Source organism: Chelon labrosus (genome assembly GCF_963514085.1).
Source record: "Chelon labrosus genome assembly, chromosome: 8".
NCBI lineage: Eukaryota > Metazoa > Chordata > Actinopteri > Mugiliformes > Mugilidae > Chelon > Chelon labrosus.
In genome coordinates this window covers 11,815,432-11,887,520 of record NC_140358.1, presented here as the reverse complement: position 1 = coordinate 11,887,520, position 72,089 = coordinate 11,815,432, and the positions used below count along the sequence as shown (strand labels likewise).

The following is a 72,089-nucleotide window of genomic DNA, read 5'->3' as shown; positions in this document are numbered from 1 at the left end:
TCGTGAAGCGGTGTTGAAGTTGGCACATGATGAGGCTGGTCACTGGGGGGGTCTGTAAAACTTATGATCGGGTCCTGCGGCATTTCTTTTGGCCACTCTTGAAAAAAGATATCGCTGCATATATTAGGACATGTCACACGTGTCAGCTCACAGGTAAGCCCAATCAGAACATAGCTGCTGCACCACTGTTTCCCATTCCAGCGGTCAGCCAACCCTTTGAACATCTGATCATTGACTGTGTGGGTCCACTGCCCCCTTCTCGGTCTGGTGCAATTTACCTTCTTACTGTGATGTGTCAAACTACTCGCTATCCAGCTGCATACCCGTTGCGCACAATCACAGGTAGGTCTGTTGCACGTGCACTCAGTCAGTTCATTTCAGTTTTTGGGATTCCGAAAATCATCCAGTCGGATCAGGGTTCGAACTTTTCTTCCCATCTGTTTTCCCAAATCATGAAACTGTTGCACATTAAACACAATAAAGCCTCTGCATACCATGCGCAGAGCCAGGGAGCTCTAGAGCGGTTCCATCAGACGCTGAAGTCCCTGTTGCGTGCTTACTGTGTTGAGATGGAGAGAGACTGGGAGGAAGGATTGCCCTGGTTATTGCTGGCTGCCAGAGAGGTCACGCAGGAAAGTACTGGTTTCAGTCAGAATGACATGGTCTTTGGGCACAGGGTGCGTGGCCCACTGACTTTGATCTACGATCAGTGGAAGGAAGAAGAAACTCCGCAAAATCTCATTGATTATGTTAATGGTTTTCGGCATAGATTGTATGTAGCCGGGGAGTTGGCGAAACAGAAGCTGTCATCTGCGCAGAGTAAGATGAAGAAAATGTTCGATCGACGTGCTGAGCGCCGGTTGTTCAGTGTGGGGGACCGGGTTTTAGCGCTGCTACCTATAATTACTTCACCTTTGCAGGCTAAGTTCTCGGGCCCATATGAAGTAGTGAAGCAGGTATCGGAGCTTAACTATGTCATCTCTACTCCCGAACGCAGAAAAAAGACTCAACTGTGCCATGTAAATCTGTTGAAACCCTTTTACTGTCGTGATTCTTCTAAGTCTTGTGATGCTGCTCTGTCTTCTGCAGGAGGTGCACGTCCAGTTTGTTCAGCGGGAAGAGTGTCTGCTGTCCATGCCCCTCAGTCTGTGGCAGCTGAGGTGGAGGATGGGTTGCCATGTTTGGATCCCACTGTGTTGCAGGGCCGTCTGAAGAACTCGGAGTCCCTGTGTAATTTGAATGTGTTGTTGGGTCATTTGTCGGAGTCAGAACAGACAGATTTATCAACGTTGATTGGCTCATATCCTTGTTTGTTCCGTGACACTCCCACGCAGACACATTTAATAGAGCACGATATAGAGATAGGCGATGCTCAGCCGGTTAGACAGCGGTTTTATAGGGTAAACCCTGAAAAGCGTAAATATCTTGAATGCGAAATACAGTACATGTTGGACCATGGCATTGCTGAGCCCTCATCGTCCAGTTGGGCCTCACCTTGTCTTTTGGTGCCCAAATCAGATAACACCCCCAGATTCTGTACTGATTTCCGTAAAGTGAACGCTGTTACTAAGCCTGATTCGTTTCCTCTGCCACGCATGGAAGATTGTGTAGACCAAGTAGGCCAGGCCAAGTATGTCAGTAAATTTGATCTATTAAAGGGCTACTGGCAGGTTCCCTTGTCCAAGCGTGCGCGTGACATTTCGGCATTCATAACACCTAACGGTTTGTTCTCATACAAGGTTATGCCTTTTGGGTTAAGAAATGCCCCTGCGACTTTTCAGAGACTTATGACCATAGTACTGGGAGACTTGGAAGGTTGTTCAGTATATCTGGATGATGTGGTTGTATTCTCTGACACCTGGTCTCAACATCTCGAGCGTGTCCGGGCCCTGTTCAGCCGTTTGGCTGAAGCTCATCTCACAGTCAACCTCGCCAAGTGTGAGTTTGCGAGGGCGACGGTAACATACTTAGGTCGGGTGGTAGGTCAAGGCTCTGTTCGTCCGGTGCAAGAAAAAGTCCAGGCAGTTGAAAATTATCCTGTCCCAGCAACAAAAAAGGAGCTCATGCGTTTCCTTGGGTTAGTGGGCTATTACAGAAGTTTTTGCAGAAACTTTTCTGAGGTAGTAGCACCCCTTACCGACCTTTTAAAGGCGACGGTAACTTTTGTTTGGTCTCCCGTGTGTCAGCAAGCTTTTGAGCAGGTAAAGGGGATGATGTGCAATGCTCCAGTTCTTGCCACACCACGGTTTGATCGCCCATTTTCTCTGCAGGTGGACGCCAGTCATGTGGGTGCAGGTTCTGTCCTTCAGCAGGAAGATGACTTCGGTGTTGCGAAGCCTGTTAGCTTCTTTTCGAGGAAGTTTAATTCTTACCAGCTAAACTACTCCACTATTGAGAAAGAAGCGCTAGCCTTGGTGTGGGCTTTGACACATTTTGATGTTTATGTGGGGTCTGGTGTTGTGCCTGTGGTGGTCTACACTGAGCACAACCCTTTAACTTTTCTCAATTCTCTGAAGTGTCCGAATCAGAGATTAATCCGCTGGTCATTACTATTACAATCATACTGGTTAGACATTCGGTACATCAAGGGCTCTGACAATGTCGTGGCAGACGCGTTGTCAAGAGCACCTCACCACTAGCTCTTCCGATGTTTAATTCTATTACTGATGCATGTTTATTTCTTTATGTCCTTGTTTTTTCCCTTTCCTCTCTTAAAGTGCTTCCTTTGGTACCAGGTTGCTGAGAGGAATGGTTTGACGAGTGCTAGAGGTAATAAGCGCATCAGGTCAGTTGGTGGTATGATTGAAAAAAAAATAATAATAATGTATATACATATAGCCTATATAGGGCAAACAAATATCTAATATTTTCTAAAGGTTATGGTTCGATATAATTTAGTTGGTTTTTGGGATATTCTGTAATGTCCTCATTATGTATTTTGGTTGGTATTCCAGGATTGGAATCCCTTCTTATGGAGGGGGGTGTGACGGCCACCTGCCACTAGGGCCTGTTTTGTGTTTTCCCCTTGTCTTGTCTTGTATGTTTCTGCAGGTACCTCAGTGGGTGGGTCTAATTTGGAGCAATTGGGAGCACCTGGCCAGTCTCCCTGAGCTGATAAAACCAGGTAGTCACAGTTCTCTCTCTCTCTCTCATCTACCACCTGGACTCCAACATGGGTTTTGGTTGTGTTGGCTTTGGCCTGGTTGTCTTGTTTTAACACCTTTTCAACACTACACCTACACTATCATGCACCCATCAACAGACACACTGATCTTCACACACAAATCTCATTCATTCTTATGGGTTTTTCTTTTGGTTTGCTTTAATAAATCAGTTGACCTTTGTATTTTACCGCGTTTCTTTGTCGTTTGTCATGGCTTATGAGCCAGGTCGTGACAAGATAGAGACAGAACATAATGAAACATGGTGGCAGCGGCGTGCACGTCGAACATTGTTAAGATTAATTAACTCGGAAAAGTGAACGTTAAGCTAGCGGGCAGCGATGGAAGGGCTAAAACCCCCGGGAACTTTGGTTTTGGACTCCAACAACTTGGCGAAGTCTTGGAAAAGTTGGAAGGAGGAGTTCACACTGTACATAGACCTTACCATGCCAGACGCCGAAGAGACCACAAAAGTCAAGCTATTCAACTACCTCATCGGAGAACAAGGCAGAGAACTTTGGGGAACGTTGGCGAGTGCTAGCCCTTCAGCAAAGACCACAGTGAGTTCAATGATCAAGCAGTTTGACGAGTACTGCAACCCAAAGGTAAATGAGACTGTGGAAAGGTACCGATTCTTCACGAGGAACCAAGGATTGGATGAAAACGTGGACAGCTATGTAACTGACTTGAAAATGCTTGCTAGCAGTTGCAATTTTGGGGACATTAGAGATTCATTGATTAGAGATCGGCTTGTGTGTGGTACAAATAGCTCAGCACTGAGGGAGAGATTACTCAGGGAAGAGAAGCTGACTTTAGATACATGCCTGCGCATTTATAGAGCTACAGAGCTGTCGAGGGAGAATAGCAAAACACTGCAAGGACAGACAGTAGGAGGTGCATGCACTAAAACAAGCAGAGGTTAGACAAAAAGACAATGAGATACTGTGCAAGTTTTGTGGTAGAACACATGAGAAAAATAAGAAAAAATGCCCAGCTTTTGGAAAAAAGTGTAAGAAGTGTGGAAAGGAAAATCATTTTGCAGCTCAGTGCAGATCGAGACATGAGAGCAGTAGGAAAACTAAGAAAGTGCATACAGTCACAGAGCAGACTAGTGACAGTGACTCTTATGAGGATGTCAACTGTATAACTGAAGTTAATAGAGCAGATGAAACTGTAAACCAGGTTAAAGACAGCCACAGTCAGGGACAACAGCTCTTTGCAGGAATGAAGATAGGGGAAAAATTAGTTAACTTCCAGATAGATTGTGGGGCCACCTGTAATATCATCCCCATCGATCTCCTAAAACCAGACACACAGTTAGAGCACACTGAGAAAGTGCTAGTGATGTATAACAAGACCAAGTTGACTCCTCTGGGTACATGTAAGGTTAAGGTCAGAAACCCCAGAAACAACAAGCTGTACAGATTAGAGTTTCAAGTGGTTGACCAGAGTAGCAGAATCCCTTTACTGGGCAGAAAAGCCAGCGAGGCAATGAAGCTAATAAAAGTACAGTACGAGAACATTCTGGCTATAGACAGCATAGTGAAAAAAGAGCTGGGCCCAGTGACAAAGGGAGGACACATGACCATGGACAAAATAAATGAAGAGTTTGAGGATGTGTTCACCGGAGATGGCTGCATGGAGGGGGAATATAGAATAGAGATAAATGACAGAGTACCACCAGTGAAACTGCCAAAGCGCAGAGTGCCTGTAGCAATGATGACACCTCTACAAGAGGAACTCAAAGATCTAGAGAGAAGAGGGATAATCACACCAGTGGAACGCAGCACTGACTGGATCAGTAGCATGGTCGCAGTGTGTGTTGGTCTTAATGACCATTCATTCATTTTGTGTTTCTTTGGTTATTTACAGTGCGTTAACGCCATCTACTGGCCACTTGTGGTAACGGCAGGTGTGGTATATGATTTCTACTTTCCGTTGTATTCTCGTGCGGAACGAGATTTGTGTTCAGTCAGTTCAAGCCTTTTCTAGAGCAAGCTGTGCTTCGTGTCTGCTTTCAAGTTTCGTTCAAACTCCGCACAGTCGTGTTTCCCACGGGGGCAATGCCGGTGAGTGACGCTGTGTGTAATATGTTTTATATTAGACGTTTTCTTAAGAGTATCGGGATGTGTAAGAAGGAAATGAATGTGTTGCATTTGGAAATTATTGAAAAAGACGATATGAGCTAAAAGCTATTTTTGTTTGTGTTTACAGTTTTACAGCTTGTTTTTTGCACTGCTGTGTGTAAAATAAAGGAGAGGAGAAAAAGACCTCGGGATGAAGCAGTATCCGTTTTTCTTTGTTCACCTCACCTGGCTGTTTATACGCGCTGGATAGCTAAATACGCATACGTTTAGTGAGGCCAGTACAGTAAAACGGCAAACCCTCGCCTGTCAAGAAGAAGGCAGAACTTCAACTGCTAGCAAGAAAAAACAACGTTGCTCGTCAGGACGACGCCATTAACCTGCGCTCACCAAGCCTGCACGTAACTTGCAAAGACGTGTCCCCTGCTCCATAAGACATGGATTCTCCGACCGAAATGCAACTTCCCTCTGGTGTGACTGAAGCTGAAGCCGGTGAATGGGAGGTGAGATCAGAGCTATTTGCACCAGGCTCTGTTCGAGTGCTGTCTCAACACGGATCATCATGCAGCTCTCAAAGGAGCACCGTGCTAGTGACTGCTAAAGCCAAAGCTCAAGCAGCAAGAACCAAAGCAGCCTTTTCTGAAAGGGAAATGGCACTGAAACTTCAGAAAGCTGAATCAGAACTACGAACTGCCAAAGCAGAAGCTGAATTGGAGGCATTGCAGTATAGAAAAGAAATGGAGGCTGCAATAGCTGAAGCAGCAGTTCTTCAAGCAGAATTAGATGACGACAACAGCCTCGGGGAACCAGGGTCAGAACTGAACCAAAGGTATTTCACTGCATGCAACGTGCCACAGCAGAGAGACATAAAGCAAGAAAGCTATAACACTTCGCCCAACCTGCACAGCCACCTGCTTCCACCAGCATGTCCTCCAACGCAGCCAGCCATAAGTCCTTCAGCACAGCATCCAGTGATATCACCTGCGCAGCTACCGATACACCCACCGGCAGAGTCCCTGAGACCGACACCAGCTCCAAGACGGCTGCTAACCCCGTCACAGGTACCACTACAGCCACAGCAGCCATCCATGTCACCTACAAGTCCGTCCTACATACCACTCCAAGCCAGCAACCAAGCATGGCAGGGAAGAAAAGACTATGGGCTACCCAGTCCTGCCCCACATCCTACCTTGCCTCGTCACACACCTGCCCAAGATGGACACAGCTCCCCGACAGCTGACCTGGCGAAGTTCATCGCTAGAAACCAGATCGTCTCTACAGGGCTGATGAAGTTCGACGATAAGGCAGAGAATTACTGGGCGTGGAAAGCCTCATTCTGCAATGCCATAGACAATATAGGCTTGTCAGTAGCAGAAGAGACTGACCTTCTGATTAAATGGCTCGGCAAAGAGTCGTCCGAGCAAGCACGCAGGCTCAGAGCAGCCTTCATCAGAGACCCCCAGGGTGGCCTCCAAGCCATCTGGCAGCGCATTGAAGAGTGCTATGGCACCCCCGAAGCCATCGAAGGGGCGCTGTTTGCCAGACTGGAAAGCTTCCCGAAAATCTCCAACAAAGAGCCAGCCAAGCTACGTGACTTAGCCGACCTGCTACAGGAACTGTACGCAGCAAAGCAGGATGGATTCCTTCCAGGACTAACTTACCTGGACACTGCTAGGGGAGTAGCCCCAATCGTAGAAAAGCTCCCGTATAATCTACAGGAGAAGTGGATGTACTACGGCTCTCAGATAAAGCAACAGCAACAGATTCCCTTTCCCCCATTCAGCGTGTTCGTGAATTTCATTCAGAACCAAGCCAAAGCAAGAAACGATCCCAGTTTCAGAGTCACCATACCACCTCTGCCTGCCACAAACAGAGACAAACCCAAAAGCATCCAGAGTAAAGTCAACCAGCCCGTTGCAGTCCACAAGACTCAAGTCGCCGAGTCCAGTCAGAAAGGTGAGCCTAAAGCTGACTCTCTAGATCTCACCAAGCAATGCCCAATCCACAAAAAGCCCCATTCATTAGGAGCATGCAGGAGCTTTAGAGACAAACTGCTAGCTGACCGTAAGCAATATCTCAAAGACAATTACATCTGCTACCGCTGTTGTGCTTCAACCACACACATTGCAAGGAACTGTGATAAAACCATAACATGTGCAGAATGTCAGAGCATCAAGCACGTCGAAGCCCTCCACCCAGGTCCATCACCATGGAAAGCAAAGCCACCCCCACCTACGTCAGAGAACGGCAGGGAGGGCAGTGAGAACCAGCAGCCTCCAGAGACGGTCTTCTCCAAGTGCACTGAGGTATGCGGTGAGGGGATGAGTGCTAGAGCTTGCTCCAAAATATGCTTAGTTAGTGTCTACCCACAAGGCCAGAGAGAAGCAGCAACCAGAGCATATGCTATCATTGACGAGCAAAGTAATAAGTCCCTTGCACGTTCAGAATTCTTTGAGATATTCAGCGACAATAGCACTCCATCTTTGTACACGCTCAAGACGTGTGCGGGCAGCATAGAGACTTTGGGAAGGAGAGCCTGTGGCTACATGCTGGAGTCACTGGACGAGAAGACCTGCGTCCCTCTCCCCGTCCTCATTGAATGCAATGAACTCCCAGACAACAGGTCTGAAATCCCAACACCCAGTGCAGCTTTGCATCACCCTCACCTGAGATGCGTAGCCAGTGAGATTCCCCCCTTAGACTCCAGTGCCCAGATACTGCTGTTGCTAGGGACAGACATTTTGAGTATACACAAGATCAGAAAACAGATCAACGGCCCCGACAATGCCCCATTCGCTCAAAAGCTAGACCTAGGCTGGGTGGTGATCGGCGATGTGTGCCTCGGCACAGCGCACCGCCCCTCCTCAGTCACTTCCCTCAAAACATGTGTCTTGGGAGATGGCCGCCCCAGCTACCTCACACCCTGCTCCAGCCGCCTGCGTGTGAAAGACCCTCCACACAGCCACTCAGTCCTTCATGATCCTCCATCTCAGCAAGCCGCTGTCCACACTGCTCCTTTGCTGCACGGGGACGACCTGGAGTCCTCCGTCTTCCTCTGCACTGACAAAGATCACCAACCTGCTCCGTCCATCGATGACCTCAACTTCCTGAAGATCATGGATACTGAGGTATGTCAAGATAGCACTCAAAGCTGGGTCGCACCCCTACCTTTTCGGACTCCGAGAGAACGTCTGCCAAACAACAGAGACTATGCCATGAAAAGACTCAAGTCAGTCTGCCACACACTAGAGAAGAAACCTGCCATGAAAGAACATTACATGCAATTCATGCAAAAGATGATTGACAGTCAGCATGCAGAGATTGCCCCAGTCCTCCAAGAAGGACAAGAAAGCTGGTATTTGCCATCCTTTGGCATCTACCATCCCAAGAAACCCGAACAGATTCGAATAGTGTTCGATTCAAGTGCTCAGTAGGGATTTCACTGAACAATGTCCTGCTCAAAGGCCCAGATCTGAACAATGACCTGTTAGGCGTCCTCATCAGGTTCAGAAAAGAGAAATTTGCTGTGACTGCAGATATTCAACACATGTTTTACTGCTTTGTAGTCAAGGAGGAGCACAGAGACTACCTGAGGTTTCTGTGGTTCCGCGACAACAACTGGGACAGTGACATTGTGGATTACAGAATGCGTGTGCATGTGTTTGGCAACACACCTTCTCCAGCTGTAGCAATCTACTGCCTCAGGAGAGCAGCGAAAGAAGCAGAATCTGAATTCGGCTCTGATGTCAGAGCATTCATTGAGAGAGACTTTTACGTTGACGATGCTCTTAAGTCGTTTGCAACAGAGTCTGAGGCCATCTGCGTGGTGAAGCGGGCACAGGAGATGCTCTCCCACTCAACAGTGCAGCTGTCATGGCTGAGTTCCCCCCTGAAGACCGTGCAAGCAGCATCAAAGACCTGGACTTCGCCACTGATAACGTCCCCATGCAGCGTAGCCTGGGTATCAGCTGGAACATAGTCACAGACACATTCACCTTTCAAGTACAGCGAGACGAGAAGCCTTTCACACGCAGAGGCGTGCTCTCAACCATAAACAGCATCTTCGACCCACTCGGCTTTCTCTCACCTGTCACCATACAGGGGAGATCGCTGCTGAGAGAGCTGACCATGGAAAACGGGGAGTGGGACTCGCCGTTACCTGGACACCTCCAAGCAGAGTGGGTGAGATGGAAGTCCTCTCTACAATGCCTTCAAGACATACAGATCCCCCGCTGCTACACATCTCTCTCCACCTCTGCAGCAAGCGTGAGAGAGTTGTGTGTGTTTGCGGATGCTTCAACCAAAGCAATTGCAGCGGTTGCCTACCTGAAGGTGACCGATGAAGATGGACGCTCCAAAGTCGGATTCGTGCTTGGCAAAGCAAAGCTGGCACCGGTGAAAGAGACCACAATCCCCAGACTCGAACTCTGTGCAGCAGTCCTTGCTGTTGAGATAGCTGAGACTGTTGTGAGTAGCATGGACTTGCACATGAACTTTGTCACTTTCTATTCTGACAGCAAAGTTGTGTTAGGTTATATTAACAATGAGCAGAGAAGATTTTATGTTTATGTAAGCAATAGGGTCCAACGCATCAGACAAGCAACGTCACCACAACAGTGGAAGTATGTCCCCTCAGAGCTCAACCCGGCTGACCATGGCTCCAGATCCGTTGCTGCTGCATCATTGAGAGACACCAACTGGCTGACTGGACCTGCCTTCCTGTCTGGTAAGCCTCCAGCTGATCATCAGTCACCGTTTGATCTAGTTGACCCAGAGTTAGACTCTGAAATCAGACCTCAGGTCGCAGCGCTAGTCACTGAAACCACACAGCCCAGCTTAGGAACTGAGCGCTTCGAGCGCTTCTCAAAGTGGACATCTGTGTTAAGAGCACTTGCGGTCTTGATTCACATAGCACAGTGTTTCAGGCAAACAGACAAAGACAACATATGCAGAGGGTGGCATACCTGTAAGAAAGCAATCACACCAGAGAACCTGGAAAAAGCAAAGAAACTACTGATCAAGAACATGCAACAGGAAAGATATCCTAGTGAATTCAGCAACATTCAGAGAAAGTCAGCCATTCCAAAACAGAGCAACATTGCAAAGCTGGGCCCAGTGGTTGACAGCTCCGGACTTCTCAGAGTGGGTGGACGCATCACACAGTCTGGCCTTGAGATAAACCGCACCAATCCCCTCATCATCCCAGCTCAGCACCACCTAACGACTCTCCTTGTGCGCCACCACCATGAGCAGGTAAAACACCAGGGCAGACACTTCACAGAGGGGGCCATCAGGGACGCCGGACTGTGGCTGGTGGGCGGAAAGAGGTGCATCAGAGGCACCCTGTCCCGGTGTGTCACCTGCAGGAGACTGCGTGGCAAGCAAGAGCATCAGCTGATGGCAGATCTGCCTGCAGACCGGCTACAAGCTGCCCCACCGTTCACGTACGTCGGCCTGGACGTGTTTGGCCCATGGGAGGTCATCAGCCGTCGGACGAGAGGTGGACAAGCAAACAGCAAAAGGTGTCAACTGACCCCGAGAACCCTCTCATACTCACCCCCTCAATGCTTCTGACACAAAAGACAGGAGCCCCGTCATCGCCTCCGCCTGACTTTGGCAAGGCAGAGATCATCCGTCACCAGTGGAAGCTGGTACAACATCTCGCAGAGACATTTTGGCACAAATGGCAACGTGAATACCTGAGCACCCTGCAAAGTCGGGCCAAGTGGCAGGACAAAAGGCCTAACTTGCAGGAAGGAGACATCATCTTGATGAAAGACAATGCAGTGCCAAGGAACCACTGGCCAATGGCAGTGGTCATCAAAACTTTTCCCAGCAAAGACAATATTGTCAGGACTGTAGATATCAGAGTGATTCGCCAAGGCACTCCTAGAGTGTATAAAAGACCAGTAACTGAACTTGTCTTACTTTTCTCTCCTAAACAGGATGTTACTTGTGTTTAAGTTAAGTGTGTGCATCTAAAAAGTAATATTTGTGGTATCCAGGGTTCGAATTACGGGGGAGCTAAGGGGAGCTCGGCTCCCCTGAAAAGGACCTGGGCTCCCCTAAAAGCCTACTTTGAGACATTTAGGGGGAGCTCTAAAACACTGTCCATTTTTGTGTCGCATATAGATTTTGATTTTCTGTACATTAAGGTTCCTGAAATAAATAATAATAGTAAAATGTGTCAATTATGTGTGTTTATTCGCTCATTACATTACTATTTCCGAACATCTGTCTCCACTAATAAATGTAATGCTGTGCCTCCTGTTGTGACCATCCATGCGTGGCGGCGCTGCACTCAAATCACTACGTTTACGTCACCACTTGAACTTCTCACTGAGTTGGTAAGCCTAAACGCGGTTGATTCAGAACCGTGGACAGAGCTGTTTGCCTTAACACTGACAGCGTCTGACGCAGGGGCGAAGTGGCCGGGAAAAGTTTCCCGGTCGGCCGGCCGAAGGATTTACGCAGCGGATCAGGAATTGAGCGGCCGCGAGGCGAACGCGACCGGCCTGAGCTTATCAGAATCATTGACGTCACTAAATTCTCCGCGAATAGAGGCCAAATACATATATATATAAATAATATATATATATATATATATATATATATATTATTTAGTATTACATTAAGGGGGGGGGGGCGATGGCCGAACACGCACCAAAAGCGTTAAAGTCAGTCAGGGAGGATCGGAAAATAGGGCTCCCCCGAAAGCCACTTTGTAATTCGAACCCTGGTGGTATCCTTAAGATACCAGGCAGGGAGTGTGTTGGTCTTAATGACCATTCATTCATTTTGTGTTTCTTTGGTTATTTACAGTGCGTTAACGCCATCTACTGGCCACTTGTGGTAACGGCAGGTGTGGTATATGATTTCTACTTCCCGTTGTATTCTCGTGCGGAACGAGATTTGTGTTCAGTCAGTTCAAGCCTTTTCTAGAGCAAGCTGTGCTTCGTGTCTGCTTTCAAGTTTCGTTCAAACTCCGCACAGTCGTGTTTCCCACGGGGGCAATGCCGGTGAGTGACGCTGTGTGTAGTATGTTTTATATTAGACGTTTTCTTAAGAGTATCGGGATGTGTAAGAAGGAAATGAATGTGTTGCATTTGGAAATTATTGAAAAAGACGATATGAGCTAAAAGCTATTTTTGTTTGTGTTTACAGTTTTACAGCTTGTTTTTTGCACTGCTGTGTGTAAAATAAAGGAGAGGAGAAAAAGACCTCGGGATGAAGCAGTATCCGTTTTTCTTTGTTCACCTCACCTGGCTGTTTATACGCGCTGGATAGCTAAATACGCATACGTTTAGTGAGGCCAGTACACAGTGAGAAAACCTAATGGGAAGCTGAGGATCTGTATAGACCCAAAACCTCTGAATCGGGCACTAAAAAGAAGTCACTATCCACTCCCAACGATAGATGACATCCTGCCGGAGATGTCAAAGGCAAAAGTATTCACAGTCTGCGACGTGAAGCAAGGCTTCTGGCACGTCAAACTAGAAGAAGAGTCGAGCTACCTTACCACATTCGCCATGCCATTTGGTCGCTTCCGCTGGCTAAGGATGCCGATGGGAATAAGTCCAGCACCGGAAGTGTTCCAAAGAAAGCTCATGCAGACCCTGGAGGGCCTCCCAGGAGTCTACGTCATAGCAGATGATGTGTTAATCACGGGAGAAGGAGCAACACAAGAGGAGGCAGAAAAGGACCGTGACGAGAAAGTTAGACGCTTTCTAACCAGGTGCAGAGAGCGCAACATCAAGCTGAACGCGGACAAATTCAAGCTCAGACAAAAAGAGGTACCCTATATAGGTCATCTGCTCACGGCCGAGGGACTGAGGATTGACTCAGAGAAAGTACGGGCAATCAGGGAGATGCCAAGACCAACAGACGTGAAAGGGGTACAGAGACTAGTTGGGATGGTCAACTATCTTTCTAAGTTCTATGACCACCTTTCAGATGACTGTGAGATTCTGAGACAACTCACGCGCAAGGAGAACATGTGGGAATGGACAGACATCCAAGAAGGGGCGTTTCAAAGGCTGAAAGACAAAATCGCTAAAGCACCAGTCCTACAGTACTACAACAAAGAAGAGGAGTTGACACTTCAGTGTGATGCATCAGACACAGGACTGGGGGCCGCCCTGACACAGAAAGGTAAACCAGTGGCATTTGGTAGTAGGGCACTCACACCAACTGAAAAGGGCTATGCCCAAATAGAGAAAGAATGTTTAGCCATAGTGTTTGGGATGGAAAAGTTCCATCAATATACTTATGGTAGAGAGGTTACAGTACAAAGTGACCACAAGCCCCTAGAAAATATACACAGCAAGCCATTACTTAGTGCACCTAAGAGACTGCAGAGAATGCTACTCAGGCTGCAGCAGTATGATATTACTGTGACCTATGTTCCAGGCAGGGATATGCTACTTGCGGACACACTGAGTAGAGCATACTTACCAGAGAGCACTAAGGGAGAGACTGAGACAGATATAGAGACTGTGAACATGGTCAGCTACCTACCCATTTCAGCAGAGAGGCTGAGTGCCATCAGGGCTGCAACAAAAGATGACACAAAGTTACAGAGTGTGGCAAACAGAATACTGTTAGGGTGGCCCAAGAGAAAACAGGACTTACCATGTGACATCAGACACTACCACACTTTCCAAGATGAACTGAGTTTCCAGGACGGCATAGTGTTCAGAGGGGACAGAGCCGTGATACCTGATGCACTCAGGTTGGACATCCCTCACAGGATCCACTCCTCACACCTGGGAGTAGAAGGATGCCTGAGGCGGGCGAGGGAGTGTGTATACTGGCTTGGAATGAACGAGGAGATCAGAACCTTCATCTCCAAATGTGACATCTGTAGGTCAGTGGACCCAAAGCAACAAAGAGAGACACTGCACCCTCAAGACATGGCCACCAGACCCTGGGCCAAGGTAGGAACAGACCTTTTCTCCTTTCACAATAAAGACTATCTGATAACAGTAGATTATTATTCAAACCTTTGGGAGGTCGATTATCTACCTGACACTAAGAGCAACACAGTGATAAAAAAACTCAAGGCCCACTTTGCCCGACAGGGAATTCCAGACATTGTTATCTCAGATAATGGACCCCAATATGCATCACTAGAGTTTCAGCACTTCAGCCAGAAGTGGGGTTTTGAACACAGGACATCGTCGCCGGGATACCCGCAGAGTAACGGGAAGGCGGAGTCAGCGGTGAAGACAGCCAAGCGCCTGATGCTGAAGGCTGCAGCAGCGAGACAGGATCCGTACTTGGCCATGCTGGATCATCGCAACACACCAAGCCAGGGTCTCAACACAAGCCCGGCACAGAGACTCCTAAGCAGGAGGACCAGGACCCTGCTTCCCACAAAGGACACTCTACTGAAGCCAGAGGTAACTGGTAACAGGGACTGAAATACAACAGACAGAGACAGGAAAAGTACTACAACCGCATGGCAAAAGACTTGGACACTCTGGAAAGAGGGGACAGTGTGAGAGTACAGCCCTATGACACACACAAGGGCTGGAGACCAGCGAAAGTGGTCCAACGGGTGAGCCATAGATCATATGAGGTGGAGTTAGAGTCAGGAGGTGTTTTGAGACGTAATCGTCGCCACCTCAGACACAATCACACCAAGCCCACACCAACAGTCACTGAGGCGGCCATACTGCCAGATGGCTCAGCAGAGAACCAAGACACGGTCACCAGGTCAGGTCGACGATTTGTCAGACCCCACTATCTGACAGACTATGTTCAGTGATTACAGTATGGACTATAAAAAAAAATATATATGAAAATGTGTTGTTTATACACTTGTTGCACTTGTTAGAAAACTGATGTTTTGAACTGTTGATTTATTATTGCTTTTGAACTGTTGACTTACTAGTGCTTTTGTTGCTATAAATGAGCAGAGCATATGGTACAAGTTTGTTGCTCTAGAATACCTAGGTTCAGGGAAAGAGACTAACTAGAAAAAAGAAAACGAAAGATGTAACAATAGGATTGTTTATTTAAGTACTGTTGTACGGGGGACTGATTTAGAGGTGACACCGCGCATGCGGACCAGTTCAGATAACGTTACCTAGTAAGAGAGTTGTGAGATGATGACTGCACACAATAAAGTTCAAGTAAGCAAGACTGCTTTAATCGTCCATTATGTATAGTCCAGATAGAGACAGAACATAATGAAACAGATGTTACTTAGACATGTACCACCCACCTAGACCATACCAGGCAATGACATTCCTTGATGTCAGCATCCATCCTCAGCAGGATGCAGCCTGACACACACGCACAAAAACGGTTTAGGAACAACTCAAAAAAACACAAGGTGTTGACCTGGCCTCCAAATTCACTAGATACCCAGAGCCCCCTCCCCTCAGTCCTTGTGACCCAAAGGCCCTCACTAACAACATTCTGTTACCAGACACCACAGGACACCCTCAGAAGACCCATGTCCATAATGCAACAAGTCCTCCAACTTATACGACCACAGTGGTCGTTTGTACATCCACTGGGTCGTTTTCCTTTCTTGCACTCGCACTCCTACCGGTAACAGGAGAGTATTGCGGATTGCGGGGATTAATCCACTACATCGGTATGATCATAGTTGGACGAATTAAGGTAAGTACAGCAAATGTGTTTAATTAACATGTGAGAGCAATATAACATGTTGTCAGCTCGTTTTAATGTTGATTCCCCTTCTAGTATACTATCTAGAATTACTACGGGGGATAATTGACCTTTGGCTAAGCCCCGCCCTAGAATGTAGATTGACCAATCACAGCTCCCACAGGGGTCCGACACTTTTTCCACAGCGCTCCATTGACTTTAACGCAGGCGTCTCGTATTTTCGGTCTCGGCAGGATACTGTCGGTATCCAGGGTATGGATAAGCCCAATGATGTGCGCGCAAAACCCTATGGAGCTAACCAAAACATCACCGTTACAGCTTAAGTTGCATAGTTGTTGATACGCTAGCACACGCTGAAGAAATACAACGTTATACGTGCGTAACGTTAGTCCGTTTGCTTCGTAATAACGATTATAGAAGTGAATAGAGACGTACCCAGCTTTGCATGAACAGTGTTGCTCCTTGATATTGTCAGTCCCAGCCTCCGTCTCGATTAATAGGATATGCGGTGGTTCATTTTTTGACTGTTACCGGTATGCTTTTGCCTCTATTTGGATGCCTTGTTGTTCGTTGCGTTTCACTTGTATGTCCTGAATATAGCCTTCGAACGCATATTGCAGCCCCTTTTGCCTACTTCTATAAACTTTATAAAAGTTTGACAAAAGTTCAGCAGGAAGAGCTGTCACAGCATAAGCCATGTTGATACCAGAGCCTTATAGATAACCAGAAAACCACAGCCCAGAAGAGAATGTCGGACGTAGCAACAGTAACTAAGGGGGGCGGGGCTTAGCCAAAGGTCAATTAACGTTATAAGAGCTAACGTTAAATTTAAACAATAGCCAAAAGTTATTTTTTTTTAAGGTAGCTAGCTAGCGAGCTATCATGATAACAGTTACGTAAATATGACTTTTAGAAGACGTCAGGACATGCACAGGTGAATATCATGTTTGTAACCATGTTGCTAAAGCTAAATAAAGTTGTTGTGAAAACCTGGAATGGAAAAGGACAGACAGATAAAACAGGTGTCCATTGGTGCCTGTAAGCCGATTTTCAAATGCTATTATCATACTTTACATACTTAATTTACCAATCACAGTATCTATTGTTCTGAAGAGAAAGCGTGTATTGAAGTAGTTAAGTAATATATTAATTTAAAACTGCCCTATGTCTGAAATCAGGCATGGTCCCTGAGAACCTGAGACCCTCTTGACAGGTCAGATTGATCCTTGGATCATTTAAAGTGTGAAGTAGTACACAATGTACACATACCTAGATTGTGTACTACATGCATACTGTGTTACATAATGCACCTTTTTGTCTAACTTGGCTACACTAATTTATCGCGTCATCTTCAAATACAGGCTGTTGCATACATAGCCAGGTATTATGATTACAAAGTATCTGCATACCTGAGGAATGTGTCATTGTACATTTTCCAATAATCTTAAAGCAATTTAACAGTAATACTTAATGCTGTCTATCTGTCTGTCTTGCAGTGGGACAAAGTGGAAAAACTCCTGGGAGCCAAAAGACAACATTCAAAGGTAACATCCTGAAATAGACTGTTACTGTGTCATAGTGATTTTGTTATTGTTGCTGTGTTGTATGCCAGTTATGGAGACTGACAGTTATTATATATTCTTTGATATAACTGCTTTATGATCTGTTTTGCTTGATCTTTGAGGAGACAGGCTACATGAATTCATTCATTCATTCATCTTCTATACCCGCTTATTCCTGTTAAGGGTCGCAGGGTCTGCTGGAGCCTATCTCAACAGTCATCGGGCGAGAGGCGGGGTACATCCCGGACAGGTCACCAGTCTATCGCAGGGCTAACATAGAGGGACAGACAATCATACTCACGTGCACACCTACGGCCAATTAGAATCACCAGTGAACCTAACCAGCATGTCTTTGGACGGCGGGAGGAAGCGGGAGTACCCGGAGAGAACCCACGCAGACACAGGGAGAACATACAAACTCCACACAGAAAGGAACCAGTCGGCCCATGGATTCGAACCGGTGACCTTCTCACTGTGAGGCATCAGTGCTAACCACCCTGGCTACGTGAATGATAAATGTTAATGTCTGGTAATGTTTTAAAATAAAATACCTGCCACCTGTCTCTGTCTGTGTTCATTTCCATTCAATTCAGTTTCACGATTGTTTACAGTTTATAAATTAGCAGCCTGAATAGGTTTGTTTTCACTAAAAAAAGGTGAGGGGTTAACAGACAACTTCATCCAATCACACCCATTACAGTAGCTTAGCCAGCATGAAAGACAAGCCCATGTCATCGAGAAGTACATTCTTACCCATCAGCTGAATTTTTGTGCTTATATTGCTTGTTAATTACTCAGAATTTATTTCATTTTGATTAACATTTATTGTTAAAGGCATAAGCTGTGAACCAGTAGTTACACTATAGGTGAGGATAGAAGTTATATATATTTAATATTCTGAAATCAAGGAATGCCCCTGTTGCATATCCTCATTAGTGTTTTGTTGAGATGCTGTTTTTTCATTGAAACACACAGATGTCAGAAATGACTTATTGGACATCATAACAACGGTATGTGTAACTGATTTACTCAAAGTCCCTTGACAAATAGCTGTTGTGATGTTAGTTTTCACACAGGTTCAAAATGTCTGGTGGAATTAATTGGCAAAAACAAATGAGCAGATACAATATAAATTACTAATTCAGTTGTAAATCTGTCAGATATGATTACCTTACATGATTTTTTCTCATTGTTTAAAAAAATACTTATATCATGGTCTGAGTCCTCAAAAGGCTCTCTGAATCTAAGCCTGTGCAAAGCTGTGTTCATGAAATGTGAAAATCCATACTTTGTTGTAGGACTTTAATAAAGATATTGTTGGAAAGGTCTCAACGTGGGGAATAACATATGTTAGTTTAGGGGTTGTAACTGACTCCTTCTTTGAACTATTGACCTTTGAACCCTGACTTCTGAGAATTTTTGAAGGCTTAAGGCTAAAGTAATTCTGCATCAAAAGGGGCTATAGACATGGGACAAAGTGCTGTAGAAAGCTTATGAACTCTGACTTTTGTGCCTGTGTGACTATACCTAGTGGATAGAAAGTGGGAGTGCTGTCCAAAATGGTATCTTTTCACCCACTTGACAATTTTATGCTTAAATTCTGGTAAGAAATGTGTTTCCCACACCCTTAAACCCCGGCTATGTATTCATTTTATTATTTATAACCTCCTATTCAAGGAAATCACTAATCGTGGTAGAAACTACAAATCCCCTGAGCTGCGACATGTAGCTTGATACCAAGTCACGTGACATTTGTATTTTTTTCAGTTTTCAAACATATGTTAAAATAGGGTTGTAAAAAGATATATATACTGATTACATCGAATATCTAGTATTGCCGAACTAGCGATGACATTGCTTTAAGTCGATATATGTTAAGAAAAAGTAAAGAGAGTTTATTTAGGATGTGTTTAGAACCGCGCAATATAGATTTATGCCAAACAGCAATGCAGTTTGGTTCTCCCGCTTCAGTAGGCTTACAGTAGGCAGGGTTTGGATTGGTTTATCTGCTGGACACATGAAATATTTACTACAGCCGAACTTGTAACGGCAGTGATTATAGTTGCTTTAAGTTAAGAAATGACACACAACACTGCATTTGAGTCGTTTATTTGAAAATATTATGAAGCTTTGCTGTAGCTTGGTTGAGCGGCAGAAACCGAACGCAGCCAATCCACGGCGGACAGCTATAGACAGGATTGGAATGAGTCCAGCTACGTCACTAGGCTTTGTTCCGATCTCATAAGCCTTCTTTTAATAATACAGTTCAAAATGCACCAGGTTTAACGAATGCATTGAGTAATACGGCATTACTAGCATTCACTTTGAGGGTGTGGGTAGTTTTCTTTTTACACTAATCGGCTCGTTTTCTACCCCGGGATGACGACGGAGGTTGACCGGCGGATCACATCAGGAGGCCGGCCGTTCGTCTCTGAGATGACTCGCTGCTCCTGGTGCCACAGGTGGCGCTTCACTTCTCCGAAAACATCGGAGCAAACTTCCAACCAGGCGTTATTTGGATAAACTGATCACATATTGGGGATCTGCACCGTTACTTTCTAGCATGAAAAAATATTAAAACTTAATAAAGTGACGTATTAACAGCTATAGAGCGGGAATTAAAACAGCTTTTAGCCTGCTTATTACGATGCCGCTAGACGGCACCAGCGCGGCTAGTCACCCCCAAACGTAACAGTGAGTCGTAATTTGGGTGCAGGAAAAGCGACAACTGTGGTCGTTCTGTAGAGGAGGACAGTCTGCCATAATCTGATGAGTTACAACTGTTTTGGAGACACAAGGGAGACCTACTCAATATTAGGAAGGTGGTCATAATGGTACGCCTAATCTGTGAATAGTTCGGCTGTCAAAGTATTTTTAGATGATTTTTAGAAGGCATGAATGAATATGGCTACACCTGGAGGTAAAAGTGTCTTAATAAGACAAGGGACTTCACCAAAGAGAAACAGCTGTGTCAGATAAACAGCTAAACATCCAAGATCAGTGCACAACAAGGGTGATGTTTTCAACAGATTTCCTTCCTTGTCACTTCAGACAGTAATGATCTCAGGTCAGCTGAGTAAAAACGGTCAGATGGTGTCATATATCCATCCAGACATAAAACTAAAACGACATATTTCTGGGAAACAGTCATCGTAATAGGACAGATGTCATCATTTGAACCAATGGGCTTTGTTTTTTACTGGGCAATATGTCTATTATCTGTTCTATCTCTGTAATTTCTGTATGCTGTTGCAAACTGCAATTTCCCCATTGTGGGACTATTAAAGGTTTTCTTATTCTTATTATTAGGAAGCAGAAGGAGGAAGAGGAGGAGCTGGAGAGGATCCTGCAGCTGTCACTCACCGACAAGTAATGTAACGCCAACAAGAGCAGCGGAGGCCGGTCTACATCGGGGAACAATCATCTTGATTTATTCCGTTTTATTTTTTAAATCCTGAGATGTTAAGTTATTACACATATTTTATTTGTCTTTCTCACGCAAAGGCTGCTACAACAGAGTGTAAAGGACCTGAATATAAGAAATATGAAACAGGCGGGAAAGAGGAAGCGGTAGAAACAGGTACGCTGAAACACTAGAGTAAACGAGGGAGACAAAAGGGAGAGTCTTTGTTTTTCTTTTTTTATTGAATATTTTTCACAGTCTTTCTGTCTTTATTGAGTGAAGAATGATCCTTAAAAGTTTAAACCTATAACATGATCCATTATAATGATGAAGAATAAGAAAATACAATCTTAACAAAATAACTTATAAAAATATGATTATAACATTTATGTTGGCTTACTCCTATGTGTGGAAAAATAAAGAGTAATGATCATCCTGGATTGTGTTGTGTTTTATGCTTTACAAATGAAGAAAAGTAAATGCTTTTAAAGTTTACAGTGGCATTATAATTTTATCAACAACAAAAAAGAAGAACCATTCATGATCTGTACAATATCAATGATCACAAACACTTAATAGTCTTGCTCTGCTGTGAATAGATACAGTTTTGGCAATGCATCTGTCCCTTTATCATCTTTGGAGACATTTCTCTTGTCTCCTGGAGACTCAATCATAAATCAATACTTTGAGAAAATAACGCTTGTTAGTTGAAGCTGGAGCTGAAATCATATTCAACTCAAGAAGCTATTCACAGTATAACAAGATCCAGTTTAAAGCAACAGGGTGTAAACAAATCTACCATTCAGAAGGTGGTAAAAGAGTTAATGTGATGACGGAGTGTGAAAATCACGTGGGTTCCTGCACTGGTTTAGAGTCTGGCCGTGTTAAAATTCATCAAATCTGTTACAGATATTCAAGATTCAACCCTAGATGTTTTCCTCTGGCATCACAGCTCTCAGGTGTTCAGAGAAATGTTTCAAAATGAGACTTTTGAAACATTTCCTCAGCACCACCAGCCACTTCATATTTACTGCTGACATATCTGATTGTGAAGACGTTTGGAAAAGACATTCATGTTGCCTAAAGGATCAACTGTAGTTCTTTTGATCCATCATCTGGTCAAAATGTTTTTGACCAAATTCACTGAATACAAGAGCAACATCATTCTGGATATTCTTTTTTTTTTTTTTTTTTACTTTGTCAAAATCAATCAGGCTTTTGAGTCTCCTGTTGTGTTTGTGCACGATATTTGTTTCGAGTACCGGTCCTCCTCACGAGAAGCATCGTCCAATATTTGTCTCCGTCGTTCTACAGCTGTCTGAATCTCATCTTCGAGCTGAGCTAGATCAGACAAAAACACATCCATTCAGACTGACTGAACACACACATTTCTTGACACAAACTCAATGATGCATTTCTCACGTTGTTTTGGGTTGTGATCGTCAGGAACCATGTAGTGACCGTCGTCAGGGTCCACCTCTGTTGAACACACAAACAGTAGTTTAGGAGGAGCTCTGTACTATTGTTTCATGTTTCTATTATTATTATTTTTTTTTATTAATATGTTTATTAGGAGGTAAGGCACATCAGAACATGAACTGACGTCAAATTTACATTGAGTATCACATCACATCTGTGTCACAAAAAATATATAGACATATTGATACCACAGAAATATTGTGCATCCTGACGAATGAAGAGCAAGGCATATAATCTACCTCCGAGGACGTTTTTTTTTTTATTTTATTTTGCAGCCCGGAGGAACCTATTCGGGCAAAACAAGAAACAATACACCATTTGAAAAAGAATAATAAATAAATAAATAAACAAAAGACAGAAGAGAGAAAAATAAATAGATAGTTTTTAAAAATAATAATAATAATAAAAAATAATAATAATAATAATAAATACAAATTAAAATAAAAATTAAAATAAAATAAATAAATAAAAGGGGGGGGGGGGGGGGGTCCATCAATCAGGGGGCAGAGACTGAAGAGAGTGAAAGAATGTTAAAAAGGAAAGCCACTTGTTATAAAATGTATCAGAGTTACCTTTCAGTGAATATCTGATCTTCTCCAGCTTTAGAAAAGACATGGTGTCATTGAGCCATTGAGTGCTAGAAGGAGCTTTGGTTGACTTCCAGTGAAGAAGGAGATGGCGTCTTGCCAGTAAAGAAGTAAAAGCTAAAGTATCTAATTGTTTAGTGGTAAACCGATAACAGTCTTCTGGAAGCCCAAATATGGCGACATGGGGGGAAACTTTTATGTCTATTGAAAGTATTTTTGACATGGTATCAAAATAATTCCGCCAGAAGCGAAAAAGTAGTGAGAAAGAGTAGAACATATGGGTTAAATTACAGGATGAGGCATGACATTTGTCGCAACAGTCCGTGACATTGGGATAGATTTGTGACAGTCGAGTTTTAGAAAAATGGACTCTAAACAGTACTTTAAACTGTATAAGTGTGAGACGAGCACAGGCTGAGCTTGTGTAGATTTTCTTAAGAGCAGAGCCCCACCAGTCATCTTCCAAATTCAGACCTAGTTCTTGTTCCCATGCAGCCTTGACTTTAGTAACTGGTGAGCAATCAAAAGACAGAATTTCATTGTAAACTTTAGAAATGAGTGACTTCTGAAGTGGGTCATGGTTTAAAAGCTCCTCACACTGTAGACTCTGTGGTGAGGAAGGAAAAACTGGAAATAAAGCTTTAGCACAGTGACTAATCTGAAAATATCGAAAAAGATGAGAGGGTGGAAGATCAAATTCTCCTGACAAATCTGGAAAGCTACGAAAGATACCATCTTTATAAAGGTCTTTAAAACATTTCAGGCCTTTATTGTGCCATGCAAAAAAGGTTGAATCTGTCAGCGCAGGTCGAAATAAATGATTCTTCAGCAAGGGAGCTAAAGTAGATGCCGACTTAAAGTTAAAGTGCCTCCTAAACTGATACCAAATTTTAAGTGTGGAGTGAACCACTTGATTATTTGTAAAGTCGGAGAGGCTGGATGGAATAGAAGAGGTAAGTAAAGCAGTTAGGGAAGATGAAACACATGACTGCGCCTCTAAGTTACACCATGGCAGATCCATTGATTTGAACCAAACAGAAATTTTGTGGATATGTGCTGCCTAATAATACAGTTGGAAATTAGGGAGTGACAATCCACCATTGAATTTACATCTCTGAAGTATAGATTTGCGGATCCGGGGTGCTTTTCCACACCATAAGAAATCAGAAATAATTCGGTCAATTGTTGTAAAAAACTGTTTTGACAGGAAAAGTGGGAGACAATGGAACAAAAATAGGAGATGTTTCTATTATTAAAAAGCAACCAACCAATGCGAGTCGCGTAGGGCTGAGATGCGTAGGGACAGAGACGGTACTCTGTCTTTTCAATGAAGTAATTAAGCACTTCATTCAAGGTGGGGACAGTCACCTGGAGGAGGACACATGCAGAGAAAGAGATGAGGTCTAATGAGGTTTGTGAAAGCTTCTTGACTTGGTTTAGATTAAATATTTCTGCATGTATTTACAGTAGTTTTCACTGCAGTCTTAATGGTGGCAATTAAAGTAGTCTTTACAACAGAGATTATGCAAGACCAAACTGATATGGAAGGTCTCTGGGCAACAAGATGGTTTATTTTGGGTTGTGCTCCTTCAGATCCATGAATAAAATACTCAGTAAACTCAAGCACATGTCTATGATAGTAAATTCAACATATACATTTAATTAGATTAAAAATGTCTAGCCTACTTAAGTGATAGTTTCATACAATAATAACAGAAGCACAGTAACAGTATAAAATAGAGAGGGCATAGTGTGTTTGACTGTCTAGAAATCTATGCAGCACAGTTTCTCCACAGTTAACTGTCTGTTGCATGTGTAGCTGATAAACAACAGCCTTTATGTCATAGGGATTATTATGTTAGGATGGTTATCTCAAGCGTGATAAGCTGAAAGCAAGTGAATGATTTTATTTGTGCTACCTTACATAAATTCAGTACGTACAGTGCAGCACTGGGACTTACCGTTTTCTCTAGTTCAATGACAAACCCTGAGTTTACGGAGGTCACTCTGAAGTTCTTAATGACAGGCCCTCTGAAACATAAAGACAATGACAATGAAATACAGTAACAACAGGCCGGGGAGATTCATATTTCTGTGTTAAGCGTTACATATCCAGGTTATTGTTTTCATGCATGCCCTGTGGATCCTGATTTTAAAAAACGAAGCTCAAGTTTGTCCTGGTTGACCAGATGCAATCGTTTTTATTACCTCCTATATATCTAGGAGTCAGACAACGGAATATGAATTGGAAGAAAGACTATGAAATTTATATGTCTATCAATAATTTCCTTATGCACAATCCCATGTTCTCATTCTCAGTGGTACTTTTCAGAGGTTTGGTTATAGACGGTCAGACCTGGGTGTCAGCTGTCTGAGGGTGAGGGCGTAGTTGTTGGTCATGGCGGATGGGCGGAGGATGATGCCTCCATTCTCTGGGTTTTCCTCCAGCATCTTCTCAGCCTCCTGTCGGGTCACTTTAAAGAAACATCTGCAAGACGTAAAGACAAAACACTACACTTTGTAACCGGTGTAAGCATCAACTGCAGGTACATTATGTGCATCAGTCCATATGTTCATCACTCCTGACTAATACACAGTTTTCATGTCTTGTTACAAGCACAGATAAAGCAGAAAGTCAGCCAGTTTAACGTACTCTGGCATCCCAGATGAAGACTTGTGTTCGGTTGCAGAAGAGCAGGTGTCACCTGAAACGGAACACTGCGTGAATGTTGGTTTGGGTGGGAGGGGCGGAGGTAACCCTGGGCCAGTTCTTTTCCTCTCCTGAGCCAGAGTGTCCTCCAGCTGCGACATCTGGCCCGGCAGCAGCTGCAGCTCACTGGGAATCGCCTTCTACAGGGGAACAGAGCTCCTCGTCACTAATACCATCACATTCAGATAACAGAGTTAAGAAAATATAACCCGGTATGAACTAGTGTAAATGAATTTCTTTTTTTTTTTTTTGGTTTCTTCCGAGTCAGACTATTTGTTCCTCTAACCCTGTTATATGAATAAATGCAACCTTTTGTGTTTATTTGGTTTAATTAGACTTATTCTTTCTTTCTTGGCTGTAACATTTTGATAAATAATTTCTGTCCTTGACACTTGAATGAACCAAGTTTTCATCTAATCATTAACCATGACGCATTTGTCCCTCTTGTACTGCTTGCATGCAGCCAAGACTTCATTTCAAAGGGATGCACAGAATACAAATATTTTTTGGCATCCAGCAAAATACTGTAAAATGAATGAGCAACTGTGTGTGTGTGTTTTTGCTTACCCTGACCACAGTCAGGATGTAACCCCTCCACACCTCTCCTGTGTCAGCACCATCCATCTGCACAGTCACACCGACAACAGGCACACAAAGAACAAAGAGTATGTGTGAAAGCTGTTTCAGGGCTTGGAGTAATGCATAATTTAAAGCAATGCTGCAGTCTTTTAACAATTTGGACAGTCGTGGTGTAACAGACCTTTAGCTGCACCTTCTCTGTGGGCAGGGTGAGAGTGAAGATGGCTGGGGTGTTCTTTTGATATGGAGAGTCCAACTGCATGGACTCGAGCTGCTCCACGTCCAGCTTCTCAATGTACTGACAAACAAACCATCAGATTTGTGTTTTCACTGTTCGGACTACTTCCTTGTCCCGAATTCTCATCACTGTATGCGTCTATTTTCAAGACAACAACTGATATTTACGTTTGCTTACTTTTTCTTGTGAGTCATCTTTGTACAGAAACAGCGTAGCTCCACGGAGCTCAGCGCAGTAGTCCTTGAACTCCTGCAAACCATAAATGCTCATTTGAATTTCTGCGTTTTACTACTGATAGTACTGATACTTTATATTTAAATCTCTTTTTGATTTGTCTTTTCAGGTTAAGGTTTACATACAGTTCTATTAATTGTACATTATTCTTATGGATTCTGATCCATTGTTCAGGCTAAACCTCCTGCTAGTAGTAACAGAGTAGCAAAACCAAATGAACATATCCTTGGCAGAGGTCAATCTCCGTTAAAAGAGCACATTCGATACTTAATTATTTACTTTTTCACTCCATCTGTTCTGTACTTCACTGCTCAGTACGCTGCCTACCTATGTTCCTACCGTCTCTTTCGAGCGCTTCATGTGCAGCTGTCCAGAGTGGTAGAGAGGCAGAGATGTTAACTTCGTCCTCTTCTTATGAACAATTTTGGGGTTCAAAGGCATTTTCCCACTGTTTGGTCAGATCTGCTTGCTTCTTCTGGGCCGGTTTGGTTCCACTTTGGCTCCGTTTACCTCTGCTTGTCCAGCAGTGTGATCATCCACCTTGGGTAAATCCCTGAGTCCTGACAATATTTCTTTGTGCTGTTCTCAAAGAAGTGGTAATTTATGGGTGTAAAATCTAAGATGATAAGATTTGCTCCCCTTCTCTTTCAGTCTCACTGCTGCTCTATCCCTGTGAATGAGGAAATGCTGCAGTGATTTACAAGGAAGCAGTCAGTGTTAAAAAAAAAAAAAAAAAAAACTGATTAAATTAGTGCTTTTGTACTTTGAACTGCCAGAAAGGCAGATTTATACTACAGACAATAAAGCATGAAGACACGTGCACACACACACACGCATACACACTCTTACTGTCAGATTTATTATTTGCATGTTACATAAGATGTGTTTAGACAAGAAAGAGGGAGACTTCTTATTAAGAATCGATTAAATGTGCTTAAACATAATTTAGTCACACAGCTCTGAGTTCAGTGTCTATAGTGGGTAACATTAGATGAAGTAGAAGTAGATGGCAAGTGCAGAAAATATAGTGCATATTAAGAGGTGATAAATTACTTAAAAATGAATTTCTTTAAGTTAAATATATATGGATTTTCATTATTTGGCCATGCTGTCATAAATAAATAATAAAACAAAACAAACAGAATGTATAATGTGTCTTTAAAGCAATTGCTTGTAGCTTCCATTTTTGGTGAGCCCTGCAAATGTTTTCTTAAAAGTAAAGAAAATAGACGTTTTTTAAATAAATAAAAGACATTAAATCTTCAAAAATCTTTTAAACTGAATGTTCATTTTATATTCCTACTGTAAATAAAGATCCATTTTGTTTGTCATGTGAAAAAGATGGTATATTTATTTTCTTACATTATCCATTGAAGGAGTATGAATGGTAACATCACTCTGTACGAATGTAGTTTATTTGTGGTGCACTCTTGAAATCTGAAAGTTGATTAAAATCACACATCCCCACAGGCCACAAGTTATTGTCCAGTGTAATACATTTACATTTAGTACATTCTCCATAATACTATCAACATATGGGTTGAGGGGAGGGGCCTCTGTGGATCATCCCACAGATACTTGATGAGTTTAGGATCTAGTGAATTTGGAGGCCAGGTCAACACCTTGTGCTGTTTTTCATGTTTTGTCTTTAGTTGTTCCTAAACCGTTTTTGTGTGTGTGCCTGTGTCAGGCTGCATTTGCATCACTCGTGCAGTGTCTCATTTCTAGACAGAAGTCTATTGGTGACAAAAAATGCCTGCACGACTGTAGGGTGTTACTCAAATTCAGGAATGGAATCAGTTGGTGTCATCTGTACATGTTGTTTCCTATTATTGTGTAGTGAGTCATCCTGGTCTGAGCTCATTGGTAAATTTTACAAAACCTGAAACATAAAATCTGAAAACAAAGTTCTTATCCTCTTAAATTGATATCCCCCTAACCCTTTAATCTGTGGCTCTGGGAAACTGAGCTACAGGGAACTGTCCTCGTCCTCCAAATCTTCCCCCAGGAGAGCATCATTGCTATCATCATTTTTATTTTCAGTCTGTTCGCCTGCCTGTCCTGTGTACTGAACCAAAGACTCCCTGTCTAAACCCTACTAATGTTACCACAAGGGTAAAGTTAAGATATGCTGCCATTACTCTGCTTAGATAATGTTGTGTATGATTTAACTTCAGTGGCTTGTGCAGATTGTAATTGGAAATGAACCCTGTATTATTATTATTATTATTATTTTCTTTGCATTATTTATCTTGTCTATATGTGGGTTAACAAACTGGAAAAGACAAACTACAACTTCAGATTCGGTATAAAGCGGTGTTGGTATGCTATCCATTAGCATCTGCTCTAGAGAGTCTTCACTGAGCTCTTGTATGAAACACAGCAGATAAGGATGCAACTGTGACTCATAGCCTCTGACCTCCAACCAAGAAACTGCAATAGTCCAAATACTGATGCTACAGTAGAGAGGTTGGGAAGTAGGCGGATCTCTGTTGAGATGCTAGTGGATAGTGGTAGGCCATTTCATCTTTACAAAGCGTCCATTCTGTTTGGTTTCTGTTTGAAAAATTCCCCGTACGTTTGACCATCAGGTTAATTTTTTTTGGTCATTTGCAGCATGCCTGGCAGTAGAAGTGAATATCATTAACTATCTTGTGACGTTACAAATTTTTGGACCTGGCATTCATGTGGATGTTACTTAGACAAGTACCACCTACCGAGACCAGACCAGGCAATGACATTCCTTGATGTCAACAACCATCCTCAGCAGGATGCAGCCTGACACAGACACACACGCACAAAAACGGTTTAGGAACAACTCAAAAAAACACAAGGTGTTGACCTGGTCTCCAAATTCACTAGATACCCAGAGCCCCCTCCCCTCAATCCATAGGACCCAAAGGCCCTCACTAACAACATTCTGTTACCAGACACCACAGGACACCCTCAGAAGACCCATGTCCATAATCTGATGAGTTACAACTGTTTTGGAGACACAAGGGAGACCTACACAATATTAGGAAGGTGGTCATAATGTTACGCCTAATCTGTGAATAGTTCGGCTGTCAAAGTATTTTTAGATGATTTTTAAAAGGCATGAATGAATATGGCTACACCTGGAGGTAAAAGTGTCTTAATAAGACAATGTAGCAGGCAGACATATGCTAGCTGTCATTCAGTGCTGCTATGTGTATTTAGCGCCACCGGGGGGCCAGTATAAAAGCCACCACCCTTCACTGGCTATGGGAATGGCTAGGCGCTACGTCATCATGCCCAAAAAAGCCACTTCCGTGTCCATTCGCTAATATTCTAACGGTTACGGTGCTCTGTCAAACTGGACTACAACGGCATTAAAATGGTGCAGATCTCTTATTACCGACTTCCCCTCGACAAAAAAAGAGAAGAAGAGATGGCTGAAGTTACGGTAAGTTGGATCTCAAATGATGAACATTAATAATAATAATAACAAAAATAATAATAATAACCGGCTAGCGATTACTAGCGAGCTAACGTTACTAGCTTACTGTTATTTTGATTAGACTATACCCAATTATTTCACATTTAAACACAATATCTAAATAAATAATAATACATTTAAATACCACCAGCCATCTCATCTGCAGCAGAATTTACATGCACAAAACTATCCTGTTTTATTCTTATCTAATGTATGTTGGGAAAGTTACCAGCGAGCTAACGTTACTAGTTACTAGTAGTACCTAGCTAGTAACGTTAGCTCGCTAGTAATCGCTAGCCGGTTATTATTATTATTTTTGTTATTAATGTTCATAATTTGAGATCCAACTTACCGTAACAACTTCTTCTCTTTTTCGTCGAGGGGAAATCGGTAATAAGAGATCGTTTTGTTCACGTCGTTTCTGTTATTGCAACACGGGGCACAGCCATACAGTCAATGGGCACAGCACTGCACCATTTTAATGCCGTTTATTTTAACTATTTCGTGTATTGAATTGTGTTTTATTTTAAACAATTTGTACGGTGACCTTGAGTGTCGTGAAAGGCGCCTATAAATAAAATGTATTATTATTATTATTATTATTATTATTATTTGGTCCAGTTTGACAGTTTGACAGAGCACCTTAACCGTTAGAATATTAGCGAATGGACACGGAAGTGGCTTTTTTGGACATGATGACGTCACACTAGCCATTCCCATTCCTCTTGCGCCTCTGTCGTCACTGGTGCGTCACTTCCGGCTCATAGGGCAGCTGCCGTGTGTCCCGTATGTGCGACGTAGTTTGTGCGTGGTAAATGCCAGTAGCCTAGTGGCCGGTCTTCTCTCTACCTCCCTCCTCCGGTGCGAATGGGTGTGTCTCTAAACAGGTGTAACGTGCGATCAGCTGATTGGGGACGCTGCTGCTTTGTCCTGTTCTAAACTTTGAGACTCTGCTGCTTGGCTCTGTTGTGTTTGGACTTTCAACTAGTGATGGAGAAACCGAAGCTTTCTGAAGCACTGAATCAATCTGAAGCAATTGTGTTGAAATGGTTCAGGTGTTTCGAAGCATTTGATACAGTTAAATGTGGCGACATCTGCTGGATAATATTATACATAGCATTCACATGAAACGAAGGGTCGTGAAACAGAAAGTTGTGTTTGCTTAACAATAAAGGATCTACAGTATGTGCATCTTGAAATGCTTGATTTTCTTTCTTTTATATAAAATAATATACTTGTATGAGTTTGGTATCATATAATACTGTATGTTTTAAATATATGCTTTTATAAGATTGATAGAAATACAAAAATATATTTACAAAATAGGTGAAATGCTTGTGTATCTAGGGACGGTGATGACAGTAGTTGTACAAAATGCTTGTGAAACTGGGAAGGAGATTTGGGTGGTTCAGAGATTTTTATTTAAAAACAAGATCATTTCAGCTGAGTTAGGCTTTAGTGTGTTCCTCTTCTATGTATGTACTGTATACAGGTATGTAAAACAATGTATAGTGTGTGAATGCCTATGTGCCAATGTGAGTATGCAAGTTAATCTAATGTTATACTAATACCTTAAACTCTCCCTCGTTCTAAATCAATGAAACTATGTAACGTATGAGGGACTGTCCCCATTTATAATCATTGTGAGTTTAACAATCCCGTGACATGCCGCCGATGACGGCCGATACGCGTGTGACGTAATGAAGCTTCATTTGGGGAGTCACGTGATTTTTCAACTGATGAAGCGAGGCATCGAAACATCTTGTCGCAATACTTCTGCTTTGAACGCTCGACACAGTTTCGAGCGTCTGCTTCGATCATAACATCTCTACTTTCAACTGTTTTGTTTTGCTTTGCTTTGCTTGGTCTCTACGCGGCTTGTGTGGGACGGTCTCGGCTGCTCCGCTCTGCTCGGCCTCATCTGGCGGTCGCCGCGGCCTTGGCGTCTGCGGCCCACGCCATGCCCCAGAGCAGCTCTGTCAGACTCAAGCCTGGGTGTTTTAACTAGGGCCTGGCCTCCATGTGTGCGTGTGTGGATAAGTGTTGGGTTATTTAAGTAATTTTGTTATTTTGAATTGATTACTTATTTAAAGTTATGTTCTCTTTAGTTTATTTTTCATTTCTTAAAGTGGGCACTTGTTGATATTGGTTAAGATTATTTGCCCTTTTGTTTTGTGATTGGTTAATTAATCTGTTTATTTCTCTTTTTAGTTGCTGGACACTGGTGGTGGTGGCGGTGCTGGTGCCTAGGTGGTGGTATCCCTGTCTGCTGTGTCTGGGGAAGCGTGTGTCACGAATATCGGGTGCTTTTGAGTTGATTTCCCCTTTTGGTGATTCCCCCCCTGCACTAAGCCCCTGTCAGCTCCAGCCCCTTTTTGTTTGATTTCCTTGTTTTGATTTTCTTTTGTATGAATGAAATTGAAATATTTTAAACAAATCATTTAACAATAAAGTTGTATAGTTTATTAATACCTGAACCACGCCACATGCCTTACTGAGTAAACTTACCTGTGTGCTCTCCAAATTAATTCTCTGGGTTATCGGTTAAATCATAAGGTTTAATTTCTCTCTTTTTTTTTTTTTTTTTTTTTGTTTTCAACTTATCCTCGCCACAACAAAATAAGGGTCTTCACCAAAGAGAAACAGCTGTGTCAGATAAACAGCTAAACATCCAAGATCAGTGCACAACAAGGTTGATGTTTTCAACAGATTTCCTTCCTTGTCACTTCAGACAGTAATGATCTCAGGTCAGCTGAGTAAAAACAGTCAGATGGTGTCATCCACCCAGACATAAAACTAAAACAACATATTTCTGGGAAACAGTCATCGTAATAGGACAGATGTCATCGTTTGAACCAATGGGCTTTGTTTTTTATTGGGCTGCAGGAAGCAGAAGGAGGAAGAGGAGGAGCTGGAGAGGATCCTGCAGCTGTCACTCACCGAGAAGTAATGTAACGCCAACAAGAGCAGCGGAGGCCGGTCTACATCGGGGAACAATCATCTTAATTTATTCCGTTTTATTTTTTAAATCCTGAGATGTTAAGTTGTCTTTCTCACACAAAGGCTGCTACAACAGAGTGTAAAGGACCTGAATATAAGAAATATGAAACAGGCGGGAAAGAGGAAGCGGTAGAAACAGGTACGCTGAAACACTAGAGTAAACGAGGGAGACAAAAGGGAGAGTCTTTGTTTTTCTTTTTTTATTGAATATTTTTCACAGTCTTGCTGTCTTTATTGAGTGAAGAATGATCCTTAAAAGTTTAAACCTATAACATGATCCATTATAATGATGAAGAATAAGAAAATACAATCTTAACAAAATAACTTATAAAAATATGATTATAACATTTATGTTGGCTTACTCCTATGTGTGGAAAAAAAAAAAAAACAGAGTAATGATCATCCTGGATTGTGTTGTGTTTTATTCTTTACAAATGAAAAAAATGAAATGCTTTTAAAGTTTACAGTGGCATTATAATTTTTATCAACAACAAAAAAGAAGAACCATTCATGATCTGTACAATATCAATGATCACAAACACTTAATAGTCTTGCTCAGCTGTGAATAGATATAGTTTTGGCAATGCATCAGTCCCTTTATCATCTTTGGAGACATTTCTCTTGTCTCCTGGAGACTCAATCATAAATCAATACTTTGAGAAAATAACGCTTGTTAGTTGAAGGTGGAGCTGAAATCATATTCAACACAAGAAGCTATTCACAGTATAACAAGATCAAGCTTAAAGCAACAGGGTGTAAACAAATCTACCATTCAGAAGGTGGTAAAAGAGTTAACGTGATGACAGAGTGTGAAAATCAGGTGGGTTCCTGCACTGGTTTAGAGTCTGGCCGTGTTAAAATTCATCAAATCTGTTACAGATATTCAAGATCCAACCCTAGATGTTTTCCTCTGGCATCACAGCTCTCAGGTGTTCAGAGAAATGTTTCAAAATGAGACTTTTGAAACATTTCCTCAGCACCACCAGCCACTTCATATTTACTGCTGACATATCTGATTGCGAAGACGTTTGGAAAAGACATTCATGTTGCCTAAAGGATCAACTGTAGTTCTTTTGATCCATCATCTGGTCAAAATGTTTTTGACCAAATTCACTGAATACAAGAGAAACATCATTCTGGACTTTTTTTACTTTGTCACAATCAATCAGGCTTTTGAGTCTCCTGCTGTGTTTGTCCACCATACTGTGCTGGAAGGGGATTTTGTACTGATTTTTTTCGTATACCCGTTCTTATCGACAGAAGAATCGTCCAATTGTTGTCTCTGTTGTTCTTTTTCAAAAACAACTTTCCGAAGCTCATTGCAGAACTGGGCTAGATCAGACAAAAACACATCCATTCAGACTGACTGAACACACACATTTCTTGACACAAACTCAATGATGCATTTCTCACCTAGTTTTGGGTTGTGATCGTCAGGTACAGTTTTTTTATCTGCAGGTGAGTTGATGCCGATGGACTTTGGTTCAGGGTCCACCTCTGTTGAACACATAAACGGTTGTTTAGGAGGAGCTCTGTACTATTGTTTCATGTTTCTATTATTTAAAAGCAACCAACCAATGCGAGTCGCGTAGGGCTGAAATGGCATGTAGGGACAGAGACGGTACTCTGTCTTTTCAAGGAAGTATTTAAGCACTTCATTCAAGGTGGGGACAGTCACCTGGAGGAGGACACATGCAGAGAAAGAGATGAGGTTTGTGAAAGCTTCTTGACTTGGTTTAGATTAAATATTTCTGCATGTATTTACAGTAGTTTTCACTGCAGTCTTAATGGTGGCAATTAAAGTAGTCTTTACAACAGAGATTATGCAAGACCAAACTGATATGGAAGGTCTCTGGGCAACAAGATGGTTTATTTCGGGTTGTGCGCCTTCAGATGCATGAATGAAACACTCAGTAAACTCAAATACATGTCTATGATAGTAAATTCAACATTCAACACAGTTTCTCTACAGTTAACTGTCTGTTGCATGTGTAGCTGATAAACAACAGCCTTTATGTCAGAGGGATTATTATGTTAGGATGGTTATCTCAAGCGTGATAAGTTGAAAGCAAGTGCATGATTTTATTCGTGCTCCCTTACATAAATTCAGTACATGCAGTGCAGCACTGGGACTTACCGTGTTCTCCAGTTCAATGACAAACCCTGAGTTTACGGAGGTGACTCTGAAGTTCTTCATGACAGGCCCTCTGAAACATAAAGACAATGACAATGAAATACAGTAACAACAGGCCGGGGAGATTCATATTTCCGTGTTGAGCGTTACACATCCAGGTTATTGTTTTCATGCATGCCCTGTGGATCCTGATTTTAAAAAAGAAGCTCAAGTTTGTCCTGGTTGACCAGATGCAATAGTTTTTATTACCTTGGTGCCAGACAACTCACTAGGTGCATATGCTATAGCACTGATTTAGAAGAAAGACTATAATTTATATGTCTATCAATAATTTCCTTATGCACAATCCCATGTTCTCATTCTCAGTGGTGCTTTTCAGAGGTTTGGTTATAGACGGTCAGACCTGGGTGTCAGCTGTCTGAGGGTGAGGGCGTAGTTGTTGGCCATGGTGGATGGGCGGATGATGATGCCTCCATACTCCGGGTTTGCCTCCAGCATCCTCTCAGCCTCCTCTCGGGTCACGTCAAAGAAACATCTGCAAGACATAAAGACAAAACACTACACTTTGTAACCGGTGTAAGCATCAACTGCAGGTACATGTGTAATACACATTTTTCATGTCTTGTTACAAACACAGATAAAGCAGGAAGTCAGCCAGTTTAACGTACGCTGGCATCTCAGACACCGACTTGTCTTCGGTCGCAGAAGAGCAGGTGTCACCTGAAACGGTACACTGGAGGAATGCTGGTTTGCTTGGGAGGGACGGACGTGACCCTGGGGCATTTCTTCTCCTCTCCTGAGCCAGAGTGTCCTCCAGCTTTAACATCTGGACCGGCAGCAGCTGCAGCTTACTGGGAATCTCCTTCTACAGGGGAACAGAGCTCCTCGTCACTAATACCATCACATTCAGATAACAGAGTTAAGAAAATATAACCCGGTATGAACTAGTGTAAATGAATTTGTCCCTCTTGTATTGCTTGCATGCAGCCAAGACTTCATTTCAAAGGGATGCACAGAATACAAATATTTTTTGGCATCCAGCAAAATACTGTAAAATGAATGAGTAACTGTGTGTGTGTGTTTTTGCTTACCTTGGCCACAGTCAGGATGTAACCCTTCCACTCCTCTCCTGTGTCAGCATCGTCCATCTGCACAGTCACACCGACAACAGGCACACAAAGAACAAAGAGTATGTGTGAAAGCTGTTTCAGGGCTTGGAGTAATGCATAATTTAAAGCAATGCTGCAGTCTTTTAACAATTTGGACAGTCGTGGTGTAACAGACCTTTAGCTGCACCTCCTCTGTGGGCAGGGTGAGAGTGAAGATGGTTGGTTTCTTCTTTTGATATGGAGAGTCCAACTCCATGGACTTGAGCTGCTCCAGGTCCAGCTTCTCAATGTACTGACAAACAAACCATCAGATTCGTGTTTTCACTGTTCAGACTACTTTCTTGTCCCGAATTCTCATCACTGTATGCGTCTATTTTCAAGACAACAACTGATATTCAAGTTTGCTTACTATGTTTTGTGTGTCATCTTTGTACAGAAAAAGCGTAACTCCACGGAGCTCAGCGTAGTACCTCTTGAAGTCCTGCAAACCATAAATGTTCATTTGAATTTCTGCGTTTTACTACTCAAGTACTGATACTTTATATTTAAATCTCTTTTTGATTTGTCTTTTCAGGTTAAGGTTTACATACAGTTCTATTAATTGTACATTATTCTTATGGATTCTGATCCATTGTTCAGGCTAAACCTCCTGCTAGTTGTAACAGAGTAGCAAAACCAAATGAACATATCCTTGGCAGAGGTCAATCTCCGTTAAAAGAGCACATTCGATACTTAATTATTTACTTTTTCACTCCATCTGTTCTGTACTTCACTGCTCAGTACGCTGCCTACCTATGTTCCTACCTTCTCTTTCGAGTGCTTCTTCTGGAGGCGTCCAGAGTGGTAGAGAGGCAGAGATGTGATGTCCTCCGTCTTCTTATGAACAACTTTGGCGGCCGAAGGCATTTTCCCACTGTTTGGTCAGATCTGCGTGCTTCTTCTGGGCCGGTTTGGTTCCACTTTGGCTCCGTTTACCTCTGCTTGTCCAGGAGTGTGATCATCCAACTTGGGTAAATCCCTGAGTCCTGACAATATTTCTTTGTGCTGTTCTCAAAGAAGTGGTAATTTATGGGTGTATAATCTAAGATGATGAGCTTTTGCTCCCCCTCTGTTTCAGTCTCACTGCTGCTCTATCCCTGTGAATGAGGAAATGCTACAGTGATTTACAAGGAAGCAGTCAGTGTTAAAAAAAAAAAAAAAAAACCTGATTAAATAAGTGCTTTTGTACTTTGAACTTCCAGAAAGGCAGATTTATACTACAGACAATAAAGCATGAAGACACGCACACACACACACGCATACACACTCTTACTGTCAGATTTATTATTACATAATTGTTACATAAGATGTGTTTAGACAAGAAAGAGGGAGACTTCTTATTAAGAATCGATTAAATGTGCTTAAACATAATTTAGTCACACAGCTCTGAGTTCAGTGTCTATAGTGGGTAACATTAGATGAAGTAGAAGTAGATGGCAAGTGCAGAAAATATAGTGCATATTACGAGGTGATAAATTACTTAAAAAATGAATTTCTTTAAGTTAAATATATATGGATTTTCATTATTTGGCCATGCTGTCATAAATAAATAATAAAACAAAACAAACAGAATGCATAATGTGTCTTTAAAGCAATTGCTTGTAGCTTCCATTTTTGGTGAGCCCTGCAAATGTTTTCTTAAAAGTAAAGAAAATAGACGTTTTTTAATGAAATAAAAGACATTAAATCTTCAAAAATCTTTTAAATTGAATGTTCATTTTATATTCCTACTGTAAATAAAGATCCATTTTGTTTGTCATGTGAAAAAGACGGTATATTTATTTTCTTACATTATTCATTGAAGGAGTATGAATGATAACATCAGTCTGTACGAATGTAGTTTATTTGTGGTGCACTCTTGAAATCTGAAAGTTGGTTAAAATCAAAGGCTGTATGAGACTAGAGTCACAATAGAAACTTAGTTTTACTAGACTTTTATTTGGCTTCTACAAAGTAAATTATGTCAAATGCTGTTTTTTGGAAGAGACACATGTCTGTTTGCTAAAGATACATCTTGTACTTTGTATTGTATCAACGGTCAAAGGCTTGTGCTGATCATAAGAGCTGGGCAATAGAAGCGTCTACTAACCACCATCAAACAGCATCATAAAGCAGGTTAAAACCAAAACCATTCAACTTAAGGTTCCTTGTGTCGTGGTCCCAGGAAGGAGGCATGAACATTTCATGACTTTATTTAATCTGTGACCAAAGTTTTTAATGTTTGACTGATCTTAAGCGACATGAAAACCTGTTGCTATGCCAGCTGTCAGCATAGTCTGAGAGCAATCATGTTCTGGATGGCAGAAATGGAGGAGTGGTTAAATTCCATGTCGGCATCGCTGCTTTTAATGTTACTGTTCTCAAAGTCAGGAATGTTGGTAACTCATTAAATTGTGCAGACGCTCGCAATACGAGCGGTTATCAGGTCACGGTATCAGTAGTTTCGCTTACTGAGGGCAATAAGCATCCCCTCATACACATGCACACGCGCACACACACACACACACACACCCACACACCCACACACACACACGCACACACAGGCACACATCCCCACAGGCCACAAGCTATTGTCCAGTGTGATACATTTAGTACATTCTCCATAATACTATCAACATATGGGTTGAGGGGAGGGGCCTCTGTGGATCGTCCCACAGATACTTGATCAGTTTGGGATCTAGAGAATTTGGAGGCCAGGTCAACACTTTGTGCTGTTTTTCATGTTTTGTTTTTAGTTGTTCCTAAACCGTTTTTGTGTGTGTGCCTGTGTCAGGCTGAATCCTGTCTGTGGTCATAATGTTATGCCTGATTGGTGTATATTCTTTGTATATTTTATACTGTTTCTTATTTTTTACTGTGTCTATTCCACCAAAACCAAAGACCCGTTTCTTGTATGTGTGAGCATATGTGGCAACAAATCTGATTCTGATACACCTTGAAACATATTTGTGATTTGTGACTTTGGGCTGTATACAGAAAATAAACCTGACTTGAATTAAGTTAACAGAGGTCTCTGGTGATTTTGTTGCCTGGACTAAAAATAGTCATCCACTCGTGCCTCCTGGCAGCCACAGCTTATCTCACAATGACCACTAGAGAATCAGCTGTGCACAAAGCAGCTGATTGCACTGTTAGATTATAAAGATCAGTTCTGTTTCTTGTGGAAATGAATGAGTCGGCTGTCAGAGTGACACCTCAGTTCCTGGTGTTTTCCTCTAATGAGTTCTGAACACGGATGTATTAGAGGCTTTATTAAAGGATTGTGTGTGGAATAGAGTCAGGTCACAGAGCAAACTAGTGATCTGATGCAGCTACTGCCCCCTACTGGTTCCAAAACAAAACACCACTTAATGAACTGCATAGACCCATGTTCACACTCTGGTTACTCAAAGCTGTGATCTTGGCATCACCCCGTTTCAGCCACGATTTACACGCCTTTTTGACAGTGGATATACTAGCATGTCACTGGGGGAAAAAAGCTCTGTTAGTTTTCTCTTTTTTTAAAAAAATGCTCTTTAACATTCTGATTGTAGTCCGATTATTTTTGGATTCTCGTTCAATCTCCTTCAAAGTTACCTTGTTGTTTCTACTAGTCATAGATTTATTTTTAATTTTGATTTCATGTGGTTCTCTTATTTAACTTTTACCTGTTAATTTGCACCTTCTTGAGACGCTGCAGTCACAGTTCACTGCTGCTGTACCTGCGTATTATAAAAACACCTTGAACCACGTCTGCAGACTATAAAGCATCAGAGGTGAAATTGTCAAGACATTTTGATATCAAACGCTCCACAAACAAAAAGTTACATAGACACAGATAATTGCATGGAGCAGAAATGTGATGCATGCAAATGTGCGCATGTTTGTGGGTGGGTGCATGTGCCCGTTTGCAAAGATATACAATAAAAAAAACTGCTCTTGACACCATGTTCTCTACATGCCTCCCACAGACCGATCTCCACTGCAGGACACATTTCTTTCTCAGTGGTGTTCCTTGACCCCGCTGGTGCCTCTAGCAGCAGCTCCCCCTTCTATAATCCCTCATCCTGGAGGGGAGGCTGGGGAGACGCACACTAAGGAGAGGAAACGGTTGCTGTTCTCCATCATGGGGCCCCTAATGATGCTCCCCCTCAACCACTGGCTGAGGAGAAAATGGCCACAGGGGTGGTAATATGTAGGACTGATGAAACTCAATTAGTCCTCTTAGACCCCAGCGTGTGCATGTTCTTTGCTGCAACTTATGTAAATAAACATGAAAGGAGAGGCGTGTCATTGCAGTTTTATTTCATCAAGTTTGTGTCATCAAATAGTGATAAATAGTGATGATATTCTTTCCTCGCAGCCTTGATCAGTTACAATGACATGAAGGCCCTGAATAAGAGGAGACATGAGAAAGGAACACATCATCACATGGGAGATATTTTGATGCAAGCTAACCTAATATGTCTGGATTATGATACGCTGCCAGGCTGGGGTGAAAGGTCAAGCGTGGGTGAGACTTTCCCCAGGTGTCATTACAGGAACATGGATGGCCGTGGTGCACACCGCAGGAAACGTCCCCTCCTGCAAAATAAAACAGCTTCAGCCAAGGTTCACATTTATTTCCCTTCCCACCTCTGTTTCTGTCTGCACTTGTTCCAATTATAAGAAGGATAAAATACATGTACATAGGCATTTCCAGGACCAACTGAGCATATTTATCTGCGCAATCTCCTACTCTAATGCATGGGGTGATGGAAGAGTGGAGGTGTAAGCGGGCCTGTAATGAGAGGCTGAGGAGAGGAGCAGAGAGCCTGCTGGTTGAGAGGACAGAAGTCTGGGGAGGTGAGGTGGGCTTCCTGCTGCGGAGGTTGTTTCTGTCAGATTAATATTAACACAGGACAACCGCCTTACACATCACTCTGCTCTGGAACAGCAGAGAAACCAGGGCTATCTCTGGGTTTGCTCTCCAAATACATCCATCTTTAGGAAATGTTTAGAGATACTAATGTCTAAAAAAAAAAAATGGCCTAAAACTATGAATAAGAAAAACATGCATTTAGAGTCAGTGACAGTGAAATACAGTTAAATGAACCATGTATGACCCAATATAAAATAAATATACATTTAAATGAAAGAACAAACATTTCAAATCATTACCAAGTGCCTTAAAACACATTTCCATCGACGCATATTCCAAGAAACCAGGTTGGTCACTAAGTTGTGAGCCTATTTCATGCACCATTAATTCACTTATTTCAGTGAGTATGCAAGAAATGTAAAATAAATAATTACACTACATTAACAAATGACAGATTGTAGAACAAGAGAACAAGTTTGCTCAACTTTTACAATAATGGAGGAGCTTCTCACATTAGGCAAACATTTAATCAGTTGTGTACGTCATAAAATCAGCAGGAGTAAAGACTAAACTAAAAAAAAAAAAAACATATTAAGCAGAAACAAATGGTATTATTTTGCTCTGGCACTTCCAAACAAATAAAAATACTGATCACAGTCACAAGTTATAATTATATTACCTTCTTTGTGTTTGCTGCTGCACTTTTTGATCCCCAGAATCCCACTGATAGTAAAGCTGGATTCAGAGGCTGTTCCCACGGCAACAGGCGATGCTGATGACGCTAGGGACAGAGGTCACAGTCATGAAACATCGAAGTGAAGAAGATAAACAGATTTAGAGGAGGCAGAATGGACAAAGAAAGACGCACCCACTCCACAAGTCTCGGCCTGGACTTTGTTCCTGATGATCCTGCAGAGACAGAGGTTTAAACTCACTCAACAGTCATTTTAAAGATCTCCGTTGTCACGCGCACTCATACACACAAGGTCACCTGTTGATGGAGCTGATGCTGGGCACGCTGTTGCGGTCGCACACTCGCTCCAGCACCAGCCTGTCTCGGATCTCCCACGCGAACATGGTGGGGTTATTGTTTTTTAGATGCAGGATGGTTTGCACGACTCTGGGAGTGGCCACTTTGGGCTTCGAACCGCCAATCAGTCCCGGTCTAATGCTTCCTGTCTCATTGTACCTGGATCAAGAATATAAATATGAGCAAGGTTTACATATGACATGAGGACAAGGCTGTTGGTTGTTACCAAGCTGCCCAGGTTCATTTCATGTTTGGGTCAAATTTGTAAGAAAGTTAATATGACAGGACCTAAATCATCCAAGTTGTTCCTCTGGATACTGAACTAATTTGTTGTGAAATAATCAAACTGCTTCAATTTTTCTCTGCATCAAGTAATTAACACATAGACAGTCTTTCTCATGCAAATGAGGCGTTATTCCATTACAGGATGCTGTAAGTGTAAAGCTGTAAACAGTCATTTTCAGCTATTTTTAGACAATCTGTTATTTTAACTGACTGAATAGCTCATTATTCCAGACATTTTTTTGCATTATTCTGTCAAATAAACAGTTAAAAACAAATATAGTAGATGCTGAGTTTGCCATCATCACTATGAAAACTAGTAAAGGTCCAAGTCTGAGAAACTAAACTGTCAAAGAGTCTTTTTGAACACTGGTATCAAAATTTCTATCAAAATTTCTAATTCCAACTAACCCATCAATCATTTCTGCTATAGCAGGCTATTTATGCATTTCTGGTTACCTGGGGAAATACTGAAATGTATAGTAAAAGTGGGGGTTCCAACAACAGATCTTTTTCCGGTTTAAATCCAGCCATGTCTGAATGTTTAATACATAAATGCTTATACATTTGTATATGTACGTTTGAATAAAATGAGAAAGAGGACAGAGCTGCACCATCTATTCAAAGAAGAACAAAGGTAATTTCAAAGATAAATCAGACTTCCCCTACTTGACACATACTGTATAGCTACAAGAAAATGTGTTGGGCACAAAGTTTATAAAATATATCCCCTTCCTCATCATAACCTGCAGACAACTTTAGCAGTACAGCGTGTCATCCAAACATTGCTTCTGTAACAAAGACATAGAATAGATTCAATAAATGACCAAATAGAGTCCATTTACCTGGCCAGTATTTTGCTGACACAGCCGTGACTGACGCGCAGGCGGCGGGAGATCTCGCAGGGACGAACACCGCGTTGCGCCAGCTCCACGATCCTCTGCCTCACCACGTGCGGTAACGGGCGCCCGTTGACGAAGACACCGCCGAGTTGGTTCACCCCACCGTGACCTGAGCACCAGTCAAACGGCAAAGCTATACCAACATTCACGCCTAATCTACTGCGTGGACAGTGAAGTAGGACTGTATGATACTCATAAACAAGTTTACTTACTGTGCGTAATGGTGAGTGGAACCTGTCCAAAACGCACTTCCATCCCACACCAGCCTGTTTTCTGACTCTAAAGAAGTCTGTAGTCCTCTAAAACTTCGGAATGCTGATCGTAGCCTGTCCTTATTTTGGAGGACGTAGCATTTCTATTCAAATAATGAAACGTTGTGCGGCGCAGGGCTGCAGGTGGCTGCTTCTGTAACTCACAGCACCTGAGATGTGGACAGTGGCACAAGCCTTTGGATGCACACGCATGGGTGCAGACACTGGGTTTATTACAGAAGGGCTAGAGCCAGGATTTTAGAAATAGGCTGCAAAATCCCTCTTCCTCCCAAGACACCACACACGTCTCTTCCCCCCCCCCCACATAGCCCAGTTAAATAACTAAATAAATTTTGTTTATGTTTTAAAAGTTCATTGGTACAGATTTCAATTAATATTTAATTAACTGTACTTTATAAGAGAATGTGTTCATTGTAAAGCATTTCAAGCTTTAAGTATGACTAATTGCTTTCTTGATCATCCCTTTACTAAAAACACCAGCACAAAATAAAACATACCAATGCTGCGGCCGCAGATTTGAGTTCAGCCTATTGCCACGGCCACCCCTGGTATAGACAGTCAGTGTCATTCAGTTCTAACAGCCTGGCAAATTGGTCAGCCAAATTTGATTGTATCAATGACCTGTTTGCATTAAAATCAATACATGCTGTAAAATCACTATACTGCTGTAATTATTTTACTGTAGGCTATTTAATGGTTCAGGTTAATGATTACTAGCCTATATAATTATGGTCCAAAACAACATCAAATGCAGTTTTTTTCATCAAGGTACATGAAACTCGTGTTGCTGGCTGGCTGGCTGGCTCTCCGCACCATGCATGAAGTGGGCCGGTCTGTCAATGACTCCCGCCCCCCCCCCCCCCCCCCCCCAGTTGTGTCTACTGACACGTGTCAAAAACCATGTCATCTGAACCAGTTAAGTTGTCACAACAGGTATAGCACACACAACACTCATGTTGACAGCACCTAAATGAAATGCAGATAGTATTAATGTTTCCAAGTGAAACTGGGAGATGTGAACTTCCAGCAGGGTCAAGGTTAGGGCACATTTGTATTTGTATGTATTTGTCTGTCTGTGCCAAGAGCTTTCTGCTGATTTGAAAGGTGAGGTAGAAATAAAGATCATTATTATAAATATTAAGTCATCCTTACAGTTCAGACACTGTAAACAGACACCACTTTACCATCAAGAGCTACGGAGACCGAGTACAGAGGGACAAACACAGTTGGTGTCTCATAGGCAGCCCAGGCAGCAACGATAAGGCCAATCCTGATGTATCCTGAAACAGACATACAAACCATTAGAACAGAGGAGAGAGAAAAGCCTTGAATTCACAGACAGCTTCCTCACATGTGTCCTAAAGTCATCTTTCAATCACTGTGACATCTATCAGCATCAATGCCCTAACAGTGGGTCATGTGACATGGAAGCTATTCAGAAAACCTTTTGACCATGAATAAAATATTCCTTTAAAAACGACGAAACCAATATAAAGAGAAGTGTCTGATTTGTCCTGTGTAGTAGTAATTTAAGTCCAATGACTAAGACTAAATAAAAAATTAACACAGCTTTCTATCAATGTACCAAGACTAAGGTGTAGTTTAGAGCCTCATTTTGTTGAAAAATCAGGGATTAGTCACACTTCACAAATTCATAGAAGAATACGTTATTTAGATTTTCCTTATTATTATTAATAAAAATGCCAGCAACTGATTATCTGCTTTTTCCAAGCTGCCTATGACTGCTTAATGTTCATAAGCTAATAACATTAGTTACATTACTGATACACGCACAAAACACAAATTTAACTGTCACAGCTTTCTGTCACTTTAAAACAGAGTATCTCAGTTGTGGAAAGTTCAAATTAATGTTGCATTTCTGTAAAAAGAAAAAATAAATGAACCCACAGACGTTACCAGAAAAATGAACACCCGAACAAACTCCCATTAGTGGTAAGAACTAACTAAAATGACAGATATTACACCAGATACTTTGACCTAATAGCCACTTTTATTACTCAAATCTGTGTCCATAGAAGGACATGGACTAACATGGAAGAAGCAGAGTTTGTGACCTATAGTGCAGTCAGCCACTCCACTTTTGGAGAACAATCATGACGTCCATGTTTAAGAACACTCTGTAGTGCAGAGAAAAGGTGGACTGCCCATGGAACCCCTGTTGCTGGGCAACAAATTCAAGAGTAAACAAATGTGGTCACATGATGCTGCTGCTAGGCAACATCTTCAAAAGCAAAGAATTGTGGTCATGTGACTGAAAGATCAAAGACATGACATCAAAGGCAAAATACGTGAGGTCACATGATCATGTCATTTTCTTTAAAGGACCATCTGCAAATTAGCAGTCACATTATCGACTATCGACATTATCGACTTGGTGAGACATATCGACTTTCGAGAGACTTTGACACAGTTCACAACAAACCTTGACACAGTCTACAACAGACTACAGAAATACAGCGTACATTGGATTCTACATTGTCCTTGCTACTCGGATCAATGGCCCAAAGAAGCGACCCAACCTACAGACAGGAGTCTGCAATGACTCCTCAGAATACTGCCGCCCCGAAGTTCTTAGGATTCACCGGGGACGAAACGGACCTCGACTTGTGTGTTGAGGAAGTCCGCAATCTGCGACGTCAGCCAAAATCAGAGAATTTCTCTGCAAGCCTCAGTGACAACAAAGAGCTGCTGGCTGAGAGAAAAAATACGGAGGAAGAGAAGAAGGCTCTGGAGCACCTGAAGAACCAGCTGGAAGAACAGAAGGAGAAAAATAAACAGCTCCTCCAACAGCTGGAGGAGACTAAGACAGAAATGTCAAAAAGCAGACAAGAACTGAGTGAGAAGAACACTGAAATGGAAAAACAGATGATAGAACTGCAGAAGACAAACAAACATCTGGAGGAGACTCAGAGAGAAATGGTGAACAAAACTGAAGCTCTGAAAGACCAGAGTGAAGTTGTGGAGCAAGAAAACACAGACGAGAGAAACAAACAAATGATGAAAAAGAAAAAGCTGGAAGACAAGAATAAAGAAATGGAGGAGAAGATTAAACAGCTGGAGGAGACCAAGAAAGACATGCTGAAAAGCAGACGAGAACTGAGGGAGAAGAACATTGAAATGGAAAAACAGATGACAGAACTCCAAAAGAAAAACAAATATCTGGATGAGACTAAGAGAGAAATGGTCAAGAAAACTAAAGAACTGAAAACCCAGCATGAAGATGTGGAGCAAGAAAACCTCGTACTGGGACAAAATGTTAAACATCTGGAGGAGACCATGAAAGACATGGAGAAAAGAAGTGAAATGCTGACAGAGAAGAACGCAGATCTGGAGCGGGAGAAGAACGATCTGGAGACAAAGAGTAAAGCAATGATGGAGAAACGTGAAGAACTGAAAAATAAGTTTAAAGACTTAATTAGAGGGAAGAAAGAACTGAAGGAGAAAAATAAAGAACTGGAGGGGCAGAAGAGAGAAACAGAGGAGAAGAATAAAGGACTGGAGGAGCTGAAGAGAGAAATGGAGGAGAAAATTAAACGACTGGAGGAGCAGAAGACAGAAATGTCAAAAAGCAGACAAGAACTCAGTGAGAAGAACACTGAAATGGAAAAACAGATGACAGACCTGCAGAACAAAAACAAACATCTGGAAGAGGCTCCGAGAGAAATGGTGAAGACAACTGAAGATCTGAAAGACCAGAGTGAAGATGTGAAGCAAGAAAACATCATACTGGGACAAAATGTTAAACATCTGGAGGAGACCATCAAAGAAATGGAGAAAAGGAGTGAAAAGCTGACAGAGAAGAATGTAGAGCTGGAGCAGGAGAAGAACGATCTGGAGACGAAGAGTAAAGCAATGATGGAGAAAAGTGAAGAACAGCAAAATAAGTTTAAAGACTTAATTAGAGGGAAGATAGAGCTGACGGAGAAAAATAAAGAACTGGAGGAGCAGAAGAGAGAAATGGAGGACAAAATTAAACAACTGGAGGAGCAGAAGACAGAAATGTCAAAAAGCAGACAAGAACTGAGTGAGAAGAACACTGAAATGGAAAAACAGATGACAGACCTCCAGAAGAAAAACAAACACCTGGAGGAGACGAAGAGAGAAATGGTGAAGAAAACTAAAGATCTGAAAACCCAGAGTGAAGGTGTGAAGCAAGAAAACACAGAGGAGAGAAACACACAAATGATGGAAAAGAAAAAGCTGGAAGACAAGAATAAAGAAATGGAGGAGAAGATTAAACAGCTGGAGGAGACCAAGAAAGACGTGTCGAAAAGTGAACGAGAACTGAGGAAGAAGAACACTGAAATGGAAAAACAGATGAAAGACCTCCAGAAGAAAAACAAACATCTGGAGGAGACTAAGAGGGAAATGGCGAAGAAAACTAAAGATCTGAAAACCCAGCATGAAGAGGTGGAGCAGGAAAACAACGTACTGGGACAAAATGTTAAACATCTGGAGGAGACCATGAAAGACATGGAGAAAAGAAGTGAAATGCTGACAGAGAAGAACGCAGAGCTGGAGCGGGAGAAGAACGATCTGGAGACGAAGAGTAAAGCAATGATGGAGAAACGTGAAGAACTGAAAAATAAGTTTAAAGACTTAATTAGAGGGAAGAAAGAACTGAAGGAGGAGAATAAAGGCCTAGAGAAGCAGAAGAGAGAAATGGAGGAAAAAATTAAACAACTGGAGGAGCAGAAGACAGAAATGTCAAAAAGCAGACAAGAACTGAATGAGAAGAACACTGCAATGGAAAAACAGATGACAGACCTCCAGAAGAAAAAACAACATCTGGAGGAGACTCAGAGAGAAATGGTGAAGACAACTGAAGATCTGAAAACCCAGAGTGAAGATGTGAAGCAAGAAAACATCGTACTGGGACAAAATGTTAAACATCTGGAGGAGACCATGAAAGACATGGAGAAAAGGAGTGAAACGCTGACGGAGAAGAACGCAGAGCTGGAGCGGGAGAAGAACGATCTGGAGACAAAGCGTCAAGGAATGGTGGAGAAAAGTGAAGAACAGAAAAATAAGTTTATGGACTTAATGAGATTACAGATAGGGCTGACGGAGAAAAATAAAGAACTGGAGGAGCAGAAGAGAGAAATGGAAGAGAAAATTAAACAACTGGAGGAGACCAAGAAAGACATGCTGAAAAGCAGACGAGAACTGAGCACGAAGAACACTGCAATGGAAAAACAGATGACAGACCTGCAGAAGAAAAACAAACATCTGGAGGAGACTAAGAGAGAAATGGCGAAGAAAACTAAAGATCTGAAAACCCAGAGTGAAGATGTGAAGAAAGAAAACATCGTACTGGGACAAAATGTTAAACATCTGGAGGAGACCATGAAAGACATGGAGAAAAGGAGTGAAAAGCTGACGGAGAAGAACACAGCGCTGGAGCGGGAGAAGAACGATCTGGAGACGAAGAGTAAAGCAATGGTGGAGAAAACTGAAGAACTGAAAAATAAGTTTAAAGACTTAATTAGAGGGAAGATAGAGCTGACGGAGAAAAATAAAGAACTGGAGGAGCAGAAGAGAGAAACGGAGGAGAAGAATAAAGGACTGGAGGAGCAGAAGAGAGAAATGGAGGAGAAAATGAAACAACTGGAGGAGACCAAGAACGACATGCAGGAAACATGTAAAATCCTGAAAGAGAAAAACAACGATTTGGATCAGGAGAAAAAAGACCTGGTGGAGAAAAACACACATCTGGAGGAGAATTTGAAAGAAATTCAAGAGAAGAACAAAGAGCTGAGGAAGAAGAATGGAAATTTAGAGCAAGAGAAAACTAAATTGGAGGAGAGGAATCAAGAAATGGAGGAGAAAATTCAAGACCTGCGGAAGAGGAATAATGAATTACTGCTGAGAAATAAAGAACTGAGGCAGAACAAGACAGAAACAATGGAGAAAAATAAAGAACTGAGGGAGAAGAAGAGAGAAATAGAGGAAAAATACATGGAAATGAAGGAGAAGATCAGAGAAGCAGAAGAGGTCAAGAAAGAAATGGAGAAGAGAAATGCTACTCTGGAAGAGGTTGAGGTAAAGAAAGAAATAGAGACCGAGGAGAAAGACTCCACAGAGTCAAAGAAGAAAGAAAAGAAGAAGAAGAAGAAGAAGGGTTTCTGGAGATGGCTGTGCGGAACGCAGAGTGAAAGAATGTGAGAGTGGCAGATCCTGGTTGTTCAGGTTGGCCAAAACCATCGTCTTTCACCCTTCCTCCATCTCAGCCATCCTAACCTCATCCTCCCCATCCTCTCCACACTACCTCTGCTACCAGATCTCCACCACCCTCACCCCATGACCCATCCACCTCAACTCTCCACCCTCCCTCAATGACCCATCCACCTCAGCTCTCCACCCTCCCTCCATGACCCATCCACCTCAACTCTCCACCCTCCCTCCATGACCTATCCACCCCAGCTCTCCACCCTCCCTCCATGACCCATCTACCTCAGCTCTCCACCCTCCCTCCATGACCCATCCACCTTAGCTCTCTGGAGAGAGAAAGAAGAGTGAAAGAATGTGAGAGTGGCAGATCTTAATTGTTCAGGTTTGCCAAAACCACCTTCTTTCACCCTTCCTCCATCACAGCCACCCTAACCGCTCCATCCTGTCCACATTACCTCTGCTACCAGATCTCCACCACCCTCACTCCTCATTTTTTCCCATCCTCCCTCCATGACCCATCCACCTCAGCTCTTCACCCTCCCTCCATGACCCATCCACCTCAGCTCTCTACCCTCCCTCCATGACCCATCCACCTTGACCCCCGCCTCCATTACTCCACCCTCGAGAACCTCCCCAAGCCCCCGCCACCCACACCACCACCCCATCAATGCCCCATGCCCCACCAACGCCCCATGGCCCACCAACACCCCTGCCCCTAACAGCCTAAAGCCACCCAGCCCACAGCCCCACTACACAGCCCCGCCCCCGCCCCACTACACCGCCCCCCGCCCTGCCCCTAACAGCCCCACTACACCGCCCCCGCCCCGCCCCTAACAGCCCCACTACACCGCCCCACTACACCGCCCCCCGCCCCGCCCCTAACGGCCCCACTACACCCCCCGCCCCCACCCCCTAACACAAACCTAAAAAACATAAAAAATAATAATAAAAAAAATAAACATAAAAAAAATAATACATTTTGTGTGTCTATGTGTCTCTATTTATGAACAAGAAAATACAACTGCAACACATTATAGCAGTTTTTACAATGACAGGTTAATATTAATACGTTTTATTGTAGAATTAGTCAGTGGCTACAGGTTTGATATTGTTTAAGTAAGGTTGTCGTTTCTGTCCATTCAATAGGATGTCTTTGAGGACACCAGTGCAGTGGCTGGAAACCTACCAAGCACACTGATGATAAGGGTTCACGTTTTTAAAACCAGTTCCACAATAGTTGGGATAAAGTTCTGTTAATGAGCAGCCTGAACAGGATTTCTCTCATCTATCCAATCCTGCCTCACTGAGTGTTTTCTTTAAAGAATGGTAACAAATGAATAAAAATTAAGGGTAACAATAATTTTGCAATGCACACATCGTAAAAAAATTAAAAACTGTAAATATAAAACACATGACATGGAAGCTATAGGAATAATTATGATTTTTTTTCCATAAAAATGTTAATAGAAAAATGAATAAGCCCTTGAACTCAATATAAATAGGTGTGTCTTATTTGTCCAGTGTAGTAGTACAATTCGGCATAAGTTTGGAGTCAGTGGGTCACATGACGTGGAAGCAATTGAGAAAACTAATGAGTTTCCAATGAAACAGTAATAATTATAATTTTTCCTATGATACTAATTTAAAACAGAAGAAGCCCTTGAAACCAATATAAAGAGGTGTGTCCTATTTGTCCAGTGTAGTGGTACAATTCTAGCATAAGTTTGGCGTTAGTAGGTCACATGACCATTGGAAGAATTATGATTTTCGTCCCAAAAATATTAATATAAAAATTAATAAGCAGTTGAATCCAATATAAATAGGTGTCTCCTATTTGTCCATAAGTTTGGAATCAGTGGGTCACATGACGCAGAAGCTACTGAGAGAACTACTGAATTTTCCATGAAAAAAGTAGTAAAAATGTAGTCGTACAATTCGGCATAAGTTTGGAGTCAGTGGGTCACATGACGTGGAAGCCACTGAGAAAACGAATGAGTTTCCAATGAAACAGTAATAATTATGTATAATTATAATTATGATTTTTCCTGTAATACTAATTTAAAACAGAAGAAGCAGTTGAATCCACTATAAATAGGTGTGTCCTATTTGTCCATAAATTTGGATTAAGTGGGTCATATGATGTGGAAGTTGTTGAGAAAATTACTAAATGAAAAAGTAATTTAAAAAATATGATTTTAACAGCCCCACTACACCGCCCCCCGCCCCGCCGATAGACTGGCGACCTGTCCAGGGTGTACCCTGCCTCTCGCCCGATGACAGCTGGGATAGGAACCAGCAGACCCCCGTGACCCTTAACAGGAATAAGCGGTTACAGAAGATGAATGAATGAATGAATGAATATAATTGGCACCTATAGTGTTAAGTGATTCTTTTAAATCTAAAGATAAAAAGCATTTCATATGTGTTTGAGAAAAAAAAGCTTAGATTCATTTTATTTTTGTTATTAGATCTTTATTTAAGGTAACATTTTAAATGCAAGGCTTTTAGTTATGACACAGTGTTTTCACAGGCTGATATTGACACTTGATTTTAGTAAAACATCACAGTGCTTCCTCTAAAACAGGTGTAAATGTTGTGTATTATAACAGGCTGTGCAGCAACTGAGTATATATAGTGAGGTATAGTATTGTATAAACCTAATAAAACAATAAATAAAGCGAAGACGCAACACAACCAAATACTATTCAAAAGATCCACTGAAGTATTTTTATCAACTGAACCATTATATGCCATATCTTTGCATGTACTGGCTTTCTTAGAGGCTCATGCTTTTCACTCAAAACAAAACTAATATAAACTATTATATATTTAAGTTATATGTTTTTCTGTACAGTAACAAAGTATAAATGACCCATCTGCTTGAGGCTCATATGAGCTGGCTCCTTTTTCCTTGCCACCATCAATACTGTGCTTGCTCTGAAGGGTTCAGGCTCTGGGTTGTTGTTATTGACACTTTTATTTTTTTTGGTCATCTGGTCAAGTAGTGTAATTTGAAAGCTAAAAGAAAAACTATGCCACATTATGACTAATAATGTCTAATAATTCATTCTGAGTCGGCAGAAATAAAAACTTATCAGAGAGATAGCAGGAGCATTAGTCCTCTTGACTCCAAGTCTCTTTCAGTGTTGCTGCTCGGGTTAAGTCAGGAAACTGATGCTGACACAAAACCGGAAACGCCGGGTAAAGCTCGTCAAACATGTAAACACAAGAGTGGAAGTAGAAAATTTTAGTTTGAGCTACAGATGAGAACGTTATTTATTTACATTAGTGCACGAAAACTCAACTGGCGTTTTGTGGATTAAAACGGTAAGCAACCGAAAAGTGCCTCAGGTATTTTACTTGTGTCCGTGTGTGATTTCTACTTTAGCTTCGTTGCTAACAGCTTCTTCTTCTACTACAGAGGTAGTTAGCATAGCGCTGGTTAGCCGTAAACCACGTGCTAAAATATTGGAAATGTTTGCACACGAACGCCAGAATTGAACGTTTTTGAAAGAAACACTCAAAACAATGCGCTTTTAAATCTACACGAGTCAGTTATTAATTAAAAGTCGCGGTGAATGAGACATTAGCAGCCGTTAACTGGCAGCAGTACCGGTAACAGCCGTTGGGTGGTGCTGTTCAGCTGCAGTGTTGGATTATGGACGGTGCTAAGGGAAGTGAAGTTGATGATGGTGAAGAAGGTGCCAAAGACGAGCTCTTCTTCATCGGGGACTCCAGTAGTTCAGGAGAAGGAGAAGTTAATTTCAGTCACCAGAACTATGACATGAGCTGCAGACGAGCCGCAAGACTCAGGAGGGAAAGCTCTCCTCCGCTTCTCCTGGCCTTCCCTGTCTCCTCGGGAAGACCTCTGCAGGACACCAACCTTGCCTCCACTGATGACTTGCAGGAGGACAGTGACCAGTCCATCGAGGAATGGATGATCCTGGATGAAGTGGGGAAGGTGGACGACTCAAACATCCAGCTCAACCTGAGCTACGGGAACACCTCTGAGGATGAATCTAGAGATGAAGGTTAGACTATACCTTTTTCCTAGGCCTCTGAGTTACTACTAGTGTGTCATTGCCCTTTCACCTGTATTAGTGCAGGAAAAAGGCTGTGTTTTAATGCTGAGCTTCAGTAATCAAAAAGTAAAATCTGAGTGCAGTTGACAGGATATGACCTAGAGTGTCCTGCTACATTTTGTGATAAGAAGAATAGTTCAAGTTGCAAGAAAAAAAACACCAAACAGTTTTCACTTCCTGACTGCAATGGGTGTTTAGACTCTGCCAATATATTGCATGTCACTGGCGGTTATAGTAAACAGGCTACACAGTGTGGCTTTACACCTGAATTTCGCATGTGTTTGACATAATCATTCCTGAGCCATGGGTATAGGAAGAGTTTAAAAGATTAAAAAAGGTACGGTGTAATTTGTGCTGTATATTTTACTCGTTAGTGTGTGACTGGAAGCATTTACCATATGTAGCAATTTACGAGAAAAAAGTAGATTAAAAATGACCAACAAAACTTGCTTTTATTTAACAATGTGGAAGTGATTATGGGTGGATCTGATCATTAGTTAAAACTGATGTTACGACTTCCAATAAGGGATACACAAGTTCTGATATATGTACATACTTATTGTAGATATACTGTTTGTGATATAGTGCATTCTGGTGGGAGAACAAGTTGTTGTGTTACAGTTTGCTCAGGATGCACAGGAGTCTTTTGTATGAACGCTCAGCCTTACAGAAATGAAGATCCCCGTATTCACACAGATAGTTGCGCTGCACATTTTTTTTTCTTGTCTTGCCCAATTGGTCTTCACTGGAGGAGAGGTTTAAGGTTTTCTTTACACATAAATGGTTCTACTAATGGACCTTCTACTAATACTATAGTCTATTTAATAGGTTTTGTATGTTTTTGTTATGTCTTTTTTTTGGGGGGGGAAGTTTGTGCTCTCGTCAAGGACTATCGCTGAGCGCGACTCAGATCTGTCACTGAATATACTGTATTTGTTCCTGTTTGACCAAGGTCTCCTTTGCTATTTTTTTCAATCACAGATACAACAGACAAGAATGTGAAGCCATTAAAAGATATCTGGGCTGTATCAGAGAAAGACAAGGTAACCTTTGACTTGTATTAGTTTTTAAAAAATACTGCAGGAGATCTTATTTGTATCTAATAAACCGTGGCTAGGGAAGGAAAGAAAGCGCTTTTCTGTACTCTGATAAATATGTTTTTTTCCAGTGGCTTTTTAAAAATCTCTGTCTTGTCCTTTCATCTTACCTAGTACGGTGCCGATCAGTCTCTGGCCAACCGCTATTTTGTGCCTGGACAATTGAAGATCTGTCACATCTGCAACAGGACAGGACACCTGACCAAAAGCTGCTACTTCCAAAAAGTAAGGAAACACACTTGTCCATCCCTCTCCATGCAATCTCCAGTTTCCTCCATCACCTGCGCAGGTTGGATGACCGAGCATAGCCTAACATGTTTTTAAAAAATGTCTATTTTTGTCTCTGCGTCAGCAGAAATGTCCCACTTGTGTCCTTTGTGGGATCCAGGGACACATCCAGAGGGACTGCCCAGGCCGCCCCTGCACTCTCTGTGGAATGCCTTGTCATGGCCTCAGGCCCTGTGAAATGCCTCCAGTGTGGAACCAACACTGCCAGCGTTGTGGGATTACAGGACACCTTTCTGACGTGAGTTTGTCGAAGCAGATTCTGTAGCCTCAAGGAGTGCGTGGGGCCCAATTTATGAAGCCCCTATGAGAGTTATACAATGCCTTTTCTATGTTTTGCTTTCCTGGGTTTTCTTTAGGCCTGCCCCGATACATGGAGACAGTACCACTTGACAGTGAGTAGATTTATCTACACTTTATTTATCTCAACGTAGGAACATGCATAATACTTCTGAACACAAACAGGTCTTTCTGGCTTACTGTATAAACATAATTACAAGTTTTAATGGTTTTGCCCATAATAGATAGATAGATAGATAGTTTCTTTATTAATCCCAAACTGGGAAATTTCTCTGTTGCAGCAGCAATGTACAGGCATTCAACCATACATAAATATAACAAAAGCTAAAATCAACAATAAAAATAAAATAAGTATACACAATATTAACAAGATTATAAGATAAGTGAATAAGTGAATATTAAAAAGAAATGTTAAATTAGATTGCAATGAGGTGTACTGAATATAGGTAAGATTAAAAATTTACAGCCATTTACCCAAAACAAACATGTGCAAATGTGCAAGAAAAAAATAAAAAAATAAAATAAAATAAAAAATGCAATGCAATGAATTAGAAGCAAATAACAAGATGCCATTTTAATCATGTGTATTTTTTTTTTTACATGCTGAAATTAAGAAACCAAATTCATGGTTCAGCACAGAAGAAACAAACTTTTTTCTTCCGTCTAAAAGTATTGTTTGTTTCACCATTATTTTTCCCCAGACCAGATTAGAAGTTCCCCACAGGCCACAGACGGTGCACAACCTCAACCACAAGAGAGTCCATTCTCATTGTTACAACTGCTCTGAAAAGGGGCATTATGGCTATGTAAGTGATAGATTTAATCAGCCCTTCACTTATTTCTGCCATGTCTTTCAGCCTTCCTGACTAAAACTTGCCAATACTCTCTTTCTGTTGCTGCTCTTTCTTAACATCGTTCTTCCTTTCACTTCCCATCTTTACACCTCTGTCCAACAGCCATTGTCTCTCTCTGTTTTAGGTCAGACTTTAGTAAATCATCTTGCTCCATTGCATGCCCTCTTTCTCTTGTCTCCCATTCACTTTCTCATGACTTGTTCCTTTTTGATAGCACGGTTTTCTCTGTCACGTATTCATCTTTCAACCTTTCTCTTATATTCTGCTTCCTCCGTCTCTTTGTCGGTATCAGGAGTGCGCTAGCAGGAGGATGGTCAGTGGCACTTTCCCTTCAGTGCCTTATGTTTGCTGCTATGACACCATACAGGACATCCTCCAACGTCGTCTTAAGAAAGGAGCCAAAGGTGACCAAACATACACTAAGCACATTATTATTGTGTATTATACGTGCATTACTGTACGTAAAATTACATAAACTTGCGCATGAAACAGTGTATTTTATTTTGGCTTATCCTTGAATTGTAGCACATCAACATTGTAAAATGTTTTCCCGGAAACGACAAACTCTAAAATACCATACTTTTTTGTCAGTGTTGGGCCAGATATTGGTGTGTAGGATATGTATTGTGCATGTGACATAAAAGTACAGACAAAAAGCATCATCAAGAACTACCAGCATTGAAGGCCGACTGTGATGTTAAGTCGCCTCGTGTCTGGACCAAAAAGTTGCGCATAACCACAACGCAAAGACTAGTTGTTGCAGCCAGCATTGCTCATGTGCAAAAAGGAATAACTTTTACATTGGCAGGTGGCAGTAGTAGAGCTGCTTTTAGCTGGGATGCTAGGAAGCTAGAGAGAACTACAAACCGTCATGTCATGACTAATAGTTATTAGTGTTTTGTAATGTCCAGATAAGATGAGGATGTAAAATAAGAAGAGCCTCCGGTGTGCCTTTTGAAGTTTGACATTTTCTTTACTTCTCTTCCATTTCTCTTCTGGTGCACCAGTTCTCATAGATGAACAGCCAATCAGAGTGAACTCTCAGACCGATTCACTCTGCCACCTATTCAGCAAGCTGGAGTAGCCAAAGCAACATGCTGAATTGGCTGGAGTCTGACTAGGGCCAGCGATGCAAGACACAACACAAAAACCAAGGCTACAGACAATTACCGCTGGCCGACTTTTGACTTGGTGCCTCACAGCCTTAAAAACATCAAATATGATTTCATAGGGACTGTAAATGGAGGAACTTGACCGTAGTTGATTGAAAATAAAACATCTAGCCCTCAAACAGTCACCTTTTACAAATTGTTATATTTTAACAGAACGTTTAATGGAGATGATAGTAAAAATAGAGAAATATGAGCAAATGAACATAGAGGTCTCATTTTTTATGTGTATGTTGTTATGTGGAACTTGCCAGTTAATTTATTGACAGAGCAAAATTACTATTCATTCATTTAATTCAGTGAATGTAAGTAACAACAGTTGGTCTTTTATTTTATTCTCTACTTCAGTCTCCACCAGCTCTTCAGCAAAATATTTCTTCAGCTGCTTAATGTATCTGTTCAGTGCTTGTCTCGGTGAGGATTAAATCTGGCCTACTGTTGATATATAACAGCAGTTAGCACTACAGCTTCTTTTAACTTATTCTACTCAACAGGATTACACAGATGATCAAGGAAGTCTTGTCTGTGTGTTTCAGAGCATAAGAGTGCTAGATTGCTGCCTCCTTCAGATACGGAACAGTTGTCTGAAAAAACAGGGGAGAGTGGTGAGGACAAGGGAAGGAGCAAGACAAAGCAGGAGGCATGTACTACCAAAGCTGGCAGGATCAAGACGTGGCCAGAGAGACGCAGGGAGAGACGTGAGGTGAAGCGACTGAAGAGGGAGGCCCAGGCTATGCGAGAAGGAAGGCTGCTGGGGAGATCTCGAGGTTACTCTGATGATGAAGGCTGCTTCGCAGATCCCCTAAGACACCGCCTGCACTGCCACAAACAGTCCACTCCCCCTCCACAAAGGAAGAAGAGGAAAGAGACAGGTGGCAGAAAGAGCAAGAAGCGCAGAGAGGCAGAGAGGTGGATGAAAAGAGGAGGGATAAAACGTGGGGAGTTGTATCCCTATTGTGACGTAGGCATTGGAAATGAAAACCTTCTTTCTCCAAGGCAAAGAGTACGCCACAGAAGACGATGAAGTGTCTTTTCTAAATGTTTTTTATTCACTGATAAAAAAAAAAAAAGTGTCATTGTCCTGTGATTGATTTATTTATTTATTTAAAGTACAAAAAAATAGAGTAGAGGAAGGATACGCATTTTCATTGATTCTGGTCTGAATGTACTTTTTGATATAAACTGTTCAGTTATTACATCCTCTATTTTTAAACTGGCTGGATCAGATTTTATGTCTTTTCGCAAAACAAATTATGAATATGTCTTCAGACCCTGCGCCTTTGCAATTTAAGTACATCATTATGTGGTGCAGGTGGTCGGTTGTCTTTCTGAATACACTGCCTGGCCAAAAAAAAGTCACACACTCTAACATTTCGTTGGACCGCCTTTAGCTTTGATTACAGCACGCATTCGCTGTGGCATTGTTTCGATAAGCTTTTATTTCCATCCAGTGTTGCGTTAATTTAAAATTGCGGCCAATCCATGTGTGAAAATGATGTCTCATGCTCCCTGAACCACTCTTTCACAATTTGAGCCCGATGAATCCTGGCATTGTCATCTTGGAATATGCCCGTGCCATCAGGGAAGAAAAATCCATTGATGGAGTAACCTGGTCATTTAGTATATAAAGGTAGTCAGCTGACCTCATTCTTTGGACACATAATGTTGCTGAACTTAGACCTGAGCAACTGCAGCAACCCCAGATCATAGCAGATCATAGTTCTTAACCCAGTTTTAGTAGTTTCTTCAATCTCCGTAGATGTTTCCTCTGCTTGATGCATGCCAATGATTTGACCCTTCTCAAACATCTTTTCCACGACCACGGGATGTGTCTTTCAACATGGTTGTTTAAGAAATGAGAAGCTACTCATTGCATCAGCTGGGGTTAAATAACTTGTCAGCTGAAAGATAATCACCCATGCAGTACTTATCTAATAGGAGGCTTGTACCTATTTGCTTAGTTAAATCCAGATGGCGACGTTTTTTTTAGGGCAGGCAGTGTATAATGCCAGTCTTATGGTAATAATGAATTTCTTTATTAAAATGCCTCAAATTTTTCTAAAAACGGAGAACTTGGTTATCTTTTGTAAGGAGCACAATAACCTAGTTTTGTATGCACGGAACAAGACATTTGTGGGACGTTTGATGCGTAGAAAGGGGCTTAGGTTTATATAGCATATTGGTGAGTGTTCATGTATGTATATGTAAAGCACATCTACCTGAAAAGCCGTATGAATCCAGCGGCTTTCAAAGCGTTGTCCTGTAGTATTTCTGATACGAAGCTGCTGAATTATTAATGAGCGGAGCAGCTGCCTGGGGTTCTCCAGACAGAAGTAATCAACTCTGATAACAAGCAAATTAAAACCGTCCTTAACCGGTGCCAGTTAAATAAATCTGGCTCCGACATGTGTTGTACCGTTGCAAACGTTTCCACGCTCATGGGTTGCGATATTTTATTTAAAGGTTAGCACCGAACTGTCTCATGACGAACGATATATGCATCTGTTATCGATTAGTGGTGACTCGACAGAGACGTGAAACTCCCATTGATTGATCTCCACTACACTCCCCGCTGACCAGAGAAAACACTCGATAGCGATTGCGAGAGGGGATTTAAATTAGACAAATGTTATCCGTCTTGCTTGGCGGAGAATGTAGCTTTCTGCCTTCTCGTGTGGCCAGAGGTAATTCGCTGTTTGCACTCCAAGCGACTAGCCTAACATCGGTGCAGCGCGACGTTAGCTAGCTTGTAATGTCGGCACGGTTGGACTTGTTTTCCCCTCTAGACCCCGCTTCCTGTTAGCCTTGGGCTAGCTGGAAAATCGAAATTATGCTAATGAACGAGCATGTATAGTTAACCAACGCAAAGGGGTGTTACTTGACTACTTACGGTAGGCTACGCGGTGCAGTTTAGTTATAATTTATTCACGAACCTGTGCTAATAACTTTGTTTTACCACAAATCATCGGGACGGTTGGTTTCCTTTAGTTTGCTAACGCTCGCCAAGCTAGCCATCTTGCGTGTGTTGACGGATTCAAGTATTTAAGTTTGCTAGCGTTTGTAAGCCAAGAGCAAGCAATATTAACTTCAGTTGTTTGTTAGTATAGGCGTCGGCAATGGACTCACTCGTAAATAACCCAAATGCATGCGAATAAAGAAGATAAAACACTTTATTTTACTGTGGATAAAGACTGATGGTGTTCACTGTGAAAAGACAATAGAGGAGACTTGTTCAGTCGTTGTTCTGGTAACGAGGACACCGCCGATAACCGAGAGAGAAAATATAGCTTTTTGGATATTGTTTCTTTTTTTTATTATTATTATTTTTTTTTTGATACTGCATGTTCACATAGCTACTGTATCCCTGAATACTTCAATGCTTATTCGTGGTTAAAAATAAGAACAACGCGGTGTCCGTCAAGTTGAGCCGCACATATAAAGGGGAGAGTGGATGGAGTCGATGCAGCTGGTGCTTGTGCGACAGATGAGGGCTGCGCTTCCCTGAACCCGCCGCTTCCAGGTACCTTACCTTATCATATTAAAACAATAGCTTTAAATGCACCTGAAAACACTCGCAGGTCATCAGCAGAGGTAACTAGGGGGGGAGGGAGAGAGAGAGAGAGAGAGAGAGAGGCAGAAGCGGTCTGAAGAGCGAGGTTCCTGGACGTGCATCTCTCCAGCCTACCTTCATCACATCCATCCACCACCGCCCTCCTCCTTTCCAGCCATGGACCCCCCGAGGACTCGGTCGCGGTCTCGGTCTGGTTTTTATCATTTCGCCATGAACGGCAGCGTCGGAAGCAACGGCGGCAGCAACGCTGTCGGTAACGGGAGCTTGATGAACGCCAGCGGAGGAGGGGTGAGCTACCCGCCGCAGAGCAACCCCGGCTGGGCGCCGCATCACGGAGGTCGCAGCTACCAGGAGAGCCAGCAGCAGCAGCACTCCCAGGGGAGCTACCTGTCCGCAGGGGCGCAGCGCCACTCTTCCCATGGAGCTCACAGGCACCCCGGGGCCGGTAAGCAGGCTGAAGTGAACAGGGCCTGCAGCCCGACTAGATGCACCGTTGCACACACTCACACACTATGCACCCCCTAGGGATGCAGGCAGACCACTAGCAGCGTATCGGGCTTGGGGACATTTAACTAAAAGACTTCAACTGACAGCTGTTGCTTGGAAAGCCAGCTTCATGTTGTTTCAGTGGAAGCTTTACTTTAGAGGTCTGGCTGGCGTTTACTCCAGGTAAATGGGGCAAAGTAGGTTCATGAACTCTGTCCTGTATGTCACTGCTGGGGCTTTATACTCGGGAGTGCAAATTATCCTGGCTCACAGTAGGAATTTAACACTGCTGAATTTTCCTTAGCATGGGCCAAGCATTCAGATGGGCTGCAGGTCACATTATGTCACTTCTGTGGATGTAGGCAAGCGGTAAGAAAAGTCATGCCACAGGTTATCAGTTAAGTGACTTAAACTAGTTTTCCAGCTCTATAGCGATGTAGAGAGATTTAATAAGCAATGACGTAAAACTATAATGAAACAAATCGGCCAAGACATTTAACTCATTCTTCAGTCTTTTCAAGATGCATTTATAAGACGTCTGATGGAGCCTTGAAACAAGCCTTTGATCTGCTTGTGTGTTTGTGACGGGGATTTTTAGCCCTCGTGCTACCCTCTTGCGTAATCTCTCTCTGTCTGTCCATTCGCTTGGGGTCCCGGAGACCCCAAAGGTAGCACAAGGGTTAACCCCAGATTGGTCACTACTGATATAGTGATCTAATGACTAGTACAGAGTCATTTTCTTTGCATCCTAAAGCCTTAATGCTCTTTAGCGAAAATGCCAGGTTGCGCACGGCTTTGAATTGTCCCAGACTAGTCAATCTGATTTTTCTTTAGTGGTTCTTGGCAAAGTAGAGTAAATATTGAGAGTTGTGTTTGCACATTGCTGGTTTTCTTACTTTGCCAAGTTAGACTGATTCAATCAGATAGTAGTTCAATTGGCTTTTCCTGCTCATGAAATCAATAGCTCCTTACCCAATCCAGACTCCCTATGTATATAGTATACCTTCAAGTCATAAGCGAAATTAAAAAATGGAATTCATTGTGAAACTGCTTCTTTTATTTCTTCCAGCACTGACACTGCTCTTCACTGTTGAGCAGGTTTCCGTTGCTGACCATTAGAAAGCAACTAGAGAAACCTTCTGTTACACCAAAATGGGTTCCCTCAAAGGCAAAAAAAAAAAGAGTGCCGAATTAATGAAAGCAGGCTTTTAATGGCCCCGTGTAGTAATAGCAGCACTGTTGCCAAACAGCCAAAATAAGCCACACAGAGTGGACACTTACAGAAATGTATGCTCCCCAAACTGACAGACCACCGCTCGGTTTGTGTGAATGACTTGGAGTGTGTTTTCCATCTGTGTGAGCTGTGTCCTTATTGCTCTTAGCAGCTGCACATGCCTCATCCTTTGTGGCTAGGTTGTGTGTTGATGTGTGTGTGTGAAAGCAGAATAAAGACTGTGTATATTTAAGTACATTACAGATTCTGGTTTGCTGTTGCTTGTTTGTACATGTCACTGTATCACGGCTCTTGGCATCTCTTTATGCTGGATGTGTCAGGTTTGGATTTAGGGGTGTTAAAATGTGTCCCGCTGTCTTGCCTCAGTTTCTCCCCTCCCATTTTCTCCTTTGCTTTTACTCCCCCAGTTTCATGTTCTCACCTAGTGTAGCTTTAACAGTGGGTGCACTCACAGCCTGGCAGCATTGCAGCTGGATAGCAAACCACTTTATGGATCTTCATTAATATTATCATGCGATATCCCTGCAGATTATGTGGCTTAAATACGTTTCTCTAATTACAGCTCGTCTCTGGTAAATGTTAGTGTTAAGGTATTGTATATCCACTAAATAACATAAACAAATTGTGTCTTGATGACAGCTAATACTCCTAAGTTCACTACTCTGTCTGACTCGGTTGTCTGTCGTGAAAGAAGTGGTGTCAGTCTTCCCCAGCAACCATGCTATGGTTGAGTCTGCTCCCCAACAGAACCCGTCCAGTCTGGTTCACCAGCCCCTGAGATGAATCAGCATTAACAGACCTAGTTCTCCACAAAATACATTGGCTTCTTAGGCCCAGGACCCTATGTGGTGTAAAGAAAAAGGGATTGTAAGATGAAATGAAGATGTAAGCCAATGTACTGGCCCTACTGTCGACCAGTCAGTCAACCGCCCGTCCCTCTGTTCTCCGCAGCCACTAGCAGGGCGTCTTTGAGCTGTCACTATCGGCAGACTTCACATGGCTCTGGAGTGGCTTCGCAAAGACAAGAAAGGGGAAGGGGGGTGCTTTCAGATCTGTTGTTTCCTAGGAGGCAGAAGGGGCTGCTTGGATGAGGGAGGCATAGAGGAAGAAACAGGAAAGCACAAAGGGGGAGTTTTCTCCCGTTTTTTTTGTTGATTAAATGGTTTTTGGGGGGCACTGCTTAGAGGAAACTCTTGTCAGCGGAGTTCAAGGACATCCTTCTTAAGCTGTTGAAATGTCTGTTTGCACATGTTGCATCCAGGCTGCACATGTGGACTGTCAGATAAACAGATGGGGGAGCGCTGTGTTTTTTTTTTTTTTTTTAAAGCTTATGTTTATGGCGTTAGTGCTCTGTTCAGTAATGTTTCCTTTTTTTTTTATTTTAGTATATTTTCATATACTAATCTCATTCATATCATTAAGCAATCTTTTTTTTGTGATGGTCGGTTGATCTTAGGATCAGTTCATCTTTATCGCTTGTGCCACCACTACACAGAAATAGATAAAGAAGGGAAGAAACTGAGCTGTTGTTGTGGAGATAATAGTGGTTGTCCTGCTCAAGGACACTTTAACATAGCACAAGCTTGAAAACAGGGTTACTCCAATTTATTATATTTGGCTAGGGTTGCAATTGATTTATTAAATGTCTGTAAAATGCCAGAATTCCCCAATTAGACATTTTCAAATTGTGTCCAGTGTCCCAAACCGAAACACATTCTGCTTACAATACCAGCAACCAGACAAATGTTTGTCATTTTTGCTTGACAACTATCACAGTGATTATCAAAATGGATGCCAGATCATTTTTATTTTTTATTTTTTTTGCAGTCGCCCAATCAGTCGTTTCACCTCTAGGCAGTACACGGTGACAAAAAATGATTGTGAAGGTGAACTGATGACAGCAGACAAAAGTGGCTATCAGTATTCAAAAAATGTTACATGTGCAAAGTCAACAAGAGGCTGTGGTGTGTTGTACGTGCTCGGTTGTGGACGTCTGTTTGTGTGTGTCTGCACAGGCTTTTCATGGTAGATCAGAGGCAGTGATTTGTCTGTGAGAGCCAGGGAGGATAAGTCCAGTGTGACATCTTCCAGAGATGGATTGCTTTCTTGTCTGCTTGTTTAAAGCAGGAAATTCAAAAGCCCGCTTGCAAGAAAAACCCTTGCTGAGGACACAGCGTTTCTCTAGCAAGATGTGAGATGCATGTTTTTGTTATCACTGTTGGATTTTGTGGTTTTAAGTCTGTGTAACTATTCTGGCAAATTAGAGAGGCTTCATCGAGATGACGTCTTTTTTTAATTAATTTATTTTTTTAAGCGTCCCGTGTGGTGTTCGAATGGAAAATATAATCAAAGGAAACTAGCTGCCTGTGTGTGTTGTTGTCTTTCTGTTGGCTTCACAAGCATATGTCCATGTGTCTTGTGATGTTGATGTTTTTCTCAGCCCCATCTTATCTGATTATGTTTTTTTTTCCCTCTGTGGCCTGCAGGAGGAGTGCTACATTTTCATCCAGATAATGTCTGCAATGAGGATCGGGACAAAGTAAGTATGAAACATGACCACGGCCTGTTGCCTCCTGGTTTGAATTAAATTTGTATGTCGTCGTTTTCTCTTATTTCTCTTATTTAATCATTTACCTCCCCTTTTCCTGACCGGCCTTCCCCGTGGTTGTCACTTGTGTGTGCAGATGGAAGACAGCCCAAGCCCAAAAAGGCAGCGTCTTTCCCAGCAGTCCATGTTAGATCTAAGCTCTGCCCCTCCTTCCACTCCTTCCTCTCCAATTCGCCCCTGGGAGCTGCCTCCTAGTCGCAGACCACACCCCCACTACATGCCAGAGAGATGCCACACACCTGTTCGAAATCGTCGCAGGTACGATCTAAATATTTTTCTGCCACTAGAACATCACAAATAAGTTAACAACATAAATCTTGAAATATCTTGTTGTGTTGGAGCAACATTTTTAAAAGATGTAAATGTCTGTTCACTGAACAATGATATAAAACAAGCTTAAACAAGGGTTTAGAGAAAATGTAATCAAAAAATGATGTCTAGTGTCAGTAGATACTGTCCTACTACTCCTGTAATATTTATTTTATATATATTTTTTTTGGCTGAAAACAATGCATTGCTGCATAAATAGCTTTTCTGAAACACTTATGAAAACACTTTCTGCTTTATTCCTTTTTATGAAACTGTGAATAGAATATATTTGACATATAGACTGTTACATTTAAAGACGTCCCCCTGGGCTTCATTAAACCTTCATGGTTTTAATATAAATGAAATTGAAAAACCAGGAGGCTTTTATGTGTTTTGGTTCATGCTCTTACACAAGGTAAGCCCAGAAACACAAAATGTATGTATCAAATACAGTGTCGTTTCACAGGGAGCTTAAGTGATGCTTGTCAGCATGCAAATATGTGTGAATTTCTATTAATTAATGTGTGAGGTTGTCTATCATTAGGGCTGTAGGAATGAATATTATTGCCTGCATTAAAGCTGAATATCAGTAAGTGAAGACCACTTGTTTGATTAAAATGCAGCGTCTTTCTGTCTTTGTCACTATTAAGTTTCAGTCAGGAATTTATTACTTATCATTTTGCTGTAGGTGGCAGGTGAATTATATTTGATGCAAATGACGGCATGACTATTTCTGCCTCTTCTTTAGTTTTTCCTCCTTTCTTCCACCTCAGCCCTCCAATGAGACGTCAGCGTGGCCGGAGAGACCGCCTGACCCGCCACCACCACACGCACAACAACCACCACCCCTACAACAACAACAACAATCACCACCACCACCATCACCACCCCAACGCCCACCATCATCACCATCACCACCACATGCACTCCCACCACGGCCCGTCACCAGGCCATCAGGATGAAAACTACCGCCACCCAGCTCCTCCTCAGGGTTACCCACCCTACAGCCAACAACCGCCCAGAGGGCCTGGGCCAGGACCCGGGCCCGACGAACGCCCAGGTTACCACCCCCCGAACCCCTCCCCGAGGCCTCTTCATCAGTCGCCCAACCTGTCTCCTAGGCTGCTGCACCCTGCGGCCCATCCACAGCACCCACACCCGTCCCAGCAACAGAGCAGTGTGATGTTGGACCTCCATGAGCAGGTGAGTTTGGTTGGTATCGTTCTATTAAAAAAAAATGAAAAAGTAAGTAACTCCAATGAATTCAGTAACCGTGCCCAAAACCAAATACAAATAAGTCTGCATGTGTAAAGTTGTGAACCGAGCCCCTTTATTTTTCATATTCAGGGTTCAGCTCCAGTATCATATCCTGTGTCTCCTCCGGGGGCGCCACCTGGCCTGCCACCTCGCTCTGCCCCACAGCAGATCCCAGCATGCTCGGTGGTCTTCAGTGGACAGCACTATCCCGTCTGTAGTGTCCCTCCTCCTGTGAGTGTGTTTATTTCTAGAGATTCATGCCGTGTGTAGTTTGGTCAGTATATTTCCACGTGTGTTGATTAGTTTTATTTCTGTTCTGTACTAAATACCTTCTTGCAAATTAAATCTTGTTTCTTGGTGTTTCTCTGCCAGGTCCTTCAGACTTGTTCTGTGCAACACTTACCCATGCCCTACCCATTTCCGTCACTGCTCTCCAGTGACCCGGCCTTCCTGCTTCCCCCTCCTCACCTCGCCCATCCTCCAACACACCTTTCTCACCATCCACCTCACTTGCCGCAGCCGGGACAGTTTGGACCCTATCCTGCGCAGCAGGCCCGATCAGTGAGTAGGAATTCATGTGTTAAGCTTGTTATGATATCAAATGCATCTTTTGTGAATTGATAAGATTTGATTTCTCTGTTTATCCACTGACATCTTAAATTTCTATTTATCTCTGTAAGACAGTTTCTCTCTCTTGATATGAGTTTTAAATTGATTAGTTAGTGTGAGAGTCTCTTATCTTCCAGGGAGGCTTTCAGTTTTTCTCCTGCCATTTAAAATGCATCAGCATAAGTGGTTTACAATGTTAAAGCAAAGTAGATTATATATGTTGAGAACTGTCTGAGTTGCTCTTATTTGCAGTTTACTCACACATTGTATTTTCAGTAATAAATCATGTACTGAAAAAGTTTTTCATTTATTTTAAATGATGAGTAAATTGATGATGGTCTATTTAAATATATTTATAAAAAAATGTCCCTGCTGTTGTTGGTTTGAATTACAATGGAAAATGTCAATATTGTGCATAATTATTGATAAAATAATGTTTTAGTAGCTGCATTAATTATGAGATTCAGTTTTATTCTCGTGATGCTGACAGCACACATGTTCCTTTTGTATAGTTTTTATATGGACTTTTAAGCACTGGCTCATTTACAGGATGTTTTTAAGGCTTAACTCTACTCCCAGGCACTGATCATGTATGTTATTCAGTGCCTGTGTTCGTCTGGTTTCTTTTTATTTGAAACATTCATATATAAATAGCTAAGACATAGATTCCTCCGCCACCTTCTTTAGATTTTTCACGTTTCTCCTTTGCTTTCTCAGCCGTTACAGAGGATAGAGAACGATGTGGAGCTGCTTGGAGAGCATCTGTCTTTGGGTGCTGGCCTCCACTATCCCCCTGCCACCCACCCTGCCCTCACCCCACACTCTACACAGCTCCACTTCCTCTCCCACGACCCTCTGCCTCAGGAGTTCTTTGGAGTGGTGAGCATTCACAGTAAACTGATAAAACACGTGTTTCAACCTACAGGTCCACTTAAGAATAAAAAATGGTAACCGTCAATGATCTGATGTGTACGTGTTGTCACTTACCCCACAGTCCTATCCAAACTTCATTCCTCGGCGTCTACCAGGGCGACGGTACCGCTCGCAACAGCTGCCACCTTCGCCTTACCACCCCAGCCTCCTGCCTTACTTCCTGTAAGTAGAACAGTTATTTAACGAAATGGGTTTGTTTGTGTTTTTAATTGTTTTGGTCAAATATACAGTAAATGACCTTTATCAGAAAAATGTGAAATTCAGGGTGTTGATAACATTTATGTAAACATTTCTTCAGAGCCGTAAAGTAAACCATCAAGTCCTTCTGAAAACTCATTATCTCAAGAATTCATTTCATACAGAAAGTGTTTAGGCACTAGTTAAAGGTGGGAAAGGAGATTTATGATTCAAAGATTTTTGCTTTTTTGCAAGATGTGTTAGATTTTGTGTTAAGTTAGTTTTCTTTTGCAAAGTTCTGGACGAGTTTAAAGTGTTTTAATGTCTCTGTGCATAGATCAATGCTGCCAGTCCAGCCCACCGGTCCTGCAATCAGTCTAGAGCTGGATGTAGACGATGGGGAAGTGGAAAATTATGAGGTTTGTTCTCTTCTCTTTCGTCTATATGTTTGGTAGAAGCAGACAATCATGCATGTGTTGCTGATGACGTGTTTTTCCCCAAAGGCCCTCCTGAACCTCGCTGAGCGCCTAGGAGAGGCCAAACTCCGAGGACTGACCAAGGGAGACATCGAACAGCTTCCTTCGTATCGATTCAATCCAAATAATCATCAGTCTGACCAAACACTGTGAGTGCTGCTGTTATACGACCACTTCACTCGCTGATAATTATGTGCTGATAGCGGCTAATATTTATTAATCGCAGCTATTGTACAGTTTGCATATTTGTCTTTCTGAAACCACATTGTGGGCCACCAGTACCATTCATAATCTTTCTCTGGGGTTGGGCTTTATGCGGAACATATTCCAATTCTTGGTTATATTTATAAGTACTTATCAAGAGGCAGTTGAAGGTTTTTACAGATGGTTCATTAAAGACTGTGACTGGAGCTTCAGACAGTTACATTTAACTTTTATTATATAAATATCATTCAGTAAAAATCTCTCTCTTTCTAATATAATATCTTTCCTAGATGTTATGATTGAACTCAACAGGCCAAGCCAAGTTTTCCTTAATGCCCTGGTTATTATGTGAAGAGTGTGCCAAACAATGGGGTTGCGTTTCTGTGCTTTACATGATGATACTTGTCGACCTGCAGGTGTGTGGTATGTATGAGTGATTTTGAGTCCCGCCAACTGCTGCGAGTCCTGCCCTGCAGTCATGAGTTCCACGGAAAGTGTGTCGACAAGTGGCTGAGGGTAAGTACGCATAGTGTGGAGACCACTTACTTACATCTAGCCCATATGACACACATGTACAACTTGAGCTCAGCTAGGTCTCATCACACATTGTTTTGCAGATGATTCAAGTGCAAAGTGGAACTTAATGCACTTAAAGAGTACATTTTGTGTTGTTTTAGTTGTTATAAGTACACATTAATTATGTCGTAATTGTAGAAGTACAATGCGATTCTCTCTCTTCAAGAGTTCTGGGAAACAACGGAAGCAAACATCTGTCCACATGTGTCCAAATGTTCCTCCAGTCACCACATATGAGTCACTAAGATCTGTGAACCACACTAAACTCCAGGACAGGACCATCAGAAGATGATTTACACATACGTGACATGTGATTTACCACTGAAAATACTTAAAGAGGCTCTTAACCACAAAGTTCTGGTGTTAAATCATATCGTAGTCTTATGATTTAGAGACCTGGAGCTTTGCCTAAACGATCGGTGTCAATTTTATGGAGCAAATTTACAGAAGTGTGCAGTGGTGAGTTTAGAATAGGGTGTCATGAGTGAAGATATAAACTGCTCGTAAAACCCAATTTGCCATTTCTTCTCTCTGTCCTCAGGCCAACAGGACATGCCCCATTTGTCGGGCCGACGCCTCGGAGGTCCAGAGAGACTCGGAGTGACCACATGGGCGAGCCAGACACTCCCCGTTGTCTGTCAAACACGATCAGCACTGCCTGCTCCTGATGTATTGATACACGTGCGCGTGCTCAGACACACAAACACACACACACACACACACCATCACCTTAAATTTCTGTGCAGCACTTTTTCTTCCTTTGTTCTTTCGTTCTTTTCTAAAATATTGTACCCCCTCTAACACTTGATGTGATTTATTTTTCTTGTTATCATATTATTTCCTTCTCTCTGTTCTTTCCTGTACATGCATATTGGTCCGCACATTTTCCCAGCAATGACCCACCATCTTGAAGTGGTGTGTATGTGTGTGTGTGTGTGTACATGTGCATGCACCGCAACTGTGCAAGCGTTGTTTGGTCACAACGTTGTTGGTACATGACTGTGTGTATTTTCGGTGTGGGTGTGGGTGTGCGTGCGTGTGTGAGAGAGAGATTTTTAGATGTCCTGGAGCATGCCTGAGTTTCTGTTGTGTATCAGACAAAAGTAACGACATGTGAGAGTTTTTTTTTCCTCTCATGAGTGACTTCCTGTTTGTACGTTTATGCACTGTCTGTCTGTATGCATACTTTGTGTGTATGTATGTTATAGACTTAATCCTTTTCTCTAGTTTGACACTAAGGGGTCCATGCTGCCACTATAGTTCTCGGTTACCAGTTTGATCCATTTGTTTCAGTAGACTATTATTATTATTATTATTATTATTATTATTATTATTATTATTATTATTGGACCATTATAAGTGATTGTTTTCCTGCCTGGCAGATACCTCATTCATTCCGGTTTTGTTCTTCACTCATTATAAGCGCTTCACTACTTGCGCTACTTGGATATTACGCACATGTACTTTTCTTTCCCTTTTTTTTTTCTTAGCAAAAATAAGTTTGTCTGTGACTTTGCAGTGGCACATGTTACATATATATATCTATATATAGATATATATACATACTGTATAAATCTATGAATATCTGTATACCAAATAAAAGGCTTGATAAGAACTTCTTAAATGTGGTATTTTGTTTATGCTTTTCCTTCTTGTTTTTAACTGCTTGTATAACACTGAGAGACAAATTAGGTCTGCTTGTTCTTGATTTTTATAGGATTGATATTATTTCAAACGTTTTCAAAGTTTTACGCAACTGAAACGGAGCGTTCTCAAGGTTTGCATAATGTTTATAAACGGGGAAAAAAATGAAATATGTTTCTTAAAAAGAGTTTAATTTCTTCACATCTGCAGCCTTATTTTTAGTGTTTCTCCACCACATCCCAGACAGATCTATATTTGCACTGGTATTGCTCTGTTATCGGCC

General features: G+C 42.1%; 3 protein-coding genes across 7 annotated transcripts; all 3 read left to right on the top strand.

Annotated features, from left to right (window-relative positions):
• Nucleotides 1-48,510: 48,510 nt before the first annotated feature.
• Nucleotides 48,511-50,769, top strand: LOC311491352 (uncharacterized protein; the record flags this gene model as incomplete). The annotated part of the gene is made up of 2 exons (XM_084549257.1): nucleotides 48,511-49,925; nucleotides 50,562-50,769. 2 exons carry the CDS (start codon nucleotides 48,511-48,513, stop codon nucleotides 50,767-50,769), a joined length of 1,623 nt encoding a protein of 540 aa, XP_084405383.1.
• A 2,336-nt stretch (nucleotides 50,770-53,105) lies between these two features.
• Nucleotides 53,106-59,166, top strand: LOC311492000 (zinc finger CCHC domain-containing protein 7-like). Of its 4 annotated transcripts, XM_084550115.1 has the most exons (9): nucleotides 53,111-53,262; nucleotides 53,843-53,966; nucleotides 54,999-55,060; nucleotides 55,229-55,339; nucleotides 55,467-55,640; nucleotides 55,759-55,794; nucleotides 56,401-56,505; nucleotides 56,846-56,957; nucleotides 58,259-59,163. In XM_084550115.1, exons 2-9 carry the CDS (start codon nucleotides 53,873-53,875, stop codon nucleotides 58,744-58,746), a joined length of 1,182 nt encoding a protein of 393 aa, XP_084406241.1. In that variant the 5' UTR covers nucleotides 53,111-53,262; nucleotides 53,843-53,872; the 3' UTR covers nucleotides 58,747-59,163. The 4 variants fall into 4 exon arrangements, with proteins under 4 accessions (XP_084406240.1, XP_084406238.1, XP_084406239.1 ...); XM_084550114.1 differs by having other exon boundaries at nucleotides 53,106-53,966; nucleotides 55,503-55,640; nucleotides 58,259-59,166; XM_084550112.1 differs by having other exon boundaries at nucleotides 53,106-53,966; nucleotides 58,259-59,166.
• A 722-nt stretch (nucleotides 59,167-59,888) lies between these two features.
• On the top strand, nucleotides 59,889-71,882 carry LOC311491997 (E3 ubiquitin-protein ligase RNF38-like). Of its 2 annotated transcripts, none has more exons than XM_084550107.1 (12): nucleotides 59,889-61,738; nucleotides 65,500-65,552; nucleotides 65,698-65,879; nucleotides 66,704-67,142; nucleotides 67,278-67,418; nucleotides 67,560-67,748; nucleotides 68,514-68,675; nucleotides 68,791-68,891; nucleotides 69,244-69,325; nucleotides 69,410-69,531; nucleotides 70,003-70,102; nucleotides 70,704-71,882. In XM_084550107.1, exons 1-12 carry the CDS (start codon nucleotides 61,450-61,452, stop codon nucleotides 70,764-70,766), a joined length of 1,923 nt encoding a protein of 640 aa, XP_084406233.1. In that variant the 5' UTR covers nucleotides 59,889-61,449; the 3' UTR covers nucleotides 70,767-71,882. The 2 variants fall into 2 exon arrangements, with proteins under 2 accessions (XP_084406233.1, XP_084406234.1); XM_084550108.1 differs by having other exon boundaries at nucleotides 59,890-61,738; nucleotides 66,704-67,133.
• The last annotated feature ends 207 nt before the right edge of the window (nucleotides 71,883-72,089 follow it).

Coding starts and splice junctions, on each gene's coding strand:
- LOC311492000 (XM_084550112.1), top strand. CDS start 53,594: ATGGACGGTGCTAAGGGAAGTGAAGTTGATGATGGTGAAGAAGGTGCC. Junction 55,061..55,228: donor CTGTATCAGAGAAAGACAAG/GTAACCTTTGAC, acceptor CATCTTACCTAG/TACGGTGCCGATCAGTCTCT. Junction 55,795..56,400: donor GGAGACAGTACCACTTGACA/GTGAGTAGATTT, acceptor ATTTTTCCCCAG/ACCAGATTAGAAGTTCCCCA.
- LOC311491997 (XM_084550107.1), top strand. CDS start 61,450: ATGGACCCCCCGAGGACTCGGTCGCGGTCTCGGTCTGGTTTTTATCAT. Junction 67,749..68,513: donor CTGCGCAGCAGGCCCGATCA/GTGAGTAGGAAT, acceptor TTGCTTTCTCAG/CCGTTACAGAGGATAGAGAA. Junction 69,532..70,002: donor CATCAGTCTGACCAAACACT/GTGAGTGCTGCT, acceptor GTCGACCTGCAG/GTGTGTGGTATGTATGAGTG.